Source organism: Scaptodrosophila lebanonensis, unplaced genomic scaffold, assembly GCF_003285725.1.
Source record: "Scaptodrosophila lebanonensis strain 11010-0011.00,11010-0021.00 unplaced genomic scaffold, SlebRS2 tig00000043-arrow-pilon, whole genome shotgun sequence".
Lineage (NCBI taxonomy): Eukaryota > Metazoa > Arthropoda > Insecta > Diptera > Drosophilidae > Scaptodrosophila > Scaptodrosophila lebanonensis.
In genome coordinates this window covers 9,808,066-9,869,013 of record NW_022060545.1, presented here as the reverse complement: position 1 = coordinate 9,869,013, position 60,948 = coordinate 9,808,066, and the positions used below count along the sequence as shown (strand labels likewise).

Genomic DNA, 60,948 nt, shown 5'->3' with positions numbered 1-60,948 from the left:
GGGAAAAAGACAACTCGGCAAAAGGCCTAAGTAAGAATAATAATAAAATAATAACATAAAAATACATATAATAAATTCAAAAACCAAAACAAATTTGCGAATAGGTTTTAAAAAATGTGGTTTGGTTTTTAGAAAATACTTGTATAATAAAATTTATAAAGAAATAGCTTTTCAGATTTAATTAAGTAATTAAATTTTGGAAAGCATTTTGAATATTTTGGAGGGCTTGATGGATTCTATTAATTTTTTTTAAGTTTCTAAATGTATTTATCAATGTGAGAAAATTTGTTTGTAAGCTTAAAAAATTTCAAATAATTGCAAAATTTCAAAAGTTTAGGCATTTTCTTAAGTTTTAGAAAATAGAATTGTTCTCAATTCAAAGCACCATTTGCTTTTGTGATAGATTTTTAGGAACGATTTCGAGGCAATCAATATATTTTAATAATAATTATCATAGAAAAAGTCGAGAACGACAGAGTGTAGGCATTTTTCTTCACTTCCTGATGTGCGAGTTTTGCTCATAACTGAAATCAGCTAACATTGCTTTTCTTTCATCAGCATCATTAAATCAATATTTACAGATAATTGTAGATGAAGAAATCTAAATTTGATCTTGGTCTGTATATTTTTTCCGTGCACTTGCTTTGCTTTGCTTTGCATGTAGCTCGCGTAGCTAATTAGTCGTTAGTTTGTGCCATAAATGCACACAATCGTACATACCCGACCATGCCAATGGCAATTCCCGGCGGCTAGACGCAAGTGAACTTGTTTAGCTGAAATTCGAAGCCCCATGGATTTGACTGAAAGTGATGTGCAGGCGGCGTTGAGCGTTGAAAAAAAGAGGACGAAGAAAATGCAAAAAGACGAATAGACTGACTGACATACAAAACAGACACTCGTGGCAGCCAACAGATGTCGCAGTGTCGCCCATTTAGGCCATTTGGCTTGGCTGGTTGGCTGCCCGGCCGCTATGCTTGACACCAGTTTATCAGACTCTGAGCCGAGCGCACAACGGGCAGACAAACAATAAATTACGCAATCCAAACGTTCGACTGCAGTCCATCAATGGCATAATGAGGCGGCCAGCGCACGAGTCCAGTGAGCCCAGCGCTGATGCATTACCATATCGGCATAAATTCCGGAGCATCGTTAAGTGGGCTGAATACGACGACGACGGCGACGACGACGACGACTGAGTGGCCGCTTGCCAGACAAACAGGCTGGCCAAGCAGGTTGCATGCCACGCCGCCACCTAATGAGGGAATTGCCGCCGTCAGCGGCACCAGCAGCCGTACAAGCCGCACAAGCTTCCTCCATCCTTGTCACCCTCCTCACCCACCTCACCCACCTCACCCACCTCACCATCCCCATCATCAGCATCGTAGATAATGGTTGTGTGAGTACAAGGTAGGCGTTGTACTTACAGCCTCTGGCATTCTCCATTCAAGACAACATCGACGACCTTTCACCTCGTTACTAATTTATGATGCTTTTGTTCGACGCGCTCAATTAGACGTTCGGCGAATTCCACCCATCAATATCTGATCTGCCACCCACTTGAGCTATTTCGAGTCCCTTGATACACCCACACCCTATCTTGTCGCTGCCAAAACTTTGAAGCTCGAATCGCTTGAAGTCTCAGGCGCTGACTTATTAATCAGACATGAGCCCGTTTCCGAATTCGACCGAATTCAATGAAATGGAAATTAGAATTAAATTCTGTTAAACTGTCGAGCAATTCGTGCTGAGAAGTTTTTGAAGTGAAACTTGCTAGTTCGGCAACCTTTTCAGTAACGAAACCAATAGCACGGTAACAGGCGCACATAAATGAAAAGCAAGTAGACCAGCTGGATATTTTTCTTAGCCAATTTTATAGCTATAAACTAGGGAAGTTTCTAGCCATTTCTAGCAGTTTTTCTATATATTCATAGTGGGTTTTCAAGACATTTTCTAGCGGATTTTTAGATTTTCTTTAGCTACTTGTAATGGTTTTTCTTGTAATTTTCTAGCGGCTTTTAGAGCTATTCATAATAGTTTGTAAAGCCATTTTCTAGTTGTATAGCTGGATAACCGAAAGCGATAATTCTTTTCAAGCTAAATTTACATGAGTAAACAATCATTGATATAAAGCTATAAATAATCTCTAAAAAATTAACTCCAATTAAATCATTGGATTTATTATTCCATTGTCCACTATTGTTTATAGTGTACCGATTTTGATTCCACAAAATTCAATCGTCATATGCGAGTATATGATAAGTAGTGTATTCTGGATAGTTCCAGAAAATATGACATCCCAAAAGGTGGAGCGGGACGAGTATTTTTTGCAAATTCAAATTAATGGAATATGTTTATTGCATAAATTTATTTTTTAGTAGGTTTTTATTAGTCTTCTAATCTTTTGGATGAACCGCCGCCATATTCTCTGATTATATCCAAAATAGCAGTGTACGTACCAGTAACCAGTATGGCCGCACCAATTATGATCAAAGCTATATCCTTCCATAACTTCCACTTGCCCGTACCATAGGTACTTGCATAGAGCAGACATATTTCAATGATGGCCGGAAATATTAGGTTCAATATGGAAATGGTGAATGCGCCAACCAGCGCTAATAGTGGACCCAAATTGGGGAAAGCTAGGGCATTCAATGTGTTGAGTACAACAAAAGAGAAGCGTACAGCGTACTCGATCATGTGCGGGTTCTTTACTTCACGATCCTTCAGGACATAGTGGTTCATAATTATATCAATGGTCACATATCCGGCCAGTGGATAGGTAAGGAATACGGCCAAGGAAATCGCAAATTTTGAGAACTGTGAGAGACTAAGGGACTATGTTTATTAGAATATACAGTATATGTGGCACTTACAATTCATCCTGAGGCACGTTTAAAGTAACACTGGCACCCAGACTGTCCCCATAACGCCAGTATCCAATCATTCCAAAGGCCACGTTTGTTACAATCACAAAGATAATGCCGCGATTTAGTATGCCACAACAGCCCAGATAGGCTCCCGGATTTGCCATATTTGATTCAATGGACAGCATCTAAAGGAGTTATTCCTGAATATAACCTGAACCCAGAGAAAGCCATCGAATGCTTACCACGCCCACTGCAGTCACGGCAAAGAGCACAATGCCGAAGAAGAGCGGCAGTAGCAACGGATCGCCGAACATCCTTCGATCAGTTATTTCTGGTAGCCCCCTAACGAGATAGTACGAAATGGCCATGAATCCCAAATACATGCATATATTTGCAATTATATTGAACGGCACCAAATACTTAAGATGTCGTATGAGAAACAATGGCAACAACATGCAGCCAACAACTACAATCAAGATGTGTAAGTCGATCGGGGTCCATAAGTGGTCCAATAGTTGCTTCCAATTATATGCCACAAACACAATGTAAACCACTCCGATGCAGTACTGCGAAAAGCCCAGAACCCCATCCACGAACCAACCCGAACAACGGGCCATATAACGAAAACATCCCGGTCCCTGGCTAAAAGCGTGCGCCATAGCCTCTGGAAATGTCGCGTAGCCTACCTGTTTTTGGCGCGCCGCCTCCACCATGCAATGGATCTGCGATTAGTTGTGTAAAATATATTACATAGTGAATATTTTTAGTATCTCTTGGGTCTACAACGCACCAACAGATGCATGCCATAGGTTAGAACTATGGTGGTTATTGTGGTTAGCACCGCACCACCTATCATGCCAGTGTACGCGATGGCGAGGGGCATGGCCAGGACGCCGGTACCAATAACGCATTTCAGCAGAGATATGAATGTATCACAATTGCTGAGAAAGGGAAGTACGAGAAAAAATCATCAGACTATTAATGTTATCATACTAGCCAGGAAGGGTGATATCATTTCCTAAAAGAGACAGAAAATACTGATTTGGTGTGCATGTAAAACGTTCTCAAGATTTCTGATCTCAATATCTTCTATTCATTTTCTTTGTTTTCTGAGCAGGAGGAGGAGAAGAAAGATATATTTACATTGAGATGCATCCAAATAGTTTACCAACGCCTTTCTCCTTTAGCTACAATATTGTATTAGTAAAGTTCTTATGGGAGCTATATAAAATAGTCTATACATAATTTTTGAAAAAGTAGTTTTGCGTATGGCTAATGCAAGTCTTCATGTATGCCAAGTTTGGTGTTCATCGGTTTAGTGGTTTAAGAACTATCGATGTTCATACAGTCGAACAGGCGGACAGAAAAACGGACCCAGATACGAGTAGAACATTGTGAGTCTCTTAGTGAACCATTTAATTTTTAAAGAAGCTTGTAGTAGGAAAGCTCAGCAGCTTTGAGATACTTACGTGAGTGGTTTTTCCACATTTCGATGCTCATAAGGATTAAAGTCCCTATATAATAAAGTGGCGGTTATGTTGGATTTGCAATATAATAAAAGAAAACGAGCTTACCCCTCAGCCATTGTAAGAGCTGCCCTATATTAATCCTATATGCGTCGTTTGAGCAAACGAATACCAAAAATATAAAAATATAAATACGACAGTGAAGGCAAAGTTTATTCTGTTCAAAAATCAGATCCTATAGTATGTTAAAGAAGGTGCATTGTAGTAATAAAACTACTGGCTGTTTATTCGGCGGGCGTTGTTATGTTTGGCTCGATATATTCGTTATCTGGAGCTCTCGGGAATGCTGTACCATATTCCCTTACCATAATCCTGATGGCGCTATAGGTGCCAGAGAATAGTATAATAGAGCCGGCCAAGATCATGAGGAAGTTCTTATACAGCCTCCATTTGAGCAAGCCATAGGAGACATTATAACGTAAACACAACTCTATGATGGCTGGAAATATCAGGTTGATTATAGATACACAGAATGCACCGACCACCGCTACTAGGGGACCCAAATAGGGGAGGGCCATGGCATTGAGTGTACCTAGAAGTACGAACAAAAGGCGTACAGTGTACTCGATCATATGGGGATGCTTCGGCTTGCGATCCTTCAGTATATAGTGGTTCATGATGATATCTATGGTGACAAAGCCGGCCAGAGGATAGGTAAGAAACGTCGACATAGCCGTCGCAAACTTCGAGTACTGCGAAATACTGTACACATGTTTGCATTGCGAAGGGGCATTTGGAATGTGTCTCATCTACAGATCACTTACGTCTCATTCGTGGGTAGGTTAAGGGAGATGCTCGCTCGGGTCTTGTCTCCATACCGCCAGTAGCCAATCAGTCCGAAGATCACATTTATCACGATGATGAAGGCAGTGGAGCAGTTCAAGAGACCACAACAGCCTAAAAAGCTTTGTGGCTTTTCCATGTTCGACTCTATGGCCAGCATCTACGGGGCTTGCACAATAAATACTATCTGGGAGAGCTGTAAACTCAAATAACTTACCACTCCCACCGACGTGACAGCGTACAGGACAATGCTAAAAACTAGCGGCAGTTGCCACGGATCGGCCACCAATTTACGATCCGTTATGGGCGGCAAATCTTGAAAGAGAAAATAGAAAATGGCCGCAAGCCCCGTGTACATTAGAATGTGAGCAATTATGTGAAACGGTACCAAAACCTTGAGATCTCTTATCAGAAATAATGGTGTTAGGCAAACACCCACAGCGATTATGAGGGATTTCAATTCGATAGTGTCCCAATAATAGTCCAGAAACTGCTTCCAATTGTATGCCACAAACACAATGTAGACCACGGAGATGCCATAATGTGAGAAGCCCAACACAACATCCACTAAAAGGCCCGATGTACGGGACCAATTATGGCACCATTTAGGACCCTGGGTAAAAGAATATACCATGGTATCCGTATAGGAGGCATAGCCTGTCGCTGTTCGTCGAGCCGTCTCCAGCATGCAATGAATCTGAAAAAAAAATTTATAAAGTACCAATAAAACCCAGTTGGGACTGAACACACCAACAAATGGATGCCATAAGTCAGCACTATGGTTGAAAATATTATTAGCGCGGTACCGCCTGCAAGTCCAGAAAATTTGTACGCCAAAGGCATTGCCAGCAAGCCGGTGCCCAGAACACAATTCAGCAGAAATACGAGTGCATCAAAATTGCTGCAAAAATTATTTTCCACTTTTACAAATATTGGTAAAATTTTTGTGCGGTCAGACAGGCAAATAATTTGCACGGCTAACAAGTAGCCTGTGAGAAGAACGTCTAAAAACACGTCTTTCTCAAAAATAGTAATTTTTCCCTACATTTCATGATTTGCTTGAAAATTATTTGGCTATGTGACCAGCGATTTTTTGGGATTTGCCTGAACAAAACTTACGAGAGTGCTCCTTCCACCTGGCGATGCTCATAGGGATTAAAATTGCTGTAAAGAGTGATCAGAATAGGCACTGTTTTATTATGGAGTCACCTGATCTTACGCATCATCCATGCTGCAGACTTCTACACGAATCCCATTACAATAAAATAATACAAAATATAACAATAAAGGTAGAAATGAAAAGCAAAGTTTATTCAGTTCCGAAATCACCTCCGAGTGTTATATTGGTCGATCATGGATCGCAAGGAGACCACAGTGCCGGCAATGCCGCCACACAAGCCAACAACTATGAACAGCACCGAGCGCCAAAGTAAATAATTTCCACGCCCATAGCCTTGTTCGTACCACAAACACAAATCAATAATCCCCGGATATATTAGACCCAGTTGGGCCAAACAGAACGAGCCCACAAACGAGAGCAGCAGTCCAAAGTTTGGATAACCAATGGCGCATAGCACAGAGGCAACAACCACGGCCATGCGAACGAGAACTTCCAGGGAATATTTGGCATTCTCTTGAATTTGTGGCTCTATATAATGCGTCCATATGATGTCCATTGTGACATAGCCCTGTAGGGCGTACGAGAAGAAAATTCCCATTGCAAACATAGCCATTATGCATTGAGGAAGTCTGCAGGTTTGATCAAACAATAAAGTATCACGATTCTACATAAATGGGTAATCCAAGCTTACATATCATCCGTAGACAGATTGTTTAGTATAGAGCTGGATATGTCCTCGCCATATTGCCAGTAGCCGAAAAGGCCAAACAGGGTGTAGAACACAACCACAACAAACATGGCGCGATTCAGGACACCAAAGGTTCCCAAATAATGTTCCGGATGCATCATATTGCGCTCAAGCGCTAAGATCTGAAACAAAAGAGCAACCAGATCCTATAATTCCAAGAAAAATTACATCATCATTTGACCGAAAACTTACCACACCCACCGACTCAATGGCGAACAGAACAGTGCCAAAGAAAAGCGGATACTGGGACAAACTCTGGATGGCTTCACGCTCCTCCAAGCTGGGCAGATCGTCAAAGATAAAGGTAAGTAATATAATAATGCCTGCCAGCAAGCAACACAGACAATTAATTTCAATTCATTTTAAATTCGACTTAACTCACTAATGGTCAGCAACACATTGGATAATAAAGCCAAAGGGACCAGATATTTTAGATCTCGTATGAGATACGTAAGCAGCAGCGGTAAGGTCAGGAGCGCCATATAAATTCGCATATCGATGGGTGTTAGATAAATATCCCCTAATAGCTTCATATTTTTCGCTATGAACACAATATATACACAATCCACACCAAAGTGATAAACGCAGAGAAATACATCCACCATAAAGCTGAAGTGAGAAAGAAAATGTTAAGCTTTATGTATGTACATAATATATTATTAAATGTGATAAAATATAATTCAAGTTGGCTGCCGCTTCTTGTAGATACATAGAGACTATATATATATATATAATCATAAATTCTATGTCGAGATGAAACATAAGATATAGACGTTATAAGGCGTAAAAATATGTATTCAAATGATCTATCATGATGAAACTTGGCATACGGGCACATAATCACTAACTGAGGGTATTTGGGTCAAAAATTCCCAGAATTACGAGAGTTATGGAACATCACTAACTGTGGGGAGTGGTGAGGTACGAAGGAAAATTCTGAAAAACAAGTTTTCTGCCTGTTTATATAAGGCATCATGGACTAACATTTTGTATCTACTCTTCGAGATAAAGGTGATTGTACGAACGGCGTATCCAAAATCCCCCAATATGGAAAAGTGAGGAAAATAAAAAAAAACCCCAAGGGCATTTTATGAAGTGCTATTACATTTTGGCCCTTACAAATTAAAAATATTTTATATTGTCACTAAAATTACATGACTGTTTCATCAAGAACTATGTATGGCGTAAGATCACAAGTTTTGGTGACCCCGATCTAAACTTGGTTAGTTTCTTTGTTGTTGTTGCAGCCCGTGCTCTAACTCAGAAAGAAGTCGAATTATTTTCCTTCCAAAATATTCTTTCGTTAGTAACTTACGCAAAGGGCTTGTGATATGGATGTAGCCATATGGGTCCATTCATGATCGCCAACTCCATAGCCTCACTGTAACTGAGTAGACTCATGCCATAGCGCCTGCACAACTGGTTTATGTCGGAGAGCTGAACAAATTAGTGAATTACTGCTGGAAATTGGAAATATATTAGCTGATATATAGCTACCAAAACATGCATGGCATAGACAATGAAGGAACTAATTAAAACAGTGCTTATAATGCCCATTAGCCAGCCAGCATTATAATAGGCACGCGGCATGGCCAAACATCCAGTACCAAAAGCACATTTTATCAGATTGATAAAGGCCTCGGTATCGCTGAATATAGAAGAAATATAGAAAGGGGTGCATTCGCAAAAACAACATGGATTTAGCTTACGTCATCTGCTGCGGATAGATGCGTTTTATGTTAGGATCAAAGGCCAACGTGGAGCTGTTGAGAAAGCCTGATTAGATAATGGCTGGAATCGGTTAAGTGTTGCCACCTACCCGATACTGCGCTGAAATTTTTGATATGGGCTTAAATTTCCTGTGTTTAAGCACCTAAGCACCGGCTTTTTGTCTTCGAAGGTCTGTCGACGCTTTGGTTTCTTCGCTGCCATAGCTCTTTTCATTTTGTGCACCTAAGATGTATATCTCTCTCTGCTGTCTTGATACATATTTTGGATATTGGATATACATATATTCTCAGCGCCAACTTTGTCTGCCAATTATGCAAATATATTTTGTGGTAGCAGAACAAAGAATACCAAAAGCTCTGTATAGCAGCGCTGAAAAGGGTCGCTCTTTTAAATATTATGAGCATGGCCTGCAGCATCGGTTCATTCCAGGAAAGTAAAGCCAGTCTAGCGGCTTTTGTGTGTGGGCGTTTAAGCTCGAAGCTAAGGTATTTGTTATGTGTCGAGTCGACTACCTAAATTATGCACTAGCCCGCTGGGCAGACCAGCGAGCACAGTGAAGGCACAGTCAAGGCTGTTGGGACAAACTAATTAGTGGATCATCCGATGCCAACAACAACACAACAACAACAACAAGAATAATAAAGCAGACAACAAAGTTCAGGCAATTTTTTTTTGAAGCTGCTGGCCATAAATTGGCAATCGCATTTGCCAAGTACAGTTTCTAGTTAAATCTGCTTGGTCTGGCAAATGTGTCCCTCCCGCTGTTTTGCGCATTTATTTAACTATAATATATGCGTTTATCCACCCAACACAACCCCAGCCCCAGCCCCACCCCCCACCTCTGCTCACTCCACCTCTCGTATAGCCTTTGTGTTGGCGGAAATGTTGTTTTTTCTATGCAAATTTTCGCATTGCATGCCAAGTGTCTTTCTTTCTCCACAACTCTCTCACTCGCTCGCTCGGTCTCTCCCCCCTCTCTCTCTCTCTCTCTCTCACTCGCTATTTGTGATTGTGTTGTGTTGTTGTGTATTTGCTTTTGCCTGGCCAAGTCAAGGGTCAACTACGCATTTGGCTGTTGCGTATTACCTGTGCGGTCTTCAAGGTGTTTTCCACTACACCATTTGCATAAATTGTTGCTGTTATTGTTGTAGTGTTGTTGTTGTTGTTGTTTTCTTGCTAGAAAGTGCTGTGCCAAATAGAAACTGAAAATACAAAAACAAATACTGCAATGTGCGCGGGAGGTCAACAAAAGCACACACACACACACACCAACCCATTTGTTACAGTTTAAAATGTACATACAAATGTATAATGCATTATCTTTGACCTGAACGAAGCTTTAATACCCTTTCGATTCACGAGACTTATAGTAATGATAGAAGCAGAAACAACATAATGCTCTGGCAATTCATCAATTAGCTTCCTTTCTTTCGTTACAACAATGCTATACTTCGACGCTAAGAAATCAAAATATTCGTATTTCTTGGATAAATATTTTGTAGCTCGCAGTAGCTTTAAGTACCTTTTATAATTCGGCTTGAATTTCCTTAATCATGTCAAAATTAAAGAGCCTGAAATCCCATACACCTAGATTAGGCGAATATGGTGGTTGTGGAATGAAATACTAAGGTTAAAAAATCAAAAGTTGTCTTCACAAAAAGACGGTTATTTAAGACAAATAATATTACGTGTTGGTCTTTTATAATGAACTGACAACTTTGGCGCGGATTTTTCGGTTTGGACTAGTCTTTGACTGATTGGGTTTTTGCGGAACCAAACGAGATTTGATTTTTACGGGGCACAAAAGTTATCTGAAGATGGTGTTGACTGATCCATTTGAAATGCCAACAACATTAACAATATCGTTATCAGATTTGGTATTTTGATATTTTTCTAATTTCCTTTAAACCTTTTATCTAGCCTGCCTTGTTTGTCGGCGAAATAAATGAATAAATAATAAATAAATAAGCAGTATATGTAGTCAATCGATAACTTTGGAGCTACAATTCTTTGATTTTTAATATGTACAAGTATCTTGGATGTTTTTCATCTCCAACGCTTTCCAATGCCTCTTTCCACGCTTTATGCCTTTCACAAACTTGTATTTGTTCATATCGAAACACCCGCTCGATTTCAATTCGAGTTTTCGGTACATATTTGCAGACAGTATATATATGTATATTTTGTATATGTATATTTTGACAAACAGCGGTCTCAAAAAGAAGCACAAATTAGTTGTTATATTAACAATTTAAAACCCTTTCGATATATACCATAATTTGCAGCTTAGAAATGCCGGTTTTTATGCTGCGCATGTTCACTTAAAAAAAAAATAAGCATTTTCCTCAATATTGTCTGCCTGGAAAATTGGTACTACACTTATTTTGTTCACTCTTGTAATTTGACAATTGAAAGACTCCACAAGTATTTAAAAAATATTACTGCGGATTATTTAAGCTATTTCACACGCTATGTTTCATACAGCTTATTAGAGGTATACTTATGAATGAGTTTGAGAGCACGGTCGTTTTTGTGCAGGGTATAGCCACAACATTAAAATATGCGCATTGTCAATGCATTGCAGCGTCGTGTACGAGTACACGCTGCGTATGAATTTTCAATTGACCCGGCTCAGAATTAACATAGTAATGACAACATTTTGCCATTGCGGCCGCTAAATACCGCAATACAGGGTTGTACGAATATTGGGCAGGGTAACTGGCAACAGCAACAAACGCTTTGTAGTTGAAGACATCAATTGTTGTTGCTGTTGGTTGGTTGCAGGCTGGTTGTTGGTTGTTGGTTGCTGGTCTCGTGCCTGGTCAAGTGTGTCAGTTGTAGAGAAACATAGTTCGCATGTGGTTCAATAATTCCAACAGTAAATGCTAAACTATGCGCATAGATTGTCAACGCGCTAAGATGCTTAGCTGATTGCTTGGCTAGCTAGCTAGCCAGCTACCTATCTGGCTGGCAGGCTGGCAGGCTGGCTCACTGGATACTTGACTCCGAGCCGAGCGTCATTAAAGTGCAGACAAATGGCAACGGCATGTGCGGCACATGTCAAGCAGCAAACGGCAGCAACAAGTGGCAACAGGTGAAAATGCTGGAATTCTGATTATCTCTCTCTCACTCAGCCGTCTGCCAATCATTGCTGCCACAGCAGCAGCAGCAGCAGCACAAGCAGCATCATCAGTAGCAGCAACTTAAACTGTAACTTTCGACGATTTGTCGTCATTGCTTTGCCTTGTTTGCTTTTGCTCTGGCCTGTTACTTGGATGTTTGGCCACAAAAATATCAACTGTAATTTACGTATTTTTAAATGCCTGCGCAAATATACTTACAAATCCATACACCATAATTATGCAGCAATGTTGCAGCAACATCAATAGCAGCAGCCACAGCAGCAGCAGCAGCGGCAGCAACATGCCTAGTCAACAATGATGATGATGGTGGAGTTGGAGTCGAAATCAGTCTTATAGCATATGCCTGCCACGTAGCTTGTATGGCCGTTGGTGCAACATTTCTTGTAGACAGCCATGCCATTTATGTGGCACTGCCCACATTCAATTTACAGCCGGAAGTGTGGGTGTGCACGCATTTTGATATACTTTTTGCGTTTTGTTTTTTTTTTTTTTTTTTTTTTGGTTGCCCCAACTTCAACTCATTTGCAGGGCACATAAATCAAAAATCGCAGCAGCAACAACTCCCGCATAAAAAAGTATGAAAAACTCATATAATGATTGGGCCAGAGCATCAAGCACCAAGCAGCAACAACATAATGGCACAGCCACAACAAAAAGTGGGAGGATGCAGTGAATTTTCTCTTTGTAAGTTATTTTTTAGCTTTGGCTGCTTCTGCTGCCGTTTTCTGTTGCTCTTTTCTGTTGGCGGGCAGTGCCTTTTTGGGGCCGTCAGGCATTTGAGCGCGCTCGCCAAAGCGGCAGGTTCCTGTCTGGCCAACATGGACTCGAGGCAACGCGACGACTCCACGACGTTGGCTGCATTTTTAAACGCAGCCGTGCCGGACAAAAGGCCGTCGCATAAAATAAAAAGAAATTGCAGTTAAAATGCCGCTGCCGCAGGGCCCAAAAAGCTTTGGCCCAGCAGTAGCCTGCCAGAGCCCTTCTGCCTGCGTTTTCTTCAATGAAACATACAGAGCGCTATGCAGGATGCTTGACTCTGTCTATATGCTACACACACTCTGTTATGTGCATGTGTGTTAGTGTGTGTCTGTTGTCCTGAGCTGAAAACAGCTTCTGCAGATACAGCAGCTAATTTGAAGTTGGCGATCAAGAGCAACCATCAACAAGAAGAACAATACTTTTGGGGGAGAATCCGACTTTGGGATGCGCTTTAATATACTGGGTGGCTTTTGGTCTAAATTTAAAAGCTCTATGGAGACTTTAAAACTCTTCTTATTGAACTAGATATCATAAAAATAAAGTTCTTTTAAGATATACTTGATATGATAAGTAGAGACCAATTCTAATTCCTCTCCTGTTCGCAGCTTCCTACTTAGTAGCTTCTCAAGCCAAGAAGCTGAGCATTACAACAGAGAACAGATGCAGGAAATGCAAAGAACCGGAAGTGCCACTGAGCAACACTGCTGACATGCAGGGAGAAATGCCACAGCATGCACATGCCTGCCTCCTTGAAAAGACTCCAACGCATTTCTGTAATTTTTAGAAAAAAGTAAAACATAGCCTCTTCGGTCTAATAACAGCTCTATCTAACCTTTATATATTCACGAAAAATGCAAAATGTTTAATTATTCAACGCTTGTAGTTTTTGTGAAAGAGTCAGTCGACGGCGTTTATTAGATAGTATTCTAATTTAGCTTTTTATAACTTTTATATTGTTTCGTTATGTCGACAGTCATTGTTTGTTGACATTAAAAAATATAATGAAAATAAATATACCTACATATTATTGAGTTGTTGTTGCTGTCTTAGCTTTTAAGTTATAGCGCATTCCGCTTGTTACCAAATGGTTGAACACTCCACTATACCCATGCTTTTATCGGCTACAGGGCATAAATGAAACATGTTGCTCTTGCATCGCTGCAATTGTCTGTTGTTGCTGATGTTGCCGCTGCGCATGCGCAGATCTTATGCGATAATGATGCAAGTTAATCATTAGTTTGGAACGTGTATTATGCGATTATTAGTTGGATGCTGCGAGGATTACACAACACTGATGCTGGTGGTGGTTGTTCTTGCTCTTGCGCTGGTTATTCGGTTTTTTGGTGGGCGTACAATTTTGGCAGCGAAATTTTTGAAGTAATTTTCAATTTCCGTTTGCCATTGCAGCCACACAGCAGAGTGCTGAGAGCGTAATGCGATGCCGATGTCGATGGCGATGTTGATGCCTCAGTCGCATGTACCACATGTAACAATTTGTCGCAAGCAGGCAAATAGGCAGAAGCAGGAGCAGAAGCAGCAGCAGCAGCATGCAGACTGCAACAAATAAGAAGCAGCTGAAGCAATTGGTGTGCTGGCGTCGTCAACATGTTGCTGCAACATGTAAATTGTCAACGTTTTTTAAGAATCAATTGCGTAGCGCAATACGATATTGTCGCCAGTGGTGCAGACAGACTGCAACTGAGCGTTGGTGTGGCTGCAACCGCCTTCTTCTGACTGCCAACTGGCTGCCGCACTGTCAGCAACATGCGGCGCATTAAGTTATGGCCACACACGTTGCCGCTGGGCGGCCTTGAAGACACAAAATTAAAAGCAAAAAAACAAAAAAAAAAAAAAAATAAAAATAAAACAACTAGCTATTTGTGCAAAATCATTGCAGAATTTAAATACACACATACGCGAGTACGAGTACACTAGGAAAGACAGGCGCGTTTTTGCTGCACATATTTTCAGTTACAATTGACGTGCAACATGATTTTGTAGGCGTGCAACATGCGCATGCGCGCGCGCTCGCTCGCAGCTTTATCAGATTAAGCACACACAGAGCCCAGAGTTTGAGAGTCGTTGTTGTTCTTGTTGTTGTTGTTGCTGTTGCCTTCCTCTTTGCTGCTGCTGCTGCGGCATGTTGACTGTCAATTGTTTTGTGGGCGTACGAACAATGAAGCACTTTTTGCGCCGCACAGCTTCAAATGTTCATATGTGTTGCAAGCTGGACTCTGCATCTTGTTTCTACGTACATACATACATATATACAGATATACAGATATACAGATATACTCGTAAGTACTCGTATGTATGTTTGTTTGTAGTTGAGGCTATCAATGTCAACAGCATTATCACATAATGCTGTCAATATGCAAATCACAAGCCATAGACAAAACAAACAAAGTCGAGTCAAGTCAAGTGCTGTGCAGCAGTAGCAAGAGCAACAATTGCTTCGAGTGCGCATGCGCAGCATTAACCCAGTAAACATTTTGCTTATACAAGAAATCAAATGCAAAACGAATATCAAGCGCTTTGCTATACTACAGTGAAAACTCTCTTGGCCGGACACTCACGGTCGGCCAACTTTTGTCCGCCCAAGGAGAGTGTCCGCTTGAGGGGATACTTAAATACTTAAACACCAAGTACAGTGAAAACTCCCTTAATGGACACATTTTTTTATCCGGACACTCTCTGTCTCTGTCACTCACGGTCGGCCAATTTTTATCCGCCCAAGGGAAGTGTCCGCTTAAGGGGATACTTAAATACTTTAAACAGCGATCAAATGTTTTTCAAAAAAGTGTCTGCCGAAGAGAGTGTCCGGATAAAAAAAGCTGTCCATTAAGGGAGTTTTCACTGTATATACATATGTATTCATTACTCTTAAGCGAGAAGGAGGGCTACTCTGATAGAGAAGAAAATTTATAATAAATATATAAATCTGTTTGCTGTGTTTTGACATCTTTTTTAAAAATTTTTTTAAAGCATTTTACCTTATTTATCGAAATCAACTCAATAGTGGAAATTGATTTATTTTATTTCTTTGTACAAGGCATTAAAAAATGATCAGTAAGTGGTGGCGAAAAATGTATATATGGTATATGGAGAATGCTGTTATTGGAATAATGTGACTTTCCCTGGCAAGATTCCAACACACACTTCTTGTCTATACATGCAACAAAAATGAATGTTTATTGATAAAGAAGTCGCTTCAAGGTGAAAGCACTCTTAGTGTGTGTAATACTATAAAAACTATAAAAATAATTATATTTCGTTTATTGCAATATCTGTAAAATTTGTTTAGTAAATAAGTTCCGCAATCGTTTTGCAGATTTTAACAGATAACTTTTATAGGTGAATTCTTTTCCTCATCAATTCCAAATGGATTTATATGTGTTAATTATCAAATCAAGACACTTTTCCCAAAACATTTTTTTTATATCTACATTTCTTTAAACGAAACAAGAAAAGTTTTGATTCGTGTGTAAATTTGTTACACGTCTGACCAGAGCTTCCTTTCAATTTTAATAAAAATTTGTCTCTTCATTTTCAGCTTTACAATCAGTTCTTACCATCCCGTTAATAATAATTTAATGGGATATTTTTACTTACAAGGTAAATGCAACAGCGTTTGCAAAAGCTATGGTTTGTTTTTAAATAATTGTTTTAAGTCTTTGAAGCTTTTGAAAAGGTTTGCTGGGACCTAGAATGGCTGAATGAGCTGAAGTGTGTGCGTGTGTAGCAAATGTCGCACTCGTTAACACGAAATGCAATGCGGGAAATGTGATATTTCACACGATTTATGGCGACAGAGCCAAAATGTTGCAACAACAGCTGAACGTGCAGCAGAAGCAGCTCCCACAGACCACACACGGCCAGTAGAGAATGTTTAATTGCTTGCAGTTATTTTTTTTTTTTTTGTTGCTCTTTAAAACTGCATAATCACACTTAAGTTGTTGCGCTTTAATTGTTCAGCAACATGTTGCTGCTGCTAATGTTGCTGTTTCTGCTGTTGTTGCTGACTAAAAAAACACTCTCAAATATATTCGTCAATGCAGCGTGCTGTTGACATTCTGGCTTCGTTTGCATGTTTCGCACTAACCATACAAATGTCCATCATCATGTAATCGTCAATGAGGCAGTGTTGTTGCACTTTACAGCATGTTTTTGGTTGTTGCTGTTGTTGCTGACAATGAGCAGCGGTTGACAGTCGGTCTGGTCTTGTGGTTGGATTTATGTTATGCCAATTGGCTGGCAACTTGCCATATAAATAATTGAAATGTAATAAATTCTGCATTGTTTTTGTGCACAATTAGCGGAATGGAGTGGACCTGAGCTGAGCTGAGCTGAGCTGGGCCCACCACCCTAAACTGGCAACCGATGTTGTCCTTCTATATATGCGTTTGTTATTAAATAAATAATTTCATAGTTGGCGTGCTGGCCTGCTGGCTGCTGCTCACTGCTTCAAGCGCAAGCTTGTAACAAGCTGTAAAGTGCGAAATCAACACGCTTCATGCCAAGTACAGCTAAAAAAATCATCGTCAGTGTGTTAGTTGTCAACACAAATGGCAAGTAGCGTTGATAAATTGGCGCTTGTTGCTGCTGTTGCTGCCTTGGGCCAATTATAACCGTCTTTGGCAGTACTACGTCTTGTTGTGCTTGCTGTTGTTGCCGCTGTTGTTGTTGGTGCTGCTGCTGTTGCTGCTACTGCTACTGTTGCTGCCTATGCAGATTTTTGTTGCATTACTATCGTATGTCAGCAAATTTATTGAAGTTCCGTTGGAAGCCCTATATAACAACATACTATATACTTTGTAGTTGGCAGCAAAAAGTTTCCTTGCATCCGGTTGTGTAGGTGTTGTATAACCATAATTGGAGACGGCAGCATAAAAATATCACGTGCTGTAATCAGATATCGCAACACTCTCAACTCCTTGCCTTCGCTCGCTCAAATGGTTAGATAATTGAGCACCCGCAATCACGCGCCGTCTTCGTCGTCTTTTTATGGGCTGCGTCTGGCCAAAAAAGGCGCCAACTTTTCCAATACAATGCATGCATAAGGCTCTTCCAAATAGGCCACGTGCTACAAATTGTGCCCCTGCCTCAGATGTTGCTTCGGTGGCTGCTGCACGACAAAAAACGCACACCCTCACCTTTTGAGCACCTGAGGCCAAATATTCCCATTTGTAGACGAGCTGCCGTAAGATGATCACGATCTTTGCAGCAGCAGCAGCAACAACAACAACAACAACAACAAGAACAACTAGAACAACAACAGCATTGGCAACTCAGTCTCAGCTGTTCTTTGGCGCGCACATTCTCCTGTGGATTATTATTGTTGTTAGTTTATCAACGGCCCGGTGTGTTTCCCTTCTTATACAATAACTTCTAATTTTGCTTGCTACCTACTCAGCAAATCTTTGGGTGCATTATAAGATTGCTGTTGTTGTTGTTGTTGATGTCGTTGTTGAGTTTCCTTTGATTTGTGCTGCAACGACAAAAACACCCGCATTTCAATGAAGGCAGAATGTAGCCTATTTGTATTTCTTCTAATGATGTTGGATCGGAGGATACGCATAAATTGCACTTTATACGTATTTTTGTTGCTGACACACACAGTATGGGGATGCAGGAACAATTATAAAACCAAGAGATCGCATCTAATATGTTGATGCAGATATTTCTTTTCACATTCAAAATGGATGTGTGAATAAAAATGTTAGTGTTGTTAATAAATAAATAAGGATGATTCTGATTAAAACTTGAGTCTTCACTTGATTAACAATTTGGAAGTTGTTTAGTAATTTAAGGAAATTCCTCAACACCCGAAACTGATGCTGAAATTGGGAATTTAAAATATTAGCTTCAATTGCATGTTACTTTGTTTTGGGTTTAACTAAACAGTACGTTCTTGGAGTTGTTCTCTACACGCTCGTTATCGGTGAGGTATACTCCTCAACTCTCTTAGGTCGAGTTAATTTTTCAGTTGTTTGTAGACCAACAAGGAATTATTTTCCATTTATCTTGTCTAGATGCATAACTGATTATGCTGTGCACAATTGTTTTCGGATCATTTCTTCTAATCATAATAATCTTTCACATTTATTATCGACAGAACGCTCTCTCTATGAAAGCAGTCCCTTATACTTATCTCCGGGGAAATCTCTTGTGTGAGTCGGGGCCGGACTGGCAATCAAATATTCGCCCACCAGGAGAATTTTCTCTTTCCTTTTTCTCTTTTGGTGGCTTACTTCATGTAGATAGCTTTTAAGTAGAATTAAGTTTTCTCCTTTAGATCTTTGTTAGAACTTTAATGTCTCTAACCACTTACGATTATGACTGTGAATAGACATTATTGTATTATTATTTTTGAGCTTTCTTATTTTTGCAGTTGAAATTATAACACAATAATATTCTATATCTTTTTTGTAATTTAATAGAAAGCATATTATATAGTAATTTGTAATTTAATAGAAAGCATATTAAGTATATAGTAATTTGTATCGAGCGCAGAATTTGTTGATTTATTAAATAAAATAATACCACTACGTAGTACTTATTTAATTACTGTAGTATGCTATTTAATTACTGAAGAAATTTACAAGCATTTCATTCAACTGCTTTGTATTCAATATATTTTAGCTTTAATTTTGAATTGCCAAAAATGTAATTGGCTCATAAAAATCGTACAACTCGGCCCACTTGACGGCTGTGCGTGGCGCATTCCCATGCACAGCTGGAAAGGCATTTCCCTCAAAAGTTGCTCTCCGTCGAAATTTTGCGCACCCGCTAACAAACGACAAAACAAGCCACCCCTGTGCCCTTCACTGCAGAGATTATTGACCTTTGGCAAACATAAATTATTGCACAGGAGCTGTGGCAGTGGCAGCAACAGAGGCAATGATCCTGCCTGCCTTTGTCTAGGCGCAGCAGACGGCCAGCTGTTGCCAAGGTAGGGAACGACGAGGAGACAGACAGGCAAACAAACACACACACACACAATCATACTTGTATATAAGTCACGCACATTGCAATTATAAAAACATTGGCAGCCAGAGCACATTTTTCCGGACCAAAGAAAATCTGACGGAACAGCTGACAAAGTGTGGCCGGCAGGACGACTTTTTGAGCACGAGCTGTGGCTAAGAAAAAGGAAGGAAAAGGAAGTGCCCTTCTGCTCTTAAACTCATACGTTGTGGTGAGAGAGTGAGGCTCAAGGTGTCAAATGTATGGCAAGCAACTGTGCCTCACAATTAGAGTTGTAATTAGAAAAAGGCAACGCGAACAACAAGTGAGTTGCGACAACAGTTGCATGCATGTTCAGGACCTTTTGAGGCCAGACGCTGAAAAACCGCGCCGTTAGTTGGTAGCTCCATAAAAACCGAAAACCGTTAGCAACAGTAGCCAGTAGTTATACTTGTATATAACTGTAATAGAAAAAACTGAACGGCATTGGAAGAAGAACTCAAAAATGTATATCATTTCAAAAGCTAAACATTTAAAGAAACGAATTCAAACGAATTGGCACATTTTTCTGTTATTCTTGTTGTTGCTGCTGTAGCTGTTGTTGTTGTTGTTGTGGTTGTTGTTGTTGCTTGCTTGCCCCTCGGGCACGCCCACTTAAATTGCGTGCCATGCTGAAAGCATTCATTTGTGTTGCCTGACCGCTGATGTGGATACCTACACACTTGTATGTATGTACGAGTATGTGGATGCCACTGCTGCCAGCAACAACAATTAAATTTGCATTTGTATGATTTCTGTTCTTTGGCTGCTGTTGTTGTTGGTGTGGTTGGTGTTGTTGTAGCCAGCGGGTGAAATACCATGGCGCGTTTTGTTGCGTAGGAAACATTTATCACTGCCGCCGCCACCGCCACCACCACCACCGGTACAGCCACAGACACAGACACGTCCACAATAAAACTAAAATGCTTATAATTTCATATGAAATTCTTAAGGGGGGCTTCACTCTAGCCATGCAATTGGCCAGCAGAGGCAGCAGCTTAATCACAGGGTTGCCAGCTTCATGGCCTAAACGAAAATGCTTAAATTTAATGACATAAATATACACGAGCCCGCTGCCGGCCATCCAAGCCAAATCTCCAGCATTTAGGCTGAAGTTGAAGAAGCTGCGCAGGCGGCTTATGATTTTTCTCCAAATACTCGTACTCTTCTTCTAGCATTCCTCGCGCAGATATATCAGTCTGTCACAGGGAACAGAGACCCTACAACCCACAGCTGCCTAGCAACCCATTTGAGGCAAACGAGTTCTTTGCGCATTTATAATCATCACATACGTACTATATACATATTCTCGCATATTCTTCAAGACTGGAACACCCTTGACAACATAAAAGGCAGAGTTGCCCACCACCAGCACCACCCCTTTCAATTGTTCCTTTAGCTTCTTTAGTTTTCTATGAAATGCGCAGTTGCGCAGTTGCTTGAATTGTTGCCACCAACACCACCACCAGCACCACCACCGCCAGCGGCGATACACCCCATTTGTGCATTTGGATGGGCCATGTCTAGGGCCGGCTGCTCCTTTACGCCGCTCGGCCCAACCATACCTGAGTACGCATGGCCAAGAAATCAACTAAGGAGATACTCGTAATGACGCAGCTGCGCATGGAAATTAAAAATTAAGCAACAAATCTTTTACTGCGCAATTTCTGCCATTTTGGGACTCGTTTCCTGGGAGGGTAGAAGCAGAAAAGCTGAGCCAAAGCTCAAGCAGGATATATGATCACGATTCTGCGCAGCTGCGTTCAATTTGACAAGCTTTGTCTATTGTGTGGAAAATTGAAAGGATCTGCTATGGCTTCTATTTGCTTATTAGCTACTGTACTGTAATGAGATTCTGAAAATTCTGAAGGGTTATATTCGTTTGCTCGAAATGTGTTTATCTGCTTTAGAATGTTTCATGCAAAGCAAAACTAATTTCAAAATTTACTTCAAACTTGAAAGTTGAATTATTGAACGATTCCATGAAAATTTGAAGTGAATATGATTTTAAAAAAATCAATCTGTGCAGTTTTCTAAAAACTAACAAGCTTTGTTGGTTGATAATTCAATGACCCCCTTACCACTAAGCTACTTTACAGTTCACTCTAGTACTGCTCACCAGGACCGCATTGAATCGGTTCAGAAACAATTTCTTCCTTTTGAGCTTCGTGGTCTTAACTGGCTTCCTAATCTGCGTTTACCAACCTACTCTGATAGACTTCTCCTTATTAAACTGTCTTAATTATTCAATCGTAAGATAGTTCTTGGTGTTCTGTTTAGCCACAAGTTGATTGTCTCTATGCTATGAGGTCGTATACATTTTTCTGTACCTTCCAGGCCTACAAGGAACTTTTTGCCTCTACTATTTAACAGATGCACAAGCTTCCCACACCGGATCAGTGATTATCCACTTTGTAGCTCTTAATTTTAATTTATTATTTTAATTTAGTTATACTTCTTATTTCGCTTTTATTGGTATTTCTTCAACTGCGTCTAATAACGTCTCTGACTACTCTTAAGTTCTGTATTGTATTGTTTTGTTTTTTTTTACCTCGACAACTTTGTTTGTTTGTCTTAAATATATATTTTTCTAAATCTTTATTTAAATATCTCTGCATGCACAGCATATTGAAGTAAAGTATTAGGGTGCGCTGATTACTTTTATCGAACTCTGTTTATTTACGACAAGCTATTTAGTTTGTGTGTAAATAAAGGGTTTCCGCTGTTGACCTGCTAGTACGTATACGAACAATTCCACATTGGTGTGTGGCCATCTATCATAACTGACCGTTTGTTGGTAATTAATTTTTGACCCTGCTGATCTTATCACAACACTTTGCACTTCCTTTACACAACTCACACACAAAACCCACATACGCCCGTATTATCCAAACAACAAAAACAACAACAAATACTACTACTACAACATGAGCTTAAATCACGCGCATGCTCCGATCTCTAAAATCTTGAAGACAAATTTCAAATGATTTACCTCCAGCGTTGATGCGCCAGTTGCCAAAAGCCCTCAAAAAAAAAAAAAAACAAGAAAGGAATGCTAAAGTCGAGCAGGCTCAACTCTTAAATACCCTGTACCACCCCACAAAAAAGTAATTAAATTAATTAATTAATTAAATTTAATTAATTAACTAAATTAATTTAATTAATTAACTAAATTAAATATAAAATATTCCATGCATGCATACATACATTTACATTTACATCAGAATCGTGCCTTATGCGTGTTTGTGTACTTGTACATATGTATGTATGTGTGCATTGGGCCTGGTTATATGGCTATAACTTTCTTTCCGATCATTCTATCATAATGAGACTTGGTATACGGTTATATAATAACTAACCTAATGTGACTACCAAATTTTAGTTCAAAATTCTAAGAATTACGGAAGTTATAGAAAATCGTTAATAGGGGGGGAGTGGGGGGGTGGATCAGAAAAAATGAACAAACTCGTCCTTTCTCGGTCTCAGGAGAATCTGTATACCAAGTTTGGTTATTCTAGCTCTTATACTTTCGGAGATCCTTGCGTTCATACAGACAGACAGACGGACAGACGGACAGACAGACGGACAGACGGACAGACGGACATGGCTATATCGACTCGGCTTGTCATGCTGATCAAGAATATATATACTTTGTGGGGTCTACCAAGCCTCCTTCTGTGTGTTCCATGTGCACTCGCACAAAACTAATATACCCTTGTACCCTTTTGGGTACAGGGTATAAAAAATAGAAGAAGAAACACTTGCGACTGAGGCACGGCTTGTATTGGTGTCTGTCCGAGCGTCTGCTTGTCTGCCTGCTTGTTTGTTTGTGCGTCGGTTGGTTCATTCACTAAAGTTTTGTCTTAATGAAAATCTAGCCAAAGAGTACAAACAACAAAAAAGAGTTACTTGAATGAAGGCCGTGGCATTAACTTGAAATTCGTATGAAAAACGCGCAAAGTTTAATGACATACCTAAAAAAAAGATTGAAGTTAATTTGGTTGTTGTAGATATTGTTGTTTTTGTTGTTGCTGTTGTTGTTCCTGTGCCTGCCACCGGTGTTTGTTTAATTGAATCTGTAGTTGAAAATTTAAGAAAAGTAAATGTTTAGTGTGGCCATTAAATAAAATGTGCTCCGGGCGGGTAATACACGACTTTTGATTGACCTGGCATTGTTGTTGTTTTTGTTGTTGTTGGCGCTCTTTGTAACACGCAACTGATAAATAATTTCCGCACACAATTTTACAAATATTTCACTGCTGCTGTTGTGGGCCAAACGGATGTGCATGCCAAGCATTCTCTCACATCAAATGGCTTAATAACCAAAATGCACTTTGCGGCTTCAGAGCTTTACGAGTAAGACTTCAGCGGCAGTAAGTAGTTGTAATGATTGTTTGGGAATGCCTCAAATCTAAGTGATTCCTCTTTTCTTCAGTTTTTGTGTGCCCCACGCTGCAGCAGCAACAGCAACAGAAATATAGTGTACAGTGGCTCAGGCGAGATGATGAAGAGATTTAAATTCAAAACAAAATCTTATTGGTCATTTGGCATTTCTATAACACACTGCTCTTAATGGCTAACAGATAGTGATTGTTATATTGTGGGTAAAAATACTATGACTATTTATTTAAATTTATTTATTTATTGTATGCTTTTAAAAAACTTGTCTACTTTCTGTGCAAATTATTTTCTTATCTGCAACATAAGCTGAACTTAACCAACTTCTCCACAATTATGTTGGTCTTTAGCCAATTTTTAATAATTATAAAAGTATAAAAATTACAAAATATTGATTTTGAAAAAAATGATTATTCTTTAGGTTTTATTTTTTGCTTAATAATAGAACTCAGCTTATAATTTTCCCGTTATGTGGTGAATAGGGACAAAATTTATATATATCTTTAAACAAGACGAATAGGTCAGTGTTGAGCTAAGACCCCGACTTGAGAAAATATTTGTTATTGAAAAATAATAATTTACGGCTCGTCAAAACCAAAGCTTGATGTTGCAATTCGCTTAAATGTTAGTAAATATCTAAATACTTTCAAACATATAAAATGTTATTTCTTTGTTAATTTGTTATATTGGTTATATTATTTGTTAAGAATATATATATATAAATTTTGTTCTTATATCTATCTTAAAGTTGTTATAAGTGAAGAAAATAATCATTACTTGCGCTGGCTGGTTATAGAGACTAAAAAGTCCTTAGAAAGAATTTACTTGAATTAATGCTTCATAATATTCCCACTATACTAGGCCGACAGGCACAGCTATATCCAACTCTACAAATAATTTTCTGTAGAAGATGGATTGTATTTATATTTTTTTGGCTCGGTCTCGATTCTTACAATTGGGAAAGAATTTGCCGGTCGATTGTTGTTGTTATTTTATATGGATTTCGCTATATTTGGAAGCACGATTCGGCTATATTGTATATTTCTGGCATATATGTATTTATTGAAAATAGTTGTACAGTTCTAAGAACGCTATATTTTTTTTGGGCAATTCGAAAGCTGATCACTGCCAGAGCTACTTTATTTCTTACCTCGTCATTAGATTGTCTAATATAATATAAAGAGCTATATGCTGAACCACCGTGCGCTGCCATCGGCGGCAGTGGCAGTGGCAGCAAGAGCTATAGCCACAGCCACAGCAGCACTTCCGGTCTGCGGTCTCAACGCCCCACATGAATGGGTGAAATGAATGAATGAATGAAGCGGAATTGTTGTAGTTGTTGTGTTAGAAATGCCATAAAAAGAGTGGAGGCCACATAAAATTGATTTGATTGCAGAGCTGCAACAAAAAGCGACTGCAGCAGCAGTAACAACAATAGCCACAGAACTTACACCCGCCACAGTCCTAACTGGGAAGTGGTGGGGGGGTGGAGGGATGGCGGAGTGACGGAAAGTGTCGGCCAATCAAGGCAGCTTAGTTGGATCATCGAAAAGCAGTCAAAATACGCTCTCAACTGGCAAACTGATTTGTTTCCTAGCAGGTTGCTCGTAAAATGCGCGTTTAAAGCGCTTTTGTTGTTGTTAGTTAACTGTGGCATAGATAGCTGCCACTTTGATGGAGCTGCTGATGCTCTGGCACCACCACCACCGCCACCACCACCGCCACTAACTGATTGCCACAGTCGCTTCCTCAGCACAGCCGGCACATTTAGAGATTAACTGGTTTTATTGCTCGATTGGCCATAATATCTTTTATTTACGAGTCTCGGGCTAATTTGAATTTTCAACGTTTTCTTGTGGCTGCTGCTGCTGATGCTGCCTCAGTTGCTTTGTAGTACCTTCCACACACACACACACACACACACATACACACACACACACACACACACACACACACACACACACCTACTGAGGGCTACTTATGCATTTTACTATTGATTTGTTTTTTCTTTTCTTTTTTTGTTGCCTGCTCTCGAGCTTTTACAATATTCGCCGATCAGCTCTTTAGCTATGGCTTATGCTTTCCCACACTTTTACAGGTGAATGGGCAGCCAGAGTTTTTTTTATATTTTTATTTGTTAGTCTCTGGGCCATCGAAGGTATGATCGAACGAATTTGTGTTTCTCAAAGATTTTTTATCGCATGATTGTTATATTTTATTATACAGTTTATATTGAAACGCTTCAGTTTGCCGGCCGTCGTGTGTGTTTTGTATGTTAATCGTTTATGAGTTTAAGCTTATTTATATTTTTTCTCGCTGCTGCTGCTTTTTTGCTTTTTTCTCCCATTTCTTTCTAGGGGGAACACTGTAGAAAAAGAATTCAATCGTTTAATTTTTATCTGAATAAACAGTTAATTTTATGCGAAGTGGCCAGGGCGGTGGCAAAAGGTTTTGTGGGAGTTGTCCAACTCGTGAGGGCAGGAAACTTTAATGCTTGTTGTACAACAAAATTAAGCCAGATCTCTCGAGAGTTGGCTTTAAGTGCAACATAAGCATAAATTAAAAGCATTAGCCAGCAGTTGCCTGACAAACTGGATTGATGCCAGATTTGATGAGAAACGAACGATGCGAAGTGGGAATGATTAGAGAATTCGGGAGTATCTTCGTCTCGCGAGTAAAGTAGAGTAGCAGGTGTCTGCAATAAATGATATGCAAATGCTTTTTGGACAAAACGAAATCAAAATTGAAGCATCGAGATAAATGAATATCTAAAGAAACAAAAGACTTAGGCAACGAACTTGTTAAAATTTCGAATTGTTCAATTTGTTTATAATTTATGTATCTAAAAATTTATAGTTTCTGCAGAGCTACAAATATAATAGGCACTATTCGAATTAGTAAAAGCAAATTTAAAACGGACTTTTTATTCTTTTAAAACACATTTTAAAAACTTTTTTGCATATGAACGTATTTGACTTTTATTGTCAATTAAATGCTCATATTTTTGTGGTATTTAGAAGAAGTTATACTTGTATTATTGTAGAAACGTGCCGCGAAGAAGAATATATGATTATGGGGCTAAATATTTAATATGACCGCAGAAGGGGAGCAGATGGCAATGGAGTGTTATCAAACAAAGCCATTTCTTGTCGTCAAATGTTTACATATTTTAATCAATTTTTACTTAGAATGGATCAAGATTCCAACTCAGTTGTAGGTCAGTCGTGCTCTTCGTCTTTTGAAATAGCCAGCACATAGAAGATAGATAATGGGTCTTAGAACGAAGTCTGTTGGATTTGAACACTAGTATTATAATAATTTGTATTTGAAAAGTTTAGAAAACTTAAGGTAATATTTCTTGCCAGAAACTATATTTTTATAATTACAGACAATCTTTTTGTTATCATCCCTAAATGGAAGAACCCACATGTTATTGGAATATGTATAATAAACCTGACATACTTGCACCTATCCTCCTCCATGAACTCCATATGGGATTGCCTTCCTAGATTTCTGCAAATGCACAAAATATTTGACTGTTTAAATTTACGCGATTTTTAAGGTCCATACAATTTTAAAATTTACAAAGAGTTGCTCCAAGTGTTGAATATTTATTAATATGACAGATAAAGCTTATTAAAAAGGCAAATATTTTTAAGCGCTTTTAGAAATAAAATAAACAATCCTCTAGGATAATACCATACATGTATTTCTTTCCAGCTCTGATTACATCGATGGAGTCAATTTCAGTTGCATCCGAAATTTTTTGCAAATGAAAATTATATCCGAATCCATGGCTTATATTAATTGCATTTTCCAACAACAAACGTGCGTTAAAATAATATCTTCTTTTTAAAATATTTTTCAACTTTAATATTCTCAAGTTTTATTAAAATTGGTTTACTTCTGATTTAGTACTGCCTTCCGTTTTATGCAGCTTCTTAATTGATCAGTTTATTGGTATTTAAATAAAAATAAAGTATTAACTGGGTTGCTTTTGAATATTCTTGAATGTTTATTGTTTTTATTTTGCTATTTTATTTTGAAATGCAAAAATAATAGTATTTTAGAAAAAAAAAAACTCTGAAACAGAGCTGAAAACAAAACCAAAAATTGATCATTTTGCAGATGACTATAAAAATGTTAAATAACGAACCATAAAATTATGGCGATTTGATTCGGGATTACAGATCCGCATTAGGTGATAATTGTGTTCGCTTTTAACAGTTGCAACGTGAATTTAAGTAATAATTTTTAATTGCCTTTAGCTGTTCTGTTCATTCATAGTGCAGCTGCTTATGATAAATCATAAAGCACACACACACACACACGCACACCTGTGTGCACACTATCCGTTGCTGTTATCCATGAGAATCTCTGGAGACTGACTCACTGCAGAGTGTTGCGCATGCGCATGCAAATTAGATTTTTTAATTGGCGCATAAAAGGCACATTCGCAATCGCAGTCGCAGTCCCAGTCCCCAGTTGGCAACTGAGGCCTCCATTTGACCCTCAGTTAGCATTGCGTGAAAAGTGGCAAGTTGGCGTCATCAAGGTGCTACAACGACGATGACGATGACGTTGACAACGACGACCACGACCACGACCACGACGCTGATGCCGCCATTTGCTTTTACGATTATGGCATTTTGTTGTCGTAGTTGTTGTTCCCACAGTTGTTGCTGCAGCATCAAATGCAAATCAATGCGCCAAATTGTGGGCTACATTGATGCAATGTTGGCGTTTTTAATTGAAGTTCATTTGGGCGACAATCGAGGCTGTGGTTGTTGGCAACATTTCCAAAATCTTACAACGGAGAAAAGACTAAGAGATGTTAGCTGGGCGGCACAATTGTGAAAATTGAGTTTATTATGACTTTTAATTTGCAACCAATTGTTGAATAAAACAAACAGATTTACAATTTAATATAGTATTTGTTTACTATCTTTAAAAGAAAAAAAACGTTTACATCTTCATTTATAAGTCACTAGGCACCAATTGATTTCGGGGCTCTGACCAAAACATAAGAGCTAGCCTTTTTCCCTTCTAAGCAATTTTTTTAAAATCAAATTAATTGATTAATTGAAAGGATCGGGCTCTTCAGCAAAATAATTTGAAATATGAATGGATTGGCGAAAAATGTTAATCATACAAAATGTAGTTTTAAATGAAAAACATTTAAAAAAATTTAAAACAATCTAAATATTAATAGTTAGCAATTAAAGTTTCACAAATTTGGTGTTTAAATGGATAACAAACAAATTGTGCCATATGAATAATTATTTACAATTTAAATTGGTGCATATTAACAATATCTTTATTTTGAGAACGCATTATAACACTATGTTCTATATAAAAATGGCTCTATTGATCAATTCCTTCCAACTCCTAAAGAAGACTCTAAGAAAGAACCCAACATATAGTTTACTAGAGAAACATCTGCATTGTGCGATATTTCGGTTTTTTTTAGTAACATACTTAAAACATATCCTTTTACTTGTAACAAATAACAAAAACGGAAATTTTTAAAATTGAATTAAATATCCCAACAACTTGCAATTTCAATTGCATTGTTCACTTGCGACTCACCGGAATCGGTGTTATAGAAGATACGACGCTTCATTCCCTCTTCGGTTATAATACCCACTCGAATCACGCCACCAGAGCAACCATCCAAATTAATGCCATGCTTGATGGATCCCTTAACAAACTCGACACATTCATCCTCGTCCATGCCCTCCCGATAGCCGTCGCGCACATAGCCGAATGTCACCATCGAGCCGGAGCCTCCAAGGGCCCAAGGTTGGCGTACCAGCATACCACCAATGGGACTGCAATATACTTGGCCTCCCAGACGCTTGTCCCAACCGGCGACAATGACGCTGGCGGTCAGCGTATCGCGATTATCGTAACAGTAGTTGCGGAATTGTGTGGCTGCTGAAAACACATCGGGGCGCTCGTTCGACATATTCTCGAGCAGATCCATGGAGAACCTAACGAGATCGGCAATGTACTGAGTGTGGGAAGCATTGCCACTGCGACAGCAATAAATGTGATCTGTGATGTGAGTTATTTTGTCTGAGACCCGATTGGCCACATAGTGGCCAACACTGGTACGCGAATCGGCGCCAATCACCACGCCTCCATCGAATTCCATGGCCATTATGGTTGTGCCAGTGCTGGTGGGTACGCCGACTATGTCTAAGCCTTCCATCTAGTCAGATTAGCATTCAAAAACGTGCAATGTAATCCAAGCTGTTTCTGTTTTTATCGAGATTTTTCAAGTTGAACCAGCTTCTCTCTTCTTTGCTAGCTTGTGAGTTAATTATTGCTTCCCTTGATTTGGGAATAATCCAATCTTCAAAAGTGTTTTTGAAAACTTGTTAGCTGTGTTGATCCTCAAAAAAAAAACTGACTTTAGAAGGCAACAATCGATTGGGCGTATATGAACAAATCTGTACTCACGATGTAAGCTATTTTTTTCTGCAAGAAATCTTATTGAAGTTCTTAAAGTTGAATTGCTTGAAAATTCCTGGTTCTCAATGTTGGATGTTCTTAAGTCCCAATAAAAAATTTATCCAAAAATGACTAGTCTCCAGAAGAGTTTGCTTTATGCCTCAAATACAATGTATAGTATGTATTAGCTATTGTTGAATTTTATATATTTAAAGAGAGAATTTAAGTATTGAAGGTCATCTGAGAGAAAATATAAGGCCTGCTAGTCTGTTTTTAAAACTTCAAACTTTTAAAATTGTGTTTTAAAAACGTAAATAATTAAATAATACCTAAAAATAATCTAAAGCATTTTGTATGCGGTATTAGTTCGACGTTTGCTGATTGAATTTGATATTTAGCCGAGCAGTCCTAGGAAAGTACCCCTTTTGGCGCGGAAGCAAGGTTGGAAGAAGAATAGATTGTCTGTGTTTCTGTTTGTCTGTATGAACGTCTAAATCCCGGAAGCAATACAACTTAGAGTGACCACAACAATGGAATGAATATTTCAGTTACTTCTTGCGTCTGCAATTTGTTTGGATGTAGGATATAGACATTTAATCATTTAGCTTTCATCGGTCAACCATCTTTCATCATGATTACCTTTTCATTTTCTATGCAAATCTTCCCGAAGTTTAGCCAGCGGTGTCCCATATAATTTTTCATCCCATTTTAAGACTTTTTAGGATGCAGTTGGCTCGTAACGGCCCGACTAACCGGCCCAACTACTTAGCGCATGAACCATTGATCCCAACATTCCCGTTTCTGAATAAAACATTATCACATTTAACGGTCTCGAAATGCTTGGATTGTGGACTTAAAATATTAGATTTTAGCACTTTTCTGTTGTTTGGGCATGAAATTATATGCAAGGCAGGCGAAAGTCATGCTGTTGATTAAATTTTTTCGACAGTTGCTGTGAGGCAAGGAAATCAGGAGCAGCAGGACAGCCGTCAAAGAATGAACATCATTAAATAAGAAAAGACGAAGCAGCGGCAGCAGCAGCAGCCTTCAATGCGAAGGCGCAGAGGGCGACTTTCAGAGGAGGTTCAGGTAAAGCTATGGCCAGGGGTGGGTCGCTTGAGCGACTGAGTGAGTGACTGGCGAGATTTGTGGGTTCCTGCAGCATCTCGAGGCTATTGTTTGAGAAAGTTTTGCAACCGTAAGACGGCGACTGAATGCACGTTGTTATCGTTATCCTGTTTCCCGCCAAAAGTTAGGGGGTTGCACTGCGGGATGGTCGTCCACCCCGTCGGCTGCTATTTACAATTGTTGCTTGCACGGGCGGCTCAGGAGCGCGTTGAAGAAGGTTCCTTGGTGGTGGGTTGCAATTCTTGTTGTTGTCGGGTGGTGAGGGACAACAATGCTTAAGCAGAGAGGGTGATGGCAGGCGCGCCGCTGATTGCTGTCGCTTACCGTGGGAAGATTCCAAGCACAATGCGAGCCATTTGCAATGGAATGTGTATTTCTCTAGATTTGACGACAAAAACAACAATTTCCTTGCAGCTGCTGCCAAAAAGTAAAGTCTTTTTTTGCGGCCTGGGGTGTTAATGTTTGGGTTGCGCTCTTATTGTTAGCGAGTTGGCTAAGCGAGACTCAAGCGGTCGTTGGCGTTGGCAATTACATTAAAATGTACTTAAAAGATACTCGTACGCTATACGCGTATCTAAAGGCCTGCATTTGCATAAAACAAGCAGCAACAACTTCATCCACAAATCAGCCAACGCCAAGCACAACCACAGCGACAGCTACAGCTACAGCGACAACAACAATAATAATAATCACTGATTGTGTTGGTTGGCTGTCAGACAGAGGCGACAAAGATATCCGTTGGATACAGATACATTCATAGTTGCGGCTACGGCTACGGCTACGGATACGGCTGCCGCTGCCACTGCCACTGCTGCCCACTAACGGCGCTAGACGACGAAGCTGGCGACGACTCGTTAGCCAAAGTCGCGAATTGGTCGCCACCTTCGCGCTCAAAACTTGACTGGCCTACACCATTTTGGTTTTATTTGTTGTTTTGTCAGCCTCTCATTTCAATAACTTATTGTTGTAGTTGTCGCACACCAACACACACACATACACGCAGACACATTCATGGCTATCTGCATAGCCTACACCTACATAGCGTCTGTGTTGCTTTTGTTGTTGTTCTCGGCACGAACAATTTTTGTACGAATAGTAAACGCGTTTTTACGTTTCGTTTATTTTCCCTGCCCACAATTCACGCACACCAACGCAAATGTGGCACAGTGCGAGTGTGTGTGTGTGTGTGTGTGTGTGTGTGTGTGTGTGTGTGCAGCGCTATTTCTATGCTTGTGTGTGTGCCAGTGTATGGGAATTCGTTCATTCACAAAACGAGCAGCGGTCTTATTTCATTTCGGTTTTTTGTTTTGTAAACACAACGCTCTCTCTCCCTCTCTCGCACACACACACACACACACACACACACACACACACATACAAACCACAGCTGCGCTGCGCAGAGTAAACTTACACACACAGAGCAACAAGAGCAAGCGTGCGGCCAGCACGAGCGAACGCGAACGCTGAGAGCCTCTCATGCATCAGCATTTCAAGTTCAGGCGCACGGAGTTGGAGTTGTTTGCCGGCATGTGTGCGATTGTGTGTGCGGCTGTGTGTGTGTGTGTGTTTATGTGAGAGAGAGTGCGTCCACGACTCAGTTGTGTGTGTGTGCGTTGGCAGCGTGAGCGACTACTGAGAGAGCATTTTGATGTTTTTATCCGAACTTTTTATCCGTTGTTGTGATTTGTTAAAAAGGTTCATTTAAAAATTTGAAATGATGAAGAAATACTGCAAATAATTCAATAGGAATATTAAAGGGGTGGTCCAAAAATTATTTAAGTCTGTGGCGATAAGTAAAGTTAAAGGATTATTAATTAATTTTAAGTTTTTACTGAAGTAAAAGTGGAATGGAACTCTTTATTTAATATTAATTGCAAAATATCGGCGATTGACATACAGAGATGCCAAAAGATACAAATATTATAAAACATTACAAGCTAAAAAGGCTGTAAAAGCCAGAATAGTTTCAAGTCTAATCCAATTACTTCATTATTTTTCTATAATGTAAAACTTTTTACAATTTATTGAAATTTTTAGAATGAATATAAACTCAATGTTATTTGAAAATTAGATTTGGCTTTATTGCTACTTTTAAATACCTTTTAGATTGCGTATCTAATGTTATATTTTATTCTAATTCGTATTTAAAAGCTCAACTTAATGAAGATGAAAATAATATGTATGTACATATATACATATATTCCTTCATAAGGCTTACGTGTTAATTCGCTAAAATGTTTTCATATTCATGAATCATGAATCGACTTGTTTTTGCTAAAGTGACGTAATTACATAATTTAGACCTTTACTTCTTGTTGCAAAGTTCTTATTTAAATTATAAATTATTAGCAGGCTAAATATAATTCTAAAATCAATATTTTTATGCAGGAAATAACAGAAAAAAAAGTTTTGCAAAAAAATTTACCCCCAAAAAAAAACATACTCTGTCTGCTATGAAATATTCTGCAATACATATACTTTTGCAGAAAGGCGAAGATAGTATGTATTTCTTTGTCAGATAAAAACAAAGTAAAGTTCCTCCACAGTGGAGGCTCCACTATATCGATGCGTTATCTAAATTATTCCACTTTGTTCTATGAATTTAATTTAATAAATAAATAATATCAACAATTATTAATAATACCAATAATTTTTCTAACTATACTGAGAATAGAAGGCTTTTGGTAAAATCAAGCAAATAATACTGTGTTCCAACAACGTTCTTGATTACATATAAAATAATTATTTATAATAAAGTACAAATAAATAAAACTACAGAAATGGTTAAACTAATAAATTTTAAATCAATAGTTTTAGCTTTGCATTTTGTAAATACTTTGTTGAGAAATCATCATGTAATGCTATTTTTGTTGTTGAATATTTTCTATGTTTCGATTGTAGATTTTTCAAATTTAGGGGAATATAACTTGTTCAGTACCGAGTATTTAAATCATTTGAGTTTAAGATTACAGATGGCTTTTCAATTAAACTAATATATTCCATAGATCTCCCACAAATAGACAAATCTTTCAGTATTAAAAACAGACGTTTCTACGCAAGGAAACTACAAAATTTCGAACAGACGATGAACGTAAGCGGGGGCATCAAAATTTGTTAATATTTGTCCAAATTGTATTTACTTATTAAATACACGACACACGCTTTTAAAACAAAACTCCACCATCTTTATGTTCAGTCCCATAAAATCAAGGGAGAACGGAAGTTGAAGTGAAAAATTAAAGCTTGTCCGAACTTAAACAAGTTAGCGCATTTCAGGCAATATATAAATCTAGGAATAACTACTAGTAGATTAACAATTTTCTAAGCAAAACAACATAGAAGAAATGAACTTAGACGCAAGCTCGTTGGCAGAAGTGGGAGGCGCCTATTGGAGCTCGCTTTCGGAACGAAAATGCAACGAAGTGCCCTCATTGGTATAAAGTTTGAGCAATTAGAAGCCCACGCAGCCATAAACAACAACAAGAACTGCAACAACAACAGCAAGAGCAGCAACAACAATGACATCGAAAAGCGTGGGTAACAACAACGGACTCTTGCAGCTGCTGCCGCAACAAAAGCAACAGCAACAACAATTGTAAAGAGCCACTACCATCCCACGATAGCAGCAACAACAACGATAGCTGACAGCAAAAGAGATAAAAATGCAAAATAAAAATAATAAACCAACAACAACAAAAATCCATGCAATATCTGCGACAAAAATCTAAAGCTTTTTTGTTGTTGTATTTTTTGTTATGCTAGTATTGCACGTGCTTTAGTCGAGCAACAACAACAACTGAGTGTGACTCTCTCGCAGCTGTCATTCGTCTCTCGAGCCGAAATTATCCGGCGAATGAGAAGAGCCAATACATGGACGCGTTGGTGTGCGTGGGCATATGAGTGCATGAGTGTGCGAGTGTTTGTGTGAAGCAGCGACGGCTGGCAGCCAGCCGCATAGGCTATTCTACTTAGAAAGGCCACTGTTGGCTGTCAGTGTCTTGCTGGGCAGTGTTGGTTCAACGTCAGAGCCGCACGCGTACGCTGTTTATTGTTGCCGTCGCAGCAATACGAACTCGAACCAGTACTACAAGAAGCGAGAAGCAGCAGCAGTAGTAGTAGAAGAAGAAAAAGTAACAACAGCAGTGCTTCAAAAAGAAAATACAAAACGTAGGGAGAGACTCTCTTTGTGTGTGGAAAACTTTAATTTTTCTTATTACGCGTTGCATTGTGCGTAGAAGAGTTGCAGTTACACAGCAATTACAATTAATGTGTGCGTGCGCTCGTGTGTATGCGTGTGCGTGTAAGTGAGTGTGAGTTGGTGGTGCTGGTGGTGGCTGCGAAGCTGACTCTGACTCTGACGCCGACACCGACGCCGACGCCGAAGTTGCCGCTGCCGCTGCCGAGCGGAGCCGAACCGAGCAGTGCGGAAAAATCTCTTAACGTTGCAGTGAAAATTTTTTCGTACGTTTTCGTTATTTGTTATTCGCACGTTGACGCTGACGGTGTGTGAACGTTCGATGGATGAGTGAGTGAGTGTGCGTGCAACAACAACAACAACAGCAGCAATAATAATTGCAGCAACAACGTCATTAGCAGCAGCTCGTTAAATAAATCGCGCGTGCAACAAAAATAACAACAAAACGTTTTCCCCCAACAACCAACCAACTAATGCAACAACAGCAATGCAAATTAATTGTTTACACGCAACAAAATCAGCATCTCCAACTGAAACAACACACAACTTCTACTTAATAAAGAAAATTTAAAAAAAAATGCAAACACTTTTTAACTAAACGCCACGCCAGAGATTTTTTACAACCTAATGGATACTTTTTCACGCTAAACACAAAACTAACCAAGCAACTAAAGTGTACCTACAACTAAATAACAATTTACTCAACATTTAATAAATAAATACATAATAGTAATAAATCAATTTACAATTTTGCTCTCTCTCTCTCTTTCTAACTCACTCACACTCTAACTAATCTTGCCAAATTTTTGATAATTCTATTAATTATACAAATATAGAAACGGAATTAATTGCTAAAAAAAAGTAAAGCAAAGTGTGTCGCAATTCAAGTGTCTTAAATACAAATGAAATCAATTCAATTCAAGTTTAATATGCATACTTAAAAGCTTGCCAGCATCAGCAACAACAACAACAACAACTACAATTAAGCATTATGCTCTAAATTGTTCAACTAAAGCCACAAATAAAATAAAATAAATAAATAAAGAGTTTAAATTTAAACTTCAAACACGCGAACAACGCATAAGGAAAAGTGTGATATTTTTTGATATTAGCAATTAAAGTTTTAACAGCAACAACAACAACAACACGAGATTATTAAATGTGTTTTGCGCAAAATTGCAATAACAATAATAAAAATTAAAACAGAATTTGCAGCCACAGGTGCTATTATACTACATATATAAAAATCCTCATCTAGCTTGGATAACTTGGATTATGAGCGTTCAAGGTAGGTTTTCAATTTCATTTGCCAGCCTGTTTTTTCTCGAATTCACTTTTGCCGGCGGCGCGCACGCGCTTCATTCGTCCGATATCGGACAGCAATAATGACTACATCGGCGGCATAATGACACCGTTTAGAGGCGCCACCAGAAATAAAACAAAGCGAAATACTCGCATATACATACATGCACACAAACATAAATGTAAAAGTGCGCAAAATTTTATAACACTTTCAGCAATCAGCATAAAATTTATTTAACAAAATGTGGCAATTGGCTCCAAGAGTTGTATCTAATTACAAGCAAAGCGACGAGCAACGCAGCAAATAGTTGCTGGCGTCTCGTCTTGCCAACCACAGTAGTAATAGCCTATGGGTGAACAACGAGAATGTGAAAATCTAATGAATGTAAAATGAGGGACGAGGTAACGAGGGTTCAAATGTTCAAATATAAATATATTTTAAGAAATTTGCTTTATGAGGTGTTAACAGGAACCTAGCCTTAGAATAACTACAAGTTTTGGGGTGGGATTATCCTTACAGGATGAGCTGAAAAGTGTGTTGCCTTGCGGTCTAAATGATGAGATAGTCTAGGGTTTTTTCCAAATAAAAGTATAGTGGAATAGAGCATAGGTTTGACATTTTTAGTCTTCGTTTTTCTTAGAGATATTTTGAAGTCGACCTTCAGCGTTGCTGCCTTGAAATATTTAACAGTAGCCCTCACAAAATGAATATTTCTGTTAATTACAACTTCTTTAGTAACTAATTAAAATCAAATAACAAGAAGAGTTTAGTCATGGAATTTAATCAAAGAATTTAAAATATTCATTTGAGGCAAAAAAAAGCTCAGCAGTTTCGGATTTCATTTCCATTTCTCAAAACTTTTCTTATAATTTCAATTAAATGTTGAAAGTTAAACCCCTTCCGAAGTATAGTATTTGTGTTTAGTAGATCGGTTCATTAATCGTTTACTCGTATATAGTTTATAGATTGATTATTAGAATCTCAGCTTCCTTAGTTTCCTTCCACAAAAAGTTTTCCATTTATATAAATATATGATCTTAATTTAGTAATCAGTTGGGCAGAAATGATAACTTTCTGCCCAGGTAATACGTGTTTCTGTAACTGAACCTTTCATGACTCATTTAAACGGCTTTTACTGTATTGCGATATTTAATGAAACCGTCTTTATCAGCGTAATATCATATGGCGTATAGCTCATATAAGTACTTATATATAATAAGTATTGTGCATTACTGTAAAGCACTATGCAGCTCGTAAATCAATAATAATAATAATAAAACTATCAATTGCTTGAGCAACAATAACAAAACAATCAACTAACTACCTTTCTTTGATCAATGACCAACAATTTATTTTAATTTCCAAGCAATTTTATTTAGCTATCGAGCTTGGGAGTTTCGGATTTCGCTTAGCAGGGAGACTTATTTCGAGACTTATTGTGATTAGATTTCTAGGGTCAATTCCTAAACAGATATTAATTGTATCTCAATGTTTTAAGAGTGTTGTGATGATATATTTTTCTTAGAATTATACTTACTCTGTTTTTCAAAGTTATCAAGACATTAATTATTTTAATGAGTTCAATTATGGCTAACTCTTTTGAAAATAAACGTTCAAATGCGCAAAGGAAAACAATAAATTCAAAAATATAGGCATTTTGAACTGCTGGCAACCTTTTGAATATAAATACACTTTTATAAATATACTATACAAATAATTTGCTTGTTTTGATTTCGTTTTGATTTTTTTATTTTGATGTTGATTTGGTTATTTTTGTGCGCGTTATTTTGTGACGCATTGCAACACCTACAACTCGCATCATACGACTGATATACGAGTGTTGGTCTGTGTTGATAACACGCTAAATAGCTATAAAAGCCAACCTAAATATATTTAGTGTGCTACCGGCCCCCAAGTGTTGGGAGCGTGTGTGATGCTGATGCTGCTGCTCTTGATGATGCTGCTACTGCTGCTGCTGCTGCTGTTGCTGTTGCTGCTGATTGTCAAGTTTGACGTCAATCACCGCATTGACATCGTGTGCCTGCGCATTGGTAATTGACGCACAATAAATTTAACACACACACATACAAGCTTTTTACTTTTGCTTGCACATATGTACATCATACATACTACATACATACGCATATGTAAACAAATCAGGCGAGTTGTTGCTGTTACAGCAAGAGCAACATTGTCAGCAGCAACATTGCTAAGTTTAGATGTTGGGGGGAGGGGGAGAAAAAAAAAAACTATGCTCATATATGCGCATATATCGCATGCAATTAAAGCGAAAAACTTTTAATTGCAAGAAATGCCAAGGCATGTTGTTGCTGCTCCTGTTGCTTAAAAGCCCTACAAACAACTTGCAACACCGGCCATAGACCATAGAGAGACGTGCGGCATTCAAAAACGCGCCATCTTCAGCCATCTAGCGAACTAAACTAATAAACTGACTTGCCGACTGACTGACTCACTGACTGACTGGCTGACTAACTGACTAACTGACTGCAGCAGCAGCAGCAGCAGCAGCAGCAACAACAAAATGTTGCAAGTATGTGAACTATGCCAATTGCCTACACCTTCGGCATAGTAAGCGGGCGCAGCAATATCCTTGCCATATGCCTGATAAGTCTGACAAATTTGTATGCACGCACTTCAAAAGTGCAATATTAATTAATTCCAGTTGCAACTGCAACAGCAACAGCAACAGCAAGTTGCAGCAGCAACTTCTTCTCCTCAGTATGCAACATGCAACGTGTGCTGCTGCTGCAACTAGTCTGGCAATTAAATTGTATGTCATTCATTGGTAATTTATACCTTTTTAAGGCAGCGGCGACAACTGTAACAACAACAATAACAACAACCACAGTTGTTGCTGCTTATGTTTTTTGTTTTGTTGTTGTTGCTTTTGTTGTTGTTTGTATTTCATTTCATTTTTGGCGCTTGCTGCAATCACAGCTTGTAATTAACGCTTTTGAGCACTGCAACTCCCTCTTACAATGCAAAAAACATTTATTGATGTTATCACTGATCAACTCTATGTACAATACTATAGTATATATTTTATATATATATATATATATATATATATATATATATATATATATATATATATATATATATATATATATATATATATATATATATATATATATATATATATATATATATATATATATATATATATAGTATATATTTTTGTATATATTTTTGGCTATTGCGGATCAGAGCGCATTTGATCGATTGTTGCAGCAAAGTTTTTGTGTCCGCTTGTTGGTCGCTCTCGTCATTGTCGTCCAGCGCACGTCTCTGGTTGCTAGTTGCTAGTTGCTGGTCGCTCGATCGATCGATCTGTGTGGAGAGGCAACGATTGTGGTCAGCGATAAATGCAACTTGCCATGAAAATGCACCAAATATGGGCATTAAACTATTGCACATTTCTCAATATGTCGCGCGAGTGTACAAGTGATTTTTTCTGTGTTGCATGTGGAGTCGGAGTCGCCTCCTCGATCGCCTCCTCAGTCTGCTCAGTCTCCTCAGTCTGTCGCCAGCACATTGGCTTTATACGCATCGAGCCTTATATGACTTGCGACGGCGATCGGCACGTCGAGACGCGACGCGACGGGACGGGACGGGAGTCGACTCGAGTCGAGACGAGACGAGCACAATGACGACAACAGCGACGACGTCTGCCTGCTGTTCGCATATAAAGCAGCAGCAACAAAAACTATTGCAACAACAGCAGCAACATAGCACCCGCACAGCCATGCACTTGAAAAAATAAATGTACACAACTTTACAAACGAGCTTAGAAATTAGAAAAAAATTTTAAGTTTGTTTTGTTCGACAACAGCGAACATCACAGGCGTTTCAAAAGACTTTCTAAATAACTTTGGATTTTAATCCTCGAGATCCATGTTAAACTAAAAAAATGATTTAAACCAAGGCACACAATAATCTTAAAAGAGTAACAATTAAAACAACAATTTATTTTGCCTCATTAAATTATTAAACCAGTCTTTCGAATTATATTTTTATAATACAGCTTTTAAGCACTTTTGTGTTTTTGTAAAATAGATATGTTGTAAAAATAGTTGTATATAGGCCTTTTTGTAGTTTAAAGATTTGTTAAATTAAGTCCAGGATAATTTTTCCAACCTCAAAGAATATCATTAATATCATTAATATAACAGATTGTAATGTCATGTTTCTAATTTAAATGAAATAAAAGGTCGAAGTTAAATAATGCATTTAATTCTGTAAAGAAATTCAGTGTTGTTCCCCATTCGTTCCCAGTTCGATTTTAATTCCTCATATATTTTAACTTTATTTGTATAAATTTAAAGAACAATAATTGTCTTTCTTTTATATTGGAGCTGCTCGTTGAGATAATATCACTCCCCCGTTGAGTCGTACTCTTTTTTAGGTATGATTGTTATTTAAAAGGTTTTTTTTTTTATTTTCCTTCTTTTAGTTCTGTGTTGTAGAAGCTGTTTCCATTCTTGATGAACAGGGGAGTGTGTTCATTGTGTTTAATTCATTAATTTCTTAGCAAAAATATTTTTACTTAACCCCATAAGTTAACGGGGGATATTATAAAAAATAGATGTGATTTTTAGAGAGAGCGGAAGGAAGTCCGTTTGAAGTCAAGTTCGGCAGAGTTGCAATCACAGTTGATTGAAAAAATTCTATTTCTTAGAGTGTATTGCCCAGTTGGTCGCCATTTTGATGTGGCCTCAAAGTCGCGCAAAAGGCGATGGACAACAACAGCAGCAACAACAACACCAACGAAACAAATACACCAACAACAACACGAAATAACAACAATAACAGCAACAACATTTTTGTCGTTGCCACCCTCAGCGCTTGTGGCGCATTTGCATTTTTAACAAAAAGCATTTAACAGTCCGGGGCATTGGTTAATTTATTTCTGACCGCGCCAACAGCAACAACAATAACAACATCAACTACATTACACACATACCACACTGACACACACACACACACACACACACACACACATACAGACACAGACATTGCCTTAAATTAAAAATTTTAATGGTGGCAAAAGTAAAAAGCGCGCATTGAAATTGAGACGTTGCCTTTTATTGTTGTTGTTGTTGTTGTTGTTGCTGGCGTGACAAAAAGCCAATAAAAAAATGCACAATACACAAAACAAAAAAAGAAACGAGAATAAAATAAATTACATGCAATCCAAACAAAAGCCGTGTAAAAGAACAAACTAAGCAACAACACAAAAAAAAGAAGAGAAAAACTTACAACAAAAGTCTGAAAAAAGACTGAAAAAATGTGTGTAAATGAAAATAAAATTCTCGAGCGTTAATTAACTTTAAACGATTGAAAACGAATTGATTTTCAAAACCCATTTGATTTGGATTAGTTGTGCTTTGTTCTTTAGCCCCGGGGTCTTGACTTTCCTGATTCTCGGTTGTTGTTCGGCCATTGTTGTTGTTGCCAGGCATTTCGTTACGTTCAGTTATTCAAAGTTGTGGCAAAGTGTTTGTAAATAAATAAAGCATGCGGCATTAACTCTGAAATTAAAATTTAATCATCACGTGTGCGTTAAAAAAAATAAAATACAATGCACATAGCAGATACATATGTAGTATATGTGGTGTAAAGGGTAGTGCCAGGCAGGCGGACAGTCAGACGTTGTCTATAATTTATTTAAGCCAAGCTGCTAATTAGAATGGCCACAGCCAAAACCAAAGCTGAAGCCGAAGTTGTTGGTCGAGCAAAGAAAGCAGCAACAACAACAACAACAACAAAAGCACTGAAGTTGAGGCTTTGCGACAGTTGCGAAGAGTTTTAACACCTTCCTTTAGACGAATATATGGCGTTGGCAACAGCTTATAGCCGACATTTGATAGCGCTTACATTTTGTTCCAACACACACACACACACACACACAAACATATATATGTATACACACACATATACATATATGCATTGCATGTATGTGTGTTTGTGGTTATCATGCATTTGATAAACGTTTTGTTTTTCATTAGTAGGCGTCTGGAGGCCTCCGAATCAGGGACAGACACAGATACAGGTCGGTCAGTCGATCTCAATGTCTGTTCGTCTCCCTGTCCGTCTGTCTGTCTGTCTGTCTGTCTGACTGTCTTGAGCCATCACACAGCATTGATTAGCGTTTGTCGGTGAATTATAGACAATTGAAATTGTAACTGTTAATTGTATATCTCGACTTCAACACTGGCGCCATTTTGTTTCAAATTCTCAAAAACCACAAACCAAAAAAAGAAATAAACATTTTCTTTCAATTAAATATATATGCAGGTATACATATATATGAAATGTTTTAAATGCAAATGTTCCCATGCTATGCTATTCAGTTATCAGTTCTTCTTGTTGTTGTTGTTCTTGTTGTCATTGCGGTTCTTGATAATAAGCGTTAAGCATTTTGCTACGTCAAAAGTGAACGCATTATCAGTGGTTGCCATATGTATGTACTTGTATATACATACGTACTTCATTCTATATATTCCATAGACTATGTATTGTTACTTGCGACTTTTTTCGCTGCGGTCAGCTTTTATCTGTTATATTAACACTATTATTATTAAAAGCGTTGTAGGTCTCTTAAGGTTTAACTTCAACTTTAAGTCACATATTAGAGCCAGTAGGTCAGTAGGTGTTGTTTCGTGTGGAGAGATAAAAGGAGGGAGTTTTTAATTTACACTGCAATCCTTTAGAAATATTTGCTCGTTTAAGCAAATTATTACAGCTTTCATTTCCATGGCAGCTCAGCAGCAATACAAAGTACTTCTCAATGGCTCTTCATAATAAACCTGAGGGGCTCTAGGTCGTCAGATGACGAATCTGGCTGATTGGAGCCAGATTGCGGGGAATTTCCGGCTATACTCATATCTACAAAAAAAAGAGAAAAATTCGCACAAGCTGTTAAAAACCAGTTTGATTATGTCCTTTAAATTATCGTGATTAAGGCACATTGAAAATATTTATTAATTAAATTTATTTATGTGTTATTTTGAGGTTTCAAAACATGTTTAAAAATAAAAAGAAACTACAAGTAAAACAAAAAGACGCACTGTAATTAAAACTAAATTAGATTAAACCAGTGGCGTATCAAAATAGTGGGCCAGGATCGAAGGGGGCCTTTACTATGAATTAAGAAAAGGTGAAAAGTTTACTTGTATTTGACTTTTGATCAACTCTGTGACTAACCAAAACTTTTTTGCATGTTACTATACAAGTCCAGTTCTCGTAATTTTTTACATTTCAAAATTGATTGTTTTGTTTGCTTTACATTTGTTTGGCGACCTTACATTACGAGTTACACTTTTGAATCGGAAAATTTTCAAGCATTCAAGGGTACACTCGAAAAATCTTCCCCCGATTGCCATTAACATGTCGTTGTCCTCTCAAGGCAACACTTCGCCAGACACCCTGTTCTTCGTTTATTTACGGCTTCACCTCTTCTCAACCTCAACCTCGGCACATTATTTGAGTTGGCCCGCTGTACTTGAAAATAAAATTTAATCTTAAGTAGTTTCAATTAACGTCATTGGACTACATAGATTGTCGATTCTAATGGGCAAGTGTGAGTGTGTGTGTGTGTGCGCGTTAAATTAACATTTTTTCGGAATAAGCAAACAAAAATAAAAATAAAATAAAAACAAATTATATTTGAGAGATTGCACTGGGATTATGACCACCCACAGGCGACGAGTTGCAAATGAACTTTCAAATGCGATTTGTATTTTTTTATTCCGAGCTTATCAATATTGCCATTTATATATATAAATCGACGATCGCATTTACGTCACAGCGGGCAAGGGAGCGCGCAATTCTTGAAAGCGATCGGCCAGCGGTCATAATTTTAGAATTTTTTCAACTTATTATAAGTATATCAACTAGTGGGCTTTGTTGTTGTTGCTCATTTTTTTTTTTATTAGCGCCACAAAGTTGTAGGTGTACGAGTAGGTGTTCTTGATAGTCGGCGCCGTTGACGGACCACTTGTGCGATAAGGTGGAGGCTAGTGAGCTGATAGCTTCGGGCACTTAAAAATTGAATAGTTCCGTTAGTACCCAACGAACTAGTGCTGAACTATTTGCTTCAGTGGGGGTCAAGGATGCAGCAACTAGCTTATCAGCTATGCATAACAGCAATTGGCAGTACGGATCCTCATACACCTATTTAGCTTGATAGCTTCACGCTTGCAGTATTTCTACTTCGGGGTCACCAAATGGTTTCGCTAATGTTGTCTCTTGAATTCATTTTAGCAGCAATCTACAATAGATTCCAAACGCACTATTTAAACAGCTAGTTCTAGCTGCTGTTTTAGGAATTGTACACTCATAAAAAACGCCATTTAGATTCAAAGTGTGCGCACTTTAATTTACAGTTTAATATTAAAATATTCCATTTAAAGTGTGACGATATTAAATTACAAGTGGTGACGTGGGCGCGGGCTTGATTCACGCCTAGGTTTCTTTTTTTTTGATTATAAAATAGTTTTCACACTTTTTCGTCTACTCTTCTAGTACTAATTGTTTTAAAATATTATAATATTTATTTATTTTATTTATTTATTATTTATTTTATGAAATAATTTATTAGAGAAAGTATTTTTTTCTTAAATTCACGTTGTTTATATTTGATTTAAATAAGACATATTAGAGCATGGAATTAAATATGAAAATATTAATTCTTACTACCCAATTTTTTTTTTGAGTGTAGGGCCGCTATCTACTTGGTGGGGGTGTTCAATTGTCTGGCCGTGGCAATTGGCATATTTATGAGTGGTGCGCTCGTAAAGTGCGTTGCATAAAGTGCCACAAAAACGTAATCATTGCTCTGCCCGATTCATAACTGACTCGCGCTGCCAAATGGACAGGCGACTTAGTCAGCTAACGAACGAGCAGAAACCTGTTCGACTGTGCGACCATCTGACTGTCTGTCCTCCCAGTCCGTCCATGCCTAATACATGCAACTGTCTGCACTTAGCGTTTGCTGTCACCAATTTGAATGCGAACTCGCAACGTCTGCAACGCAGCGTTGTCGTCATCGTCATCACCATCGTCTTCGTCTTTGGCTGACAAATAAGCCAAGTTAAGCGCATTTTGTTTTTTATTTCGTCCACTTGACTTGAAGTTGGTTATCTTTTGCTCGTTTTTTTTTTTTTATATTTTTGAATAGCGGTTGCGTTTATATTATTTTGTTGCCGCCATGCATAATATTTTAGTGCATTTTATAAGCAAATGCTTGTCCCATAAAAATTAATTGTAATGTTTGTTTATGTGTTCGAAAATGTTGAACACGTTACCGGGGCGTATGCGTAATGTGTGAGTTAAGTTGTTTTTGTTTTATGCTTTACAGAGTAAACAGTGGATCTCTTTAGCGAGGTGTAATATATATAATTAACATGTATTTACACAAGTTTACTAAATATTTTAATTCACAATTAATTGGTCGAGGGCGTTCGGGGTTTTTTTTTTTTGAGAGAAATAATATTGGCATTTTCTGTAGTTAAAAGTCTTTAGGGTTTTAGTAGCTGCTTAGTTTGAGGGAGAATAGAAGTGGGTAGAGGCAGCTTAGTTCCCTAGTTAGTTAGTTTCCTGGAAATATAGTATAGCATTTAAATCATTTTGCTCTCTTATTTTTATTCAAATTTTATTGCCTTCTTTTCGTTGACTGCGTTGAAAAAGGCCATATGTGTTTGATAAGAAATGTATTGAAATTTATTTATTAATAATACAATTGCAATTTTTATGCGGGCGCGGAAATAATGAACGACTCGAATGCTGAAATATGTTTTAGCTTTTTAAAAAAATATGTCTAAAAATATAAATGAAACATGAAGGGGTGAATCGAATTGAGCAAATTTTAAAATTTCAATTCGATTGCTAAGCTGTGGTAAACGAAGTTGTAAAGTTGTCTATAAGTTTTGGTTTTTAGGAACAAAATATGACAATGATTTATGTTCATTTTGCTTCACTTATGTTTTTAGGAATCGAGAGCAACAATAACCCTTCACTTCAGAACTTCTATCAACATAAGCTTGAATAGCTGGTAATATGCTAAAACCCTTAACTGAACCCACATTCCATGTCTCTTCTTCTTGCAATGCTCATGTGTATGTGTGTGTGTGATTTATTTTGTCGAAATCTTTTTCTACAGATTTACGGCTCTTGCTTTCGGCTAATTAGGCCCCTCAAGACGCTGCCCACTTATGTAATTTGGCTTTATTGTTGTTTTCGTTGTTGTTTGACTTTCCTTTGCGGCACGCCCGCACAAAACGTTTCAGCGCAACCTTGCCGGTTATTTTTTTTTAAGTAACCGCAAATGGCCAACAAAAAATAAGAGAGACAGACAGGGAGGCAGATGGAGAGACAAAGAAAAAAAGAAATATCTTCATGCCAACAAATCCATTACAGTCAAGTGCGCTACAACAACAATACCAGCAGGCAAATAAATAAAAATTCATATACAAATGTGAGAGAGTGTGTGCGCGTGCTGGTGTATGTATGTATGAGTGTGTGTGTATACAAGCGTATTAACTTAAAAAAATTAACCGAAATTTTATTAGTATTTGCGCAAGCGCAGGCAAAGCCAAAGCAAATATTTGAGACAACAACGGCCGGCGGTCGAAGCTGAAGCAACTGGACCCAAAGGCAGTCCGCCAAACCCTTTGCATGGTCGATGGGCCGCCTTTGTTGTTGTTGTTATTATTGTTGTTGTTGTGGCTGTGATTGCCTTTTTGCTGCAGCATCAAGTGCTTGCCGTCTGGTCCATGACCAATGGGTCGGTTGTCGTCTGTTTGACAATACGCCGTTGTCCGTTTTCCATCGCCCGGCCGATTCGGGCCGATGCTGAAAAGCCAATAAGCGAAACTGACGCCCGGCAATTAGAGTTGACACTTTTGGTTTTGGCGGCACTTGCCGGCCCAAAAGGAATGGCCAGCTAAAGAAGTTGTCGTCGTCGGCGTCGTCGACGTCGTCATCATCGCCTTCTCCTGGCTTGGCATGCTCCATGTGGCTGACGTGCCGAGGGACAGTTTAATTTTCACTAAGCACTTAAAAAGCATTTTCACTTGAGATGCGTCAGGCCAGCATTCAAGTGTATTGCTGCAGCTAGTGATGGGAAAAATATATCGATAAATTGCAAAGAGAGCTATTTACGAAGAAAGGAAGTTGGTAAAAGGATTCTGAAATTATTTTGAAAATTAGAAGAAGCTGGCGAAAATATAAAAATTTTTTAATGAAATGTAAATGCGTACAAGCCATAAGTATAAGATTGGAGAGAATTCCTAGAAAAAGCATAATAAATTCCGATATTTACATGACTATATAAAACTATGTAAATGAACTGCTGGTCTAGGAAAACGCTATATTATTAAGACTGTGTTCAACCAGAAGCCTTAGACCAATTCTTTTGCTGAATGATTATGAGTTGATTCTACGTTACGTTTTGGAAATGTCTTATGAAAAAAGGGCCACGGCGAGTTTGCCAGACAGCCCTTGTCCAAATCAGAGCAGTCGCATGGAAAGCGTTCAATGCTTTCTATTTATTCTTCATATCCACAACTGAGGTTGATCTCGTTACGGGGAACATGCATCCTTTTAACCATTCTGCACCGTTGGAACTCCTGTTCTTGCCTAAATAGTATAGAACTTCAAATGTTCAGCTTAAAAAGCGAACGATTTAATAATTCGTGATACCTGCTTCACAGCGTTTGATTACAAGTACAAATCTAAGTAAATAATTAGAAATATTTTTTAAAATATGTATACTTTAAAACATTAAGCAGTAATAATCAATATTCTTAGCAACTGGGTTGAAATTTCAAACTAGGCAGTTACATTTTAAATTAAAAGAAAATACGTATTGACTTCTAGTCTTAAAGTGAAGTCTCATTATTTGATGAGTACCTAAGATATTAAAATGCACATTAATATTTTATGTATATGTGTTGATAAATCTATATTTTTTAAATACTTTTTTTTTAAGCCTTTTGGTGACCCCTCTGTCTAGGCTTGTTCGCTTTATGTTTTGGTGACGCTGGAGATGTTTTTGTTTCGGCTTCGAGTGCAGCGCTTTAGCTTTGCTTCGACACTCCCATCACTAGGTGCAGTTGTGTTACTGCATTTGGTGTCTTTCTAGCACCACCATTGCTGCTGTTGTTGTTGTTGTTTTAATGTGCGCTTTGTTTTTGTGTTTTTTTTATAGCCTAGCTAAGCATTTGAACGTTCAAATGTCTGAACGTTATGTATTGTCAATATTGACGCAGCGCAAGAGTGAAGAAAAATCTGTAAAATACCACGCAACATTGTAAACAAAGTTAAAGCCGCTTTGTTGTTGCTGTTGCTGTTGTTGTTGCTGTTGCTGTTGTTATTGCTGCTGTTGTTTTTCTTCCAGACGCGCCTAAAATCACCTGCGAACCCATTGTGTGACATGCTTTGGCATGCTAACCTGTCACTAAGAGCCCCATTCGATTTTTCTTTGATTTTCTGAGAGGCCAGAGACAATGGCCAAGTGACTGGAACTGGCCAAAGCGAGAGGCAACAACAACAATAATAATAATAACAACAACAACAACAACAAAGCCACTACTAACTAATCATAAATTTGTCGCGCGATTATTTTACAGTTTGCCAGCCAGTCTTCTTCAACGATGTTGCTGTCGGTTTTTTCTTTGTGCCTTAGAAATGATGGGACACCTTTCCATGTTATATGTTATATGTATGTTTGTTTGCTTTATAGTATTGTCTATCTGTCTGTATGCCCGTATGTATATACATAGCTTAACGGATAAGTCTGCTTAACAAAATTGATGGCAAATAAGTTCAAAATGCGCCTGCCAGTGGCCACTCACTAAACTACCTACAATGCCAATAGATATAGCAATATAATTTTCTGCTTCGCATTTCAATATTGTACAAATTTACATATGTATGTGCGTGTGCAATCCATCTTTGAGTTATGAGTTCGAAACTTGTAGTCTTGTATTCCACGAAAAAAAAGGCAAAACAAAAAAAAATTAATATGCAAATTATTGGTATTATTATATTTATGCATATTTCTTGGTGGTTTTCTACAACTTGGCGGCATGTTTTTGTTTTGTTTTTTTCTCTTACGATTTTATTTTTAAATTAATGTTCAAATTTGGCGCTTTTGTGCGTTAATTTTCGGCCGAAGAGGATTAGCTGTTGGTAACAGCGAAACGCATTTTTCAAAAATATGACTTTCGTTGAACTCTGCTGCTGCTGTTCTTATTGTTGGCACGTGTGTGTTGTGCTGTGGAGCTTTAAATCAAATAAATCAACAATTAATATGAACGTCAATTTTCAACGCTTCGACAGCCAAACAAACGGTAGTAAATAAATGCGTGTCGTATTTATTTTTAGCAGCCGAAAAAAATTCACAAAAAAAGAGGCAAACAAAGTTGCTGAAATAATAATAAAAAAAAATGAAGTCACCCCATCTTTTATTTTTCCCCATTTTTTGCTCTCTTTACTGACTCATGAGATAGCGCACAAGGTAGCACAGGAAAAGGGAAGCCTGTTGAGTGGCGAACTTATTTCCGTTGACAATTTATACAAAAAGCCGCACAACAAATACAACGAATGAAAAAAAAGTGAAAAGAAAACAAAAAGAAAGAAAGAGGAGCACAAGAAGCAGCAAACCAAAGTTTTAAATTCCAAGGCATACGCGCTGTTTGTTTGTTTGTTCTTTTTGTTGTTGTCTCTTTTTTGCTGCTCTCGTTGTTGTTGTTGTTGTTGCTGGTGATTTGCTTGTAGAATTTGTTGCAACAACAAAAATGCATTGTGCCAGCAACAAACTGGCCCACTATTGGCAGCAACAGTCAAGCACTTTAGGCCAAAAGCTGGAGGTGGGCGTGAGTCGTGAAGCACGAAGTTGTTCCTATTTTAGATATTTACTTTCACAATATCTGATAAGTTGCCACACGATCGATGCGATATGGCAGCAATATACACGAACACAAGAATTGAAAGGAGCTATTAAGACCTCCGAAAGACAATGTTTTTTTTTTAATTTTTTAAATTTTTCTATATACATTTTTTTTTTTTAATATGAATCTCTAAACTGAAGGTGGTATGAGTCGTTTTAATAAAAATTTCGTATCAGTTGAGGGGAGAAATATGTACAAGTGGATAGTGTAGGAAATATAATGAATCGGATAAGCATTACTTCAAGGAAGGTGGAGAGAGAGAGGACTTTAAACAAGATATTGACGATCTACTTGTATAGCATTATATTAAGATTCCATAAACTATAGAAGCTCCCTTGAAGCTTAGTAAATCAAAGAACTGGTTTCAAATTTTTTAAAAATGTGTAATATAAACGGTTTCAAAAACTTAAAAAATACTTTTCAACGTATTTGAAAATCTATTTGTTCCGACAAGTTCTTAGCACAAAGGAATTACATATATAAACTCAATAAACTGTACAATTGACATTAGTGAGCGAAATGGCTTCAAATTTAACAATTGAAAAAAGCAGTAAGGATAGATACGATAAAGAATCTATATTGAATCAATATGCCGGATAGTTATCATAGAAGAGGCTCACGTGACCAAAATATTAGGTCACCCCTACTTCGCTTAGCTTCAAGTATGCAACAAGTTGCAGAGCTTGGCTAAGGGCAACACAAAGAGGCAACAACAAGAACAGCAGCAACAACAACAACAGAAGCAGCAGCAGCAGCACTGGCAAAAACCTCAAAAACGTAATATGAACGCAGTTGGTTGGGGCCCTTTTGGAAATGCGGCTTAGCCAGTTTGCAGTTCCCACGTTTCAATGACAGACCACAGGCAGAAAAGGCAGTCGGGCAGCCAGGCAGTGAGTGAGGCAGTAAGGGAAGTCAGGAAAGTCAGGAAAGGACACACACAATACACTCGATACACCCACAACAAAGAATGAGCGCGCGCTATCATGCCAGCTTATGGGGCCTTAAGCAGCGCAATAATAACATAAATTCCTTTGCTTGGCCAGTTTAAAATGAGAAAAGAAAATAAGTTGTGGCCAAAACAAAAAAAAAAACAAAAAACCGAGAAAAAAACCACAACAAAAATCGAAAAAGAAGGGAAGAACATTGGAAGAAGAATAACAACATTGACTTGTCGTGCGCTTTTGCCTTTTTATCGGCTTTTTGACTTTAGCAATAAAGTCTTATTATATACTCATCAATTCTGCTGCTCGAAATCGAAGCAACAGATAAAAGTCAAAAAACTTTTTTTGAGATTGCGTTTGCGGCATGTGTAGCTGCTTAGTCGAAAAACCTCAACGATATGTCGTCGGTGTCGGCGTCGCCTCCAACCCCTCCACCGACACAAGGCAGATAAATTATAATTAAAAAAGAAATCTTTGAGCTTGGCTGAGGAGCGCCAATGCGCCTGCCAACAACTAAGCTACACACATATACTATACGGCTAGCCGGTCAGTCGGCCAGCCTGATCTCAGTCGTTGCATATATTTAAGCGGCAGCATCAGGAGAAGATACAAATAAAAGTATCTTCCAAATACGAGTAGAACAACTTGCATTCAAATGCTGTGCTATAGAGGCAGTCAACCAGCCAGCCAACCAGCCAGCCAGGCAGGCAGCCACCTCCAACGCCACACGACCAACAGATAAACAAAACAAATAAATACGGGGGATACAGCAACAGCAACAACAAGAGCAAGAGCAGGAACAGCAACAGCAATAGCAACAACAACAATGCTGATGCTGATACTGATGATGATGACGATGACGACAACGTCGCCTGACTTCGACCGCATAGAATTCAGTCAGCGTAAGAAACACCTGTCAAACTGGTCCACACACATGAGCGAAGACACGCAGAGACCCAAAAACAAAATAAAAAAACAACAACTACAACTACAACAACAATAATAATAATAACAGGCAACAACAACAGTCGGGGTTTGGTTTGGGCAATGACTTGCCAGCATTGAGGCAAAAATCAGGCAAGAAAAGGAACAGTCAACAGCCAACAGCCAACAGGCATCGCCATCATCATCCAATAACAAACATAATGTTATGATTTTGGTTTAACTTGCAACGGAACGGATATGCAACACACACAGACAAACGCTTATTATGCTTTAATAATAGCCGTTTTGGTGGGTTCTATTAGCCAGCGGTCTGATTAGCCTGCAGACGATGCAGTCTTCTGGTAGCGTTTAATTGAAACTAAAACGGAAGTTATTACGCGCAAAGGGTCTCGCGTTCTCCTCACTTGATTCGATTAGATGATTGAGCAGAATTGGCGTACGGAAAGCTAATCATGTGAAGGTCTTGCAACGCAGTTGCAGTTGCAGTTGCAATTGCATGACGCAAACGTTTCTCAACGACGAATTAAGCAGGAAGTATACGTATGTATATGGCTGGAAAAAAGAACTGTAGAAAGGGACTCTTTTGGGGAAAAGTTAAAAAGAGTGCCGCAGCATTCACTAAATGTATGTTTTATTGTGGGGTTAAATTTAATAAAAATATAATTATTATTTAAAGATACAACTTTTCCTTGTATTATTAAATTCTCCAAATATAACTAAAGTCAGTAAAACAGTTATTTAAAATTTTATGTAAATATTAAGCTTTCTTCATTTCATTTTGAAGTTTTTATTCTTACATAGTTAGTTTTTTCATTTAATTTATTGCCTGAAACAATTATTTGTTTAGCTTAGACGTTTCTTGCTGCACCACTAACTGGTTAGTTGGCTGCTCTGGTCTCATGTTTAGTGTCATTTGAGGCCGCGTTTGCAGTTGTTTCAATTAGCAACTTGAGGCAACTTGCCTGCCACACGCAAGCCACGAAAATGGCGCAAAAGTTCAGGCCAACTAACAACTTATTTATTTAACTACTAGCAAGACATGTGTGTGTGTGTGTATCTATGTGTGTGTGGATGTTTGTGCATCTGCTAGATAGATTACAAGCTACAAATAATTTTACACTGCGCTGCAATCAAATTACAAACTAATCGCATGCAAGCAAGCAGAAAATCAAAAGCAACAACAACAGAGACTACTCGAGTATAGTGTTGTTGGGGGGTCTGGCATTACTTGCACAACTTTCTGCGGCAACTTAATGGAAAAATGTATGTGTGTGTGTGTGTGTGTGTGAGTGTGTTGAGGGTGCAGACAGTGTCGAAGAAAAAGTGAAAAGTTGCCACTTGCTGGCAAGGCAGGAAAATCTATTTAACAATATGCCTGTCAGTCCCACAAAAAAATAACTGCAATGCGTGCGTGTGCAAAACTTTTGCTCCACAACACCAGCACCACCACCAGCACCACCACCACCACCACCCACATTTGCAATTCGCTGTTGGAATTACAACAAGAAGGGCTTGCAGGAAATGACGTCGTGTGTCGTTGTTGCGGCAAAGTTGAGACTGACACGCACAGAGGAAGTTTGGGGCCAGGACTTATGCACAGGAAGTGCGCAAAATGCAAAAACGCTTCAACATACCTTTGTAGGTGAAAGCACATGGCACAGAGTTATGGCTCATTGTCCCCCATTAGCTGCTGTCTGTGCCTTTCCACTATATTGGGGCTAAACTAGCTGGCCATAAAGTTGCACCACAAATTAAAGTTGCATGTTGCGCGCCTGTTTACAAGCTTGTTCTTTAATGCCATGCCGATACAAATATTATTAAATTAAAACTTTAAAATTGCTAAAACGCTGCAGATAGGAAAAAATCAAATTGCACAAAAAATTAAAGTGTGTAGCATGCAATTTGCAGCAACGAGTGGCAAAAACGCGACAGGAAGCTGCTGCAACAACACAAATAGTTAAGAGTAGAAAGAAAAAAAGAAGAAAAAAGCAGCAAAGCTATAGAAAAATGCAACAGAAATAGCAACAGCAGCAGCAGCGGCAGCAGCGAACAATGCAAGGCCGACATTTTTCCAGCCAGCTAACTGGCCATATTTGAGCTTGCAACAAGAGCAAGCCAAGTAGCAGTAGCAGTTGGCAACATGAACATGGCCGAGAGGCGGCAGCGAGACGTTCACAGCGAGGCGTGACTCCACCCACCGACCATCGACCACCGACCACCGGCCACAGATGCAATAAGCAATGAGCGAGCGAGCAGGCAAAAGGCAACTGCAAAAATGCTTCTGCATAATTATGAAGTCATGACGATGACGAAGACGACGACGACTACGACGACTACGATGATGACGACCTGAGCGGACATTGCAGCCGGCGACTAACTGACTGACTGACTGACCGACTGGCCAGCGATCGGACCAACAGTTGATGCACTCAGATTAAATACAATGACTAATTTACAGATTTAATTAAAAGTGCGTACACCATATATTTCAAAAGGGCATTGGCTGTAAATTGAATATTATAATGCAGAGCTGCTGAGAGTATAATAAATAAATAAATAATATAAGCGAAGTCTAAGCTTACATCTTATATTGGTTCAAGATTTATGAAACATATCCAGTGTTAACTTTCAATCATTATTTTACATCTCTAAGTGGAGGAATTGTCTTAGTGTGGTAGTGAAGAGCATTTGAAGTAGAAACAATTTAGAGTCAAATAACATTTATATTTCGTTTGTATTATTTACTCATTATTTTATTAGACTTTATTTCGTTATTTACATATGTTCCCGATTTTTAAAGGTTAGAGTAAAGCAACTGGGTTTTTAAAGTAGTTTTCCTTTTGAAGGTGCCATGAAAGTGTACCAGAAAATGCATTTTAAGTTGAAATAAAAAAGAAAACTTAATTATTATTTTATTTTGATTATATTTCTGCACAGTTAGTTAAATTTTAGTTCTTGAACTTGAAGAATTATTGCCTTCAATCAGTAATATAAATATTAATTAATTATGTTTCTTTAAAGGTCATATATTGCTATTCTGATATTCTGATTTTTATTGAATTACTATATGTGAGGCGATTTAAAAACCAGATATTTCTAACAAAGATATAAATTGTTTACATTTGTTTAACATTTAATTTTCTTTCTTTAATTTTGTTTACACATATCGCCTCAATTGCTGATGAAATAAATATTTCGAAGCCGACTTTCTTTATTTATATCGAATTGCTTCCAACTATTTTGGACAATTATCTTTCAAACTATAAAATGCATTTATTTTATTCCTATTGCCATTAAACGTTTTTTTGAATTAGTGTTTTCTTCCAATTTTGTCGTATAACTTTTTTTAAAAACAAAGTTAGTTGAAGGGCATTTAAAAATATGTATATTTTTGCGCTCAGTGTACTGATGACGCTCGCATTGCAACAGGGAGCGGGCTGGGGACAGTGGCAGCGGCAACGAATAGCGGACAGCGTTGACTCAATGTTAACTCAGCTTGGTCATTAACTGCTGATGAGCCGTGCAGCGTCGGCTGGCGGCAATGCTGATGCTGATGACGACGAAGGCAATGGCGATGGCGATGGTGAGGTGATGGCGATGGCGATGGTTATGGTGGCGTTGTTGTTGGCGGCGATGGTGGCAACTCATAAGAAACAGTAGCCAATGCCACTCAGCGCTCGCTGGCTAGCCTCACTCTCTAGCTAGATGGCGGCCGCCGCCGCCGCCGCCGCCTCACTTCTGGCCGCTCTCGGTGCAAAAGTAGCATAAATAATTATTAGCAATTGTGCGGCATAAAATGCGCGCAGGTGCAACAAAATACAAACTCAAGTCAACTCAACCACTTGCTTGATAGTTTCCAGCTACAACAATAATAACAACAACAACATCGCTACCACCACCAACAACCACCACAATGATGATAATGATGACGGGGCACTGGTGGTGCTGGTGGTGCTGGTTTGTACTGCGCAACTGTATGGGCAGCATAACTTTGGCTACTTTAATACTTATTGTTGATATTGCACTGCAATTTGAACATTTTTCACATTTTAGCAGCAGCCGCAAAAACAAAAGACTTAAGCAACGAACTTGCTGTTCCCCATTACTTCTGCTCTTTTCATCAAAGTGCGCAACATTGTGGCCCGCTTTTAGTTTTTGCAATTTGTCGATGCTGCTGCTGCTGCTCTAGTGTTGTTGTAATAACACTGTTGTAGTTCATGTTGTTGTTGTTGTTGTTGCTGTTGCTGCTACGCCCGACATTAATTAGCTAAAGGATGCCAACGCGGTTTTTTTATTGTGTTTTTTTTTCTTGGCATCTGCAAGCTTGTTGTTGATTATGTGAAGGCTATAAGTATCATAATTTTTTGCAGCAATTTCCGGTTGTTGTCTGCTTGCTGTTGCTGCTGTTTTAAAGCTCAAGAAAATGAGGTCAAAGTTTTGTGACACTCACACACACACACGCGCACACATTTAAAGTTGCGCCACCCAAGTGGCAGGCATGTTGCATACATCAAATGCATTTTTACTTTTACAACAACTTCGACTCCAATGCAGTTGAGGGCGCGGGGGGAGAGCGAGTGCGCAGGCGAGGGCAGGTAGCCAAGACATCGAAGCGATCTTGGTAGCAATTACACAGAAAAAAATGTGAAGGTCAAAATCATTTAATTTCATTTTTTGTAATTACTTTTGCATTAATTTTTTAATAGTTTAAAACTATTTTATACACATAAAGAGAATTTTCATCTTAATTCAAATTTTATAAATATTTTCAAGTCAACATTTTTGATATTTTAAATTGTCAAACAGCATGTTTTTTGTTGAATTTATTTAACTAAATATAGTAATTGAATTACCGATCAGGATAACAAACAGGCATTCCTCCCATCATTTATTATTATTATTATTATTATTTTTTTTTTTTTGTATGATTTGTGAGTGATTGTTTGTATAGTATTTCAAATAAATAATGCTTTTATACTTGTCTTAAAGATATAGATACATATGTATATGTTTGTCTTAAAATGCTGTTTCTTTTCAATTTTCTTTCAATATCTTTCAAGCACATCACATAACCTATAAAAGATTCCCTTCAAATTTTTAAACAAATTTCGGAAATATTTTTTTTTCTTGTTGTGTTTTTTTCGTGCTGTGTAAAAAGTCACTTACTGCTGCTGCTGTTGAAGGAGATGCAGCAGCAGAGAACAGAAATTATTAACTGACATTTTAATGATGATAATGATGATGCCGTTGACGTCGTTTCTTGGCCACTGCGTCGGTGGCTAGACATTAAACCCTTTTCTGCCCCTCCCCACTGCACACACTGCTCCCACACAGCAGCAGCAGCAGCAACAGCTTCGAACAGGTAGAGAGTTGGAGTTTCCATTGTTGTTGTTGTTGTGAACGGCGTGATTTTTATCAGTTGTCGTCGTCGTCATCGACGTCTTTGCCGAGCCGAGCGTCAGTGGTAAATGGCTCGGCTTGTTTGCCTAACGAAGCGCTGGCGCCACTTTTTATGTTGTTTTTCCTTTTATTTTTTCTCAATTTTGTATTTTGTTTTTCATATTTGGTTAAACACTTTTTTGTTCGAACTGTCAAAAGGGGCAAACACGTAGTACTATGTATACAAATGTTTGATGGCAGCGCTTTAAAGTGGTCTGGTTGGTTGACCCAAAACCCAGGTCCGTATCTCATTTGAATTTTTCATGATTTTCATCGGTGTGTGATGTGTGTGTTTGTGTGTGTTTGTGTGTGTGTGTTGAAAATGGTTTGGAAAATGCGCGACCAGTTGGCGTAAACTTTCCAAGTGCAAAAATCAATTAGCTATGAATTTTAATTGATTTTTGCCAAGTCAGGAGCATCAGCTCAGCAGCAGGAGCAGCAGACTTCTACACTAAAGGGAGTTGTATTTCATTTGGAGTTTCGTTGCGCTTGTAAAAGGCTGCTGTTCCATGCTGCAGATCAAGCATGAAAATAACTTTTGGTCTCCTGCCACGTCCATGTCCAAGTCCAAGTTCCCGACGTCGCGTAGTCGTCGTCTTTCGTCGTCGTTTCGGATTGTGGCTAATTTCAGTAATCTCCAAAGAATGTTTAAAGGCACCCACAATTCGCTGCAGCAGCGACTGCTGAGACCAAACAGACAGACACTCACACAGATGGACAGATGGACAGACATGTGTGAGTCTGTTTGCAACATGCTTAATGTCATGTGGCGGCAACAACAACAGCAACAACTGCAGCACTGTCACTGTCATGCATCATCATCATTGCATTGCGGTTGCCTGCTCTGGCCTCCTCAGACAAGCAGTTGCTCATGTTGTTGCTGCTGTTGTTGCCGCTGCCGCTGCTGCTGTTGCTGCTGCTGCTGCTGCTGCTGCTGAGGTTGCTGCAACGGGCAACTGGCAACAGCAACAGTTGTTTGAAAATTATTGCATGTCCGTTTGTGCTAACTTTGTGTCTGCTCCTTCGCACATGCAAACACTTGCACAAAACTACACTTGAAAAAACATATTTAAATATTGAAAATTCAATGTCTCTGGTTATAGAAGTAGCTTTGAATGTCTGGACTTCGTTGATCGTAGTTCTATTTATAAAGTTTCTCAGTTAGGTGTCTCTTCAGAAAACAATTATAGACTTAAGGGTTTTTGGAAGAAATTGTTAGAGTCAGTGCTCATTCGATTAGAATCTCAATAAGTTTTTACTTTTTTTACATCATTTATTGTTTTACTTTGAAAAACTAGCTTGAAAAAGGACTTGAAATCAAACAAACAATCATAAATTCCTGAAGACGTAGGAGAAGCGGCAAAGCCTTTAGGGATTGCCAAAAATCTGCTAACATTAAGTCAAAATTGTTAAGTTTATTGCTCAATAATTGAATAGTAAATTCTATCAATATTTTCTGTTTGAAAGGAGCAGCGGAAACCTATCTTTAAATATTGAATTCCACTGATCTATAGCTGTTCGAAGTTTAAGAGAAGGGCTTCGAATCGAAGAAACTTCAGCTATCTGCAGTACTTTTTTTCTTTGCTTTACTGCTTAATCAAGCTAATACTGATATTGGAAGCAGAATTTATTTTTTGTCAGGAAAGAAGCTGCTCTTTCATTTCATTCTTTGTCCTGAGTTTCTCGGAAAATGATTTGCTTTCATATTCTACATATTTGGTTCATATTTTTCCGAGTGCTTGGCATCGCCAGCCATCTTCATCGCCATCGCCATCGCCATCTCCTTGGCCATCGGCTTCAGCTGCAAGTTGGGCCGAGTGAGTGATGCGATTATCTGCAAGATTCGCTTATCTACGGTGATCCATCAGCGTGCAGTGGCAATGTCAGCTTGCAGCATTGCTTTTAGCTTTTTTTTTCTGTGCTGCGTGCAGATATGCGTGCCGACATTCGCAACTGGTTGCTGCTGCTGCTGTTGTTGTTGTTGTTGTTGCTGCAGTTGTTGCTCTGTCTGTGGCATGTGGCATGTGCGGGCGGCAGTTACTGGTTGGTCCCTGGCCGCTGGCCGCTGGTTGCTGGCTGCTGAAAGCAAATAAATTAGAATGTGCGCTTTTTTAATTTACTCACATATTTTGCACACAAAAACACGCTCCCACGGTTCATTTGAGCACTGGGCCGACAACGTTCAACGGATATGGATATGGGCAAGCAGCAACAACAGCAACAACAACAAGAAGAAAAAAAGCATTGGTCAGTTGGTGGCTGATACAACAGCACCCGCTAGCAGGCTTGCGGTTGCCGCTTGGGCAGGAAGCAGCCAGTCTTTTTTTATTTCGTATGTTTCTTTAGCTTCTTATTAAATAAAAAAAAAGTAAACCACAACGCTCAGCTTTTTTTGTTGGTGTTGTTTTTGTTGACTTTGATTGAAAGTTGACACAGCGAAGCGTTGAAAACCACATCCGCGCCTTTGGCCTACGCAAGTCCATCC

At 38.5% G+C, this 60,948-nt stretch overlaps 4 protein-coding genes and 1 pseudogene across 6 annotated transcripts; all 5 read right to left on the bottom strand.

The window, feature by feature from the left end:
* Positions 1 to 2,363: 2,363 nt before the first annotated feature.
* Positions 2,364 to 4,537, bottom strand: LOC115622927 (glutamate transporter polyphemus-like). Its single transcript, XM_030517052.1, has 6 exons — positions 4,442 to 4,537; positions 4,337 to 4,381; positions 3,658 to 3,808; positions 3,110 to 3,589; positions 2,874 to 3,052; positions 2,364 to 2,827 (listed from the first exon to the last, which is right to left on the bottom strand). The coding sequence occupies exons 1-6, from the start codon at positions 4,450 to 4,452 to the stop codon at positions 2,386 to 2,388; spliced, it is 1,308 nt and encodes a 435-aa protein (XP_030372912.1). The 5' UTR covers positions 4,453 to 4,537; the 3' UTR covers positions 2,364 to 2,385.
* LOC115622928 (glutamate transporter polyphemus-like) lies at positions 4,526 to 5,584 on the bottom strand. 3 transcript variants are annotated; one of them, XM_030517053.1, is made up of 3 exons: positions 5,394 to 5,584; positions 5,158 to 5,336; positions 4,526 to 5,095 (listed from the first exon to the last, which is right to left on the bottom strand). In XM_030517053.1, exons 1-3 carry the CDS (start codon positions 5,532 to 5,534, stop codon positions 4,618 to 4,620), a joined length of 798 nt encoding a protein of 265 aa, XP_030372913.1. In that variant the 5' UTR covers positions 5,535 to 5,584; the 3' UTR covers positions 4,526 to 4,617. The 3 variants fall into 3 exon arrangements, with proteins under 3 accessions (XP_030372913.1, XP_030372915.1, XP_030372916.1); XM_030517056.1 differs by having other exon boundaries at positions 4,952 to 5,085; XM_030517055.1 differs by lacking the exon at positions 5,394 to 5,584 and having other exon boundaries at positions 4,526 to 5,085; positions 5,158 to 5,199.
* Positions 5,559 to 6,408, bottom strand: LOC115622432 (glutamate transporter polyphemus-like; the record flags this gene model as incomplete). Its single annotated transcript, XM_030516373.1, has 4 exons — positions 6,396 to 6,408; positions 6,296 to 6,340; positions 5,927 to 6,077; positions 5,559 to 5,873 (listed from the first exon to the last, which is right to left on the bottom strand). Coding segments are annotated over exons 1-4 (522 nt in total), but the record flags the coding sequence as incomplete, so codon positions are not given.
* A 52-nt stretch (positions 6,409 to 6,460) lies between these two features.
* Positions 6,461 to 8,994, bottom strand: LOC115623076 (proton-coupled amino acid transporter-like protein CG1139). The gene is made up of 8 exons (XM_030517277.1): positions 8,864 to 8,994; positions 8,754 to 8,807; positions 8,542 to 8,692; positions 8,360 to 8,481; positions 7,427 to 7,653; positions 7,237 to 7,367; positions 6,988 to 7,166; positions 6,461 to 6,925 (listed from the first exon to the last, which is right to left on the bottom strand). The coding sequence occupies exons 1-8, from the start codon at positions 8,986 to 8,988 to the stop codon at positions 6,502 to 6,504; spliced, it is 1,413 nt and encodes a 470-aa protein (XP_030373137.1). The 5' UTR covers positions 8,989 to 8,994; the 3' UTR covers positions 6,461 to 6,501.
* A 20,533-nt stretch (positions 8,995 to 29,527) lies between these two features.
* LOC115622994 lies at positions 29,528 to 30,781 on the bottom strand (annotated as a pseudogene).
* Between the last annotated feature and the right edge of the window lie 30,167 nt (positions 30,782 to 60,948).

Excerpts from the sequence above, each read along its gene's own strand:
- LOC115623076 (XM_030517277.1), bottom strand. The coding sequence starts at position 8,988 with ATGAAAAGAGCTATGGCAGCGAAGAAACCAAAGCGTCGACAGACCTTC. Across the intron at positions 8,808-8,863 it reads AAATTTCAGCGCAGTATCGG|CTCCACGTTGGCCTTTGATC; the intron begins GTAGGTGGCAAC and ends CTTTCTCAACAG. Across the intron at positions 8,693-8,753 it reads ATCTATCCGCAGCAGATGAC|CGATACCGAGGCCTTTATCA; the intron begins GTAAGCTAAATC and ends TTCTATATTCAG.
- LOC115622928 (XM_030517053.1), bottom strand. The coding sequence starts at position 5,534 with ATGTACACGGGGCTTGCGGCCATTTTCTATTTTCTCTTTCAAGATTTG. Across the intron at positions 5,337-5,393 it reads CTGTCACGTCGGTGGGAGTG|ATGCTGGCCATAGAGTCGAA; the intron begins GTAAGTTATTTG and ends CAAGCCCCGTAG. Across the intron at positions 5,096-5,157 it reads AACCTACCCACGAATGAGAC|TATTTCGCAGTACTCGAAGT; the intron begins GTAAGTGATCTG and ends ACATGTGTACAG.
- LOC115622927 (XM_030517052.1), bottom strand. Across the intron at positions 3,809-4,336 it reads AATGTGGAAAAACCACTCAC|CAATTGTGATACATTCATAT; the intron begins GTAAGTATCTCA and ends TCCCTTTCTCAG. Across the intron at positions 3,590-3,657 it reads CCTATGGCATGCATCTGTTG|ATCCATTGCATGGTGGAGGC; the intron begins GTGCGTTGTAGA and ends AACTAATCGCAG.